The sequence below is a fragment of the Phaethon aethereus genome (genome assembly GCF_964289735.1).
Source record: "Phaethon aethereus genome assembly, chromosome: 3".
Lineage (NCBI taxonomy): Eukaryota > Metazoa > Chordata > Aves > Phaethontiformes > Phaethontidae > Phaethon > Phaethon aethereus.
The window spans coordinates 71,656,400-71,728,488 of NC_138576.1; the positions used below are offsets into that span (position 1 = coordinate 71,656,400).

At 41.6% G+C, this 72,089-nt stretch overlaps 1 protein-coding gene across 3 annotated transcripts; it reads right to left on the reverse strand.

The window, feature by feature from the left end:
- Positions 1-6,839: 6,839 nt before the first annotated feature.
- On the reverse strand, positions 6,840-29,325 carry OPRM1 (opioid receptor mu 1; the record flags this gene model as incomplete). Of its 3 annotated transcripts, none has more annotated exons than XM_081997714.1 (4): positions 28,491-29,325; positions 15,041-15,393; positions 13,511-14,031; positions 6,840-6,872 (listed from the first exon to the last, which is right to left on the reverse strand). In XM_081997714.1, the coding sequence occupies exons 1-4, from the start codon at positions 29,282-29,284 to the stop codon at positions 6,840-6,842; spliced, it is 1,701 nt and encodes a 566-aa protein (XP_081853840.1). In that variant the 5' UTR covers positions 29,285-29,325. The 3 variants fall into 3 exon arrangements, with proteins under 3 accessions (XP_081853840.1, XP_081853839.1, XP_081853838.1); XM_081997713.1 differs by lacking the exon at positions 6,840-6,872 and adding an exon at positions 7,361-7,399; XM_081997712.1 differs by lacking the exons at positions 6,840-6,872; positions 28,491-29,325 and adding an exon at positions 10,437-10,697.
- Between the last annotated feature and the right edge of the window lie 42,764 nt (positions 29,326-72,089).

Sequence of the window (72,089 nt, forward strand, 5' to 3'; positions counted from 1 at the left end):
TCTTGTGACAGGATTGATAACTGATTGGAAAATACATCATATATGGATTGTCAATATTGAAATCTCCAAACAAAGCAAAAAGATCAACACTTTACCTTCTATTGGTATCCAGCTTCTAATCTGACCATCTGCTGTTTCTCTTTAGCTTTTTAAAATATTCTCCTGATTATGCTTCCATGTATTACACTTTAGCAAATAGAATGAAGGCAAATCTACTCATACTTTCATATATTTTGGCTGAATTTTTGCCAGGCACAGAATCATATTCTTCTCCTTCCCACAGAGATTTCTAACAACTAGTGTTTTCTTTTGAATTTTTCAAAGCAGCAATATATTTGTGAATAAGGTGCGCTTCATTTTTTAAGATAATCCAAATTCTCTCTCATTGCTTAACATGTCTGTGGATGTACATATTCAATCTCTTTTAGTGAACGTTTGTTTAGTTTAGCCAATAGCATAGAGATGATACAGGCTGTTCAAATTTAATTACCTTTTTGTATTCCTTAATTGGAATATTTCCTTGTATATGACGTTCCAGAGAAGCAGAAGACAAAAGAACATGGAACAGGAGGGATCAAGGCATGCACTGTTCACATGTAAATAATGTATCCCTTGGGTGTTTCTGAACATCTGTTTACTGTCACAGCCTCTTTCTGTAAATATCTATTTTATTTTTCTCTTGTAATGCTGTTAGTATGCAGCATCAGAAGAAAGCATTCTTCCCTGCATGTTGAATCAGAGGGATAAAAACAACTTGGTGGATCCAAGTAGGTTAGGTATCTATCTCATGACTAGGATAGTCAATGCTCTTGCTCTGAAAGACTTACAAATCAAGATTGCTACCGTGTGCCATAACGCAATTAGATAAAAGCAGAGAATGGTAGCATTCTAACAAAAACTGTTAACTGTGATTAATCTAACAGTGACTAACACAAAAGTTATTATACAATGTTTAAGGGATTTTTTTTTTCCTCCAAGAGTGCAGCAGACCAAATCTAAGCATCATTTTCTTGATGGATCAGAATTTCATGCATTGACATTGATTCTTGGTACTGGAGATGTGTCATTACTAGATGAACCCTAAACAGGAGGCCTTCTATTGGTGTTGCTAATAACTATAACCTCCCTCTGTGCTGGTGGGCTCTGGCTTAATGTGGTTCATTACAGAGCAACAAAAGACTAATTGTTTTAAAGTATTTTATAGAGCGTTTACATTGCCTTTTTGTATTGCCATCATTATCTCTGTCATTTGGAATTTGGATATGAGATAACTGAAGAAAGCTTTTCTTCTCTCCTAAGAAAACCATGCATTAGAGGTGGCAGAGAAACTCCATATTAATTGTCTAAAAATAGAATAAGTAGCAGCAGAATTACACATTTGCAGACACACTACCTGTGTTTCTATCTGTTGAATGTGCTGCAGTAGAAGTTTTAAATTTGAATGTGGATAGCTAATAGAGTTTAAAAAAAAACATTTATTTATCACTGTTTAATTTTCTCAAGTTAGTTTTTAGGTGATTGAAGAGTTTGCTTCAGCTTCATGTTCAAACTTACGTTTAAATGCTCATTATTATTTTGGCTTTTGATGATTGAGCTTGGTAAGGGAGACTCATTTGAACCATGTACCTCTTAATACAGGTAGATACAAAATCATGAATCTGGGGGAAAAAAAAAGCTGAAATAAAGTAACTATGCCACATTTGTGGATAATACAATTAAAGGAGTAGGAGCTCCTAGTATGATGCTGTGTATTAATGCATTAATGTATTTGATGCATGTTGATGGGTTTTTTGCAGAGATATCAATGAGAGGGTAAAGAGAAGAATCACATTTTTCCTCTAAGTTTGTGATGAAAAGAACAGGGAAATAAAATGTTACCTAGAAAACGTTATAAAGGAAAAAATACTCTACGTGTTCAGTAATTTTACAGACTTTAACACACCTTTCTTCAAGCTCAAGGTGTTTTGTTTATATCAGCACATTAATCTGTGACTGTGTGGGTATGTGCAAAATTGTGTGTACTCCAGAAAAGGCTGTTGGATTAGAAGTGACTAATTGGAGTAAATACACAATAAATGTCTGTCTGTCATCTTTAGCCGAACTACTTTCATATTCCTCACTAATGTAGTACTTAGGAATTTAGCCTGGTATTACAAATCACTCTGAAACTTTCACTGAATTATCCAACAAAGAAAAAATATTTTCTGTTTCTTCACCTAATGCCAAATGTGAGTTTGGTGTGGTGGAATTAATTTGATGCTACATGAAAAACTGAATACAGGTTTGTGTATAGTTATTGTGCTGATCCGTACTGTAAATTTGAACAGAGAAAGTAGGAGTATGAAATGGTTGCAAACATCCTCATCCAAAAAAACCACTACATCCTGCCCTTAATCTGACGAGTCATTTTACTGTGGGACTTTTGGGGGCTGCATATGGCTCTACATCCCAGAGCTCAGCTGTGTCTTGCTGGGGAGCTGCACAGCACCTCTGCAGATTCCCTTGGATCATAAACAGAACTTATCACCGCTGCCTGTGCGGGCAGTAGGTAGTGCATCAGGGAAGATGTAAGTTCATATAGTGGGATTTCATCTCTTCCAAAGCAGCAAAATCACCGAAAGATTGAAGGCTGGAGAAACTGAATTGTCAGTGCTGCCCAAACTGGCATCCCAGTTCAGGCCATGCTCCACGGTTCAAGCTGACTTGTTGCGGCTGCTTACTACATGCAAATGTGTCTTTAGGAACTGAACCTACTGTGGTTTCTCTAGTGTTACCTCCCCATCCTTTCTTGACACCAACACATGGTTTACTATGTCTGGATGCTCACTTATTTTCTGGCCAGGTGGTGTCTATGAAACGAAGGGAACGTGGGGATTGATGCAGTTTTGCATCATCTTTTCTCTCTCTGCAGGATCCTCTTGCCTTGTGTCATTAGGCTAGTCCTTGATGTCAGCTGGTATGCTCCTTGAGGACAACGGTTCTTCTCCAGGGGCTTACGCATGCTGGGGACGGCTGAGAACAGTGTGTTCAGCAGCCGCTGCCTTGCTTTGGCTCACTTCTATTCACAGAGAAATTGTGTGCAGAATGGACATAAAGCAAGGCCATCAATACAGAGCATTTATTTGCTTTCTCCTATATCCAGAACTTCACCGAGGGCCTCTGCGCTGCATTATGCAATCACAGAATCATAGAATGGTGTTTTGAAGAGGTGTCTGGATATAGTAAGCGACTTCTCTGGTATTTGTGATACTTTGCCAAATGATGCAGTGTCTGACTGACAGCGGTCATAGATCACTTAGCTTTTTTGCTATGGACTTAGCTGCTTTGACTACTCCCGTTATATGTTGGTAATATGAAAGAATATTCAGGCCTAGAGTAAACATAGCATGACAACCTGGGAGGGTGCCAAGGGTCCAATAAATAACTAGGAAATAGAAGACAGTGTGCATCAGTTCTGAAAAAACTGTTGGACGCTGTACCTCACCAAAGGCTTTTAAAGAAACGAAAGGATAACGATGTGAAGGAAAAAAAAATCCTTCATGAATTGATAACTGAATGAAAAGCAAGAAACAAACCGTAGGAATAAATAGTAAGTGGAAGGGAGGTTTCCAGTGATGTCCTGGAAAGTTGCTGTCCCATTTTGTCATGTTTCATATAAGGGAGGCATGCAGCGAAGTAACGAGTTTTCTAAAAATACAGTTATTCAAATTAGTGAAAGCTAGACCAGATGTGACAAAGAGCTCATGGCATTAGGTGACTGGGGGATCAAATGATGGATGGCATGCACAGTTGATATATAAAAAATAATGTGTGCGTGCAGAGAGAAAAAATCCCAACCACATATATACAACAATGGGTAGTAAATTAGTTGTTACTGATCAGGCAAAAGATCTTAAGTTATTGTAGGTAATCCCATGCGTTTTTTTGTCCGTCCAGCTCAGGAATATTCAAAATGGCAATGAGCATGCCAGGGAAGAAACAACTGAGGAGTTATACAATAAAATCTGTAAAATTGTGACTGGCATGAAGAAGAGAGTAAAAATAGTCATGATTATTCCCTACTGAGTAGTCATATTTATGTCATCTTGCTCAAATGTTGAACAGAATAGCCATTATTCACCGTGTTGGTTTTTTTTCCACAAATATAAGAAATAATTATGCCCAAATAAAATGTCTGGCAGAACTTTTAAAATCAACAAAACAAGAATATTTCAGCACAGTTCAACCGTGGGACTCCTTGCTAGAGGATGTTTTAGGTAACAGCCTCTACCACTTTATAGATTGAGGAATTTCTCCAGTTTCTCTATAAAGAAAAATTAACCAAAATCTTTTTAAAAATTATGAGCATTTCTACAACGATAATGTGCCTAGTAACGCCGGGACACCAAGACCCACTGGGACAAAACGGCTTGCATTTAAGCTAGTGAATTCTTTTAACCTCTAAAATTGTATAGGAGCGTGCAGGTCAGCAGGGAGCCAGGCAGCAGCGCCAGGCTCTACCCTGCCTCCGGTTTTAGCAGTACAGGCAAGCTCGTTCCAGTGTTTAATTTAATAAGAAAGAGCTTGGGAAGCCTCCATCTGCCGGAAGCTGTAAAGGGAAAGTTTCCCCCCGCTCACCCTGTCTTTCTGTTTTCGGAGACAGGCTTCTGCGCCGGCTGGCTCCTGGAGCTGAGCCCCTACAGCAAGTTCTCAGTGCAGGAGGGATGGGTGCTCTTCGGATCAAAACTGAATTCACCCATATGCTTTTTTTTTTCTTAAATAATGAAAAATTGGGAATTACCCTTTTAAAAAAAAAAAACAGAACATATTCCTTAAAGTAATCATATCATTAATCTGAGAACCTGCAAGGCAATTGTGTTGGTATTGGTTGATTGCACGGCGTTTTTTAAAGCTAAGCTATTATTACAGGGCATAACATGTCAATCAATGTGCATTTCAACACAGTTTGTTGCAAATACACAAGAAACACAAACTTTTATTAAAGGTTTGTAATGAAGGTACAGAAGTTGTGTAATAATATGCTACTTATTGCAAAGCACTTCCAATGAACATTCATGCTTGTGGAAAAAAACAAGACATTTTACTTATTTTTGCCAATGCTCTGCTAATAAAATTTGCTTCCTTATATCCTTAGACCATCAAGGCTACAACAACGTTACTACTGCTAAAAACATTTACAGTCAGCTTGCTCAATTAATTATTGGACTGTAGTAGCCTAAGATATCTTGAAAAATATTAGGCTGTCTGTTGTCAATTCATAATATTTTGCCTGTGAGCTTCATTCCACTCTAAATACAGAAGAAACAATGGTTTCAATTCATTATGTGCATTCTGTGAAAGCCGATGAACTTTTGACTAGTCATGAAACTATGATTTTAAGTTAAAATAAACGTATTTCTGATTTGTCAGTTAAGACTTTTCAAATGGTCATTCAATGTATTTTGATTTTCTGAGCATGGCAGACTACTCAGAACCTGTCAGATGGTAATGACACATGATGCTAATCTGTTTGCATTTCTGGTGTATTCTGTGTTCCTCTTGTTATCTAAATAACATTGCTGTGTAGTGCAAAATAATATGTCAAATTCTTCCAAGTGCCTATCTTATGCCATTTAAAAATTAAATGCAAAACCTCTTAGGATGATGATGACAGCTCTGGTTTAAACTTTAGTGATGCCTGTGAGGAGATCCTGCTAAACTAATACAAAATTAAATTTTAAATCTCTATGACAGCACAGTGGAATTTTCAACAGAGAAGGGAAAAATAATTAAGGCACTTCTGCTATGTCTAGTTTCATAGTCTGCTGATATAAAGGGCTATGTATTCAGCTGCAACACACTGAGGAAACTCAAATATTACTTTAATTTACAACTCGCAAGGATTTGGCCTTCAATCTTTATTATGCAGTCCATGGCAGAAACAAACAATTTCACATTAAAAGCGTATTGTTACATAGATTTTAACAATGAAAATAAGAAATACATTTCGGCTGCAGAAATAAAAAGAAAAAAACCAAACCTATCCCATCAAGTTGTATTTTAGAATACATTTAAATTCATCAAAGTACGTTTCCCCTTGGTTAACTACTGATGATTTATTTACAAACCAAGTAACAAACAATGGCTAGAAAATACCATTGCACCACAAGTTATCTACATAGATATTTCTATTTTTCATACTAGAAAACAGCTAAGGTAGCATTCACTTCAGTACAACGTTTCTTTCGTAAATCTTAATGTGTTCTAGCAGCTAATACAAAATGGAGATGCAGAGTGTATTACCTTAGTTAGAAAAGCAAACATATTATGGGTTTGATTAGGAAAAAGATTGATTTTTAGCAAAACTTTTTTTTTTTAAAAAACCAAAAATGGTCTAATGCATTAACTGCTCCAAGCACTTCCCATAGGGACTGTCAATGACTTACAAATTCGACATGTTGCTGACAGGGCAGTTGAAATTTCAGAAACTAATTGAAAGAGAAGTCATCATCAGCCTGTGCTAGCTCTCACAGGCTTATCACTATATTTCTATTCACACTGGAATTTATGTTAATACAATCTATGCTGTTTTGGGGATCATTCAACAGTCAATAACAACACGGAATACTTTTGTTTACTCATCTCTTTTAGAAAAAGTGATAGCTCATTGTTTTGATTTTAAAGTCTGGTTTTTTATGTGAGAAATGGAAGCAGAAGGCAAAGCTTGGAGGTTTGGGGTTTTTTTTCCTAAATGAGCACTGAGAGAAATATTTTCCCTTTGAAATTGTGGAACGTGCAATCCTTGTAAGAGAAGACCTCTTGAACTGCAAATGTGTTGTTCTAGATGATCTTGTGAGATTTCAGCACACAAATAACCTGCACAGAAAACACTTCTACAAATAAATTTTAAGAGTAAATTGAGTACCCAACAGTATTACAACTTCATTTTCCCATTATTCCCCATCATTAAAATCTCACCTTCATTTTCCAAACTATAGTTGTCTAGCCTTTGGATTTTTGTTTCCAACCTGCTTAACACCACTGTAACTTGTCAAGAGAGTGTCAGGTAGCTACAGGTAGAGTAGCTTTATTTAGACTAATATATGTTTTCCTGGTAAACATGACTGTTTTGAACACTGGAGCCTGGCAAGCCCCCACACCTCTTGGCTCTGCTTGCTGTTAAGTCTCATGTTTCTGTTATGTGATGTGCAATGCAGAAGTGCTGCAGAAGCAATTTTTGACAGACTGGAAAAGCAGGCACTTTCCTCTGGAGTATATTTTTGAGGGAAAGTGTATCCTACACGTTCCCATAGCATACTGCCCAAACACACTGTGGCACTGGTGTGCAACTGCTGTGAGAGCTACGCTGCAGGAGACCCTCTCACGGCAGTGGAGTAGTTTCAGCTTCTTGAAGTTCCAACTGAAAGGAAAGAAATTGCAAATACAATGAACAATTGCTTGATTCCTTCCCACCCACAAGTGTGTGTGTGTTTGCATATGCGGTTTGTTTTTTAAAGAGGAATTTGCTTATCGTTTGCAACCGCTGTCCTGCCGTATTAAGTTAAACAGGTAGCCCAGACAGTCAGGCAAGACGATGCCTTTGCATCTTTGCAGAAACAAAGGCGGAGGAAGCCATCACAGAAAAGCTTCACGTCTGACCTTCAAAGACAAAGAAAAGTTAGTAGATCTGAAATATGAATTTTAACGTATTTCATACCAAGTCAGTCGTTCTCTTTCTGGAGGGGAACCCTCTGAATTCAGGAGCACAGAAGGATTTCGCTCCCTCCCTCTATTCTTTGTGTAGCAATTGCAGAGGAGTTAGTGTTTTAGACGGTACAGTCTGTGTTCACATCAGTACACTGGCTAGCTCTTGGATTTGCAGTTAAAGTCTAGTTTAAATTCTGTGTGAGATGGATTTACATCAGCAGACAAACTCAACAATCTCCCAGCCCTGCGTGTCCGCCTTGAGTCCCGTTCGCCCTACAGGCACGGTAACACTACAGAGGTTTCCATCAAGGAAACTGCTTGCTGCACAGCACATCCCGGGGGTCTGCAACCCTTTTTACTGCCCAGCAAATGCTGAAACAGAACCTGTTGAAAACAGGGTGGGAGGCACTGTGAGTAAAGGGTTTACGGTATGGAAGGGGAGTCACCAACGAAGCCTGACTGAGACGGGAGCGGGAGCGTGCTCCTGTGCAAGTAACAGCTCCTGTGTAAGGGTTGTGGGGCAGGGAGGAGGAAAGTGCATTTTCTAACTGTTCAAGCGATGTTCAGCAGGGTGGAGGCTGTTAGGACTTCTGATTTGGAGATAAATTTCTCCAAGGCCACAACATAACTCCATGCTGCTTTCATTCAACATGCTATAGTCAGGGATTTTCTTTATTCTCTATTGGGAATATTTCTCCTCAGCTCCTTTTGGCCAGAAACTGACACCCTAAATGTGAATGCCCCTGTCTTTTGGAGAAGCCTAGATCCAGAAAGGAATTTTGAAGTCCATGTTCACTTATCTTTATGGATTGGATAAAACAGAAGCATTTCTTTTGTATCTTTTTACCAATAAACATTTTCTAATTTATTAAGGAAAAAAATTGAAATGTTTTGTTCCCCATTGATTCTAATTCACAGTTTAAGGAATGCCACAAACACAGGCAGCCTTAGAAGCCATCTAATTAGTTCCGGAACTCATTGTATAGTTTGTTCCCGTTTCCTTTCATGAAACAGTCTGACAAACGCATTCTGTTTTCTCTGCTACCTAAAAAATTCACAAAGGGCCTGTGTCAGTGCAAATCAGTTACAAAAGAAAGCCCGGTTTAAAGGACCTACTGAATTTAGACAAACATTTCATAGATGTCATTATCTTGCCAGAAATGGGCTTTAGAAGAAATCAGTACTTTATAATCATTATTGAAATACAGTATTATTTACCAATGACACATGACCGTTTTCTAAAAATACACTGAAAGGCCATTCTCTATTAATACAGGTAGATGTGAATCTGCCAAGGTTTGGAGTTACAGAATCTGCCCAGCTTTTGTCATGTTTCTGCATAGGACTCACCAGCATTCCCCATATTTGCTTGTATCTGTCATATAGCACTGGGAAAATTAAAATGTAAGAAAGTATTTCATATATTTAATCAAAGTGAAACTAGCTTTCAATTTTTCCTTGTTTCAACTTGAAAATAATTTTCCTTTGCTCCAATATTCTTCTTATTTCTACACATGGCTGTCAATCCAAGCAATAAGGGCAAAGCTTTCAGGGCTGAGGGCAAATACCAGAGCTTCTGGTTACTGAACATATCTGAGGCCTCATATTCAGCATATGAGGAGGATTTGCAGCTTCCATTACGGCATTTAGACACTTCAGTGGTAAAGGAGAAAGCATCAGAAGACAAAGGTACAAAAAGTAGTTACATAGGATGACTAAATAGTCCTGAAAATGTGCCTACACGTAATTTGCTTAGTTGCTTGGATACGTTCAGGTGAGGCTGCTATAAAAACTTAAATGGGTCACAAAGAAACTAACTCACTGAAACAAATTTGATTTCTCAGGTTTTTATAACTATGAATAATAATTTTTTCTGAGTATTTAGGATTTTTTTTTTTTATTAACAGACAGATATTAACAAAAATAAAAGGTATTTGAGAAATACACTTTTCAGGAAAAAAGAATTATCAATGTATTTTAAACTTTAAAAAATATTCAAACTTTCTTTAATCTAGGAGATAAATCAATGCAGAGAGTCTCTGTGCATCTGAAGTAAAAGCTACTTCAAAATATTTGTCAAGGCCTTTGTTACGAATCAGGTTAGTGTCAATGACGTAAAAAACAATTCAGCCATTTGCAAAAGCTGTAAAAGTATTTGGTCCTTTATTACTATTCCCTACCAATACCGGGCCATACAGAGAAAAATTCGAAGTAAGCAGTTCTGCTTTGCAAGCAATTTTTCCAAGGTTCCATCACTCCTGCTCTTGTTTTAACTCTTCATACCAATGCACTTATAAGATCGCATATGCCTCCTTGAAAATTAAAGCGAGCCAAGACTTCACGCTTGCTTTGGATCAAATGTAACCTGTGCGTTTTACTGCAGTCAGTGGAGTGTAACACAGGATACATCCCCCACAGATGTGAAATGTCTCAGTCTTAACACCACCTCTAGTTTTTGCACCCCTGATTAGCCACTGTCCCTCCTCCCTCAGAACTACGTTGCTCCACTGAGCATGCACTATTTTTACAAATGCTCACACCATCAGTGTTATGGATCAGATGCTACTCTGCATGTGAAAGAAGCTGCATTTCTGGAGGAGATTTGAACTTGTTCTGCTCTTCCATTTTTTGTAAATGCTGATAAAACAATAACCAAACTCTTAATAGAGATCTTTTTGGTAATGCTAAAGAGCCACAGAGTTGGCCAAAGGCCAGTATCTTAGAATAATATGAATGTTTGTGATGTTTCCTGTTACTGCTTTTGCACTGATAGAAAACACAGTTGTTCCTTCCACCAGCTTATTTTTAAGTGCTGTAAGGGTACGAGGCCCTAAGTTGCTGAGTGATTGAGTGCTTGTGGTTCTTGCTAACTTTTAGCAGCAGTGAAGAATTCTCACTTGGCAAAAAAGCAACCTCTGGAACATCTGTTTCTTCAAAAATGACTTGAACTGTGCCGAGTACTGTATCGCCTTGCAATTAGAATTCATACCAAATGCTCTCCAAGGCCTTGTCTACACAAGAAAGAACTTGTCAGTATACTTAGATCAATACAGATATCCTAGCTAGACTTTTTTGTATGGAAAGCACTTACCTGTGAAAGGATGCCTGTCAATAGAACTTACAAAAGCTCACTGTTTCAGCAAACAGTGTTTTGTTTGGGTTTTTTTCTTTCTTTTTTTCTTTCTTTTTTTCTTTTCTGAGAGCAAAATCTGCATTCACCCTAGGCATTTAAAATAATAATAATAATAATACAATTAGATGTTACACTTGTAAATACTATCCCTGAGAACCTTTTTAGTGTAGGTTAGTCCTACAACCTTGTCTGTCATTCTGATAGTAACAGACAACAAAAATGTTGTCTCTTACAGAAATGTTTGCTGGAGGAAAAAAAATAAATCGAGTTTAATATTGAAGTTTGCACACGGCTTGCTGTGAATGTATTCTGCAGACTTTGTGGAGAGTGAGAAAGACTGCACCCAGTAGCTGGTGTGCTGTACTCCACGGAGCGCAGCAGCGAGAAGGCTCCGGTCAGCATCCAGCTGAGCAGTCACACAATTTCTTACAGTTCTGCGTACACTTTTTTCCTTCCGTGCATATTGGCTCTTTGCTTCAGTTTCCTTCCTTACTGCCTCACTCTGACCTCACTCCTGATGCTCCACTTTCTCCTCCACACTCTTCCTCTCACCTCCCTTTCCCTTCAGTGTCTTCCCCTTCATTTCTCTTTACATGTCCTTTATCTTTTAACTAATTCCACCACTATTCCCTAATGGAAAAAAAACACCAACCGACCAACCGAGAACCCGGTTATGAGACTAACTTCCTCCTTATTGCCACTAAACAGCTCACTTCACTTGCTTGGTCTAGCCCTGCCTCAGCTGGCTCTCCCCCTCGTCGGTGTAGGTTGAAAGATCTTTGTGGGAAGGATCATCTTCTATTCTGTGTTTGCTCAATACCCAGGGAAATAAACTTTATTTCACTCAGCCTCTGCACAGTAAGTACTACATCAGTCTTTGCTAAGGGTAGAAGTTTAGAAGGCTATGGCTTTCCTACTAACTACATAACTAAATGTAGAAAATATGTGCGTATACACTGCACTGTAAAAATCTGGAATTGTACTGGATATAGATACAATCGTGTTGTCAGACACATGCACAGAATTAATTCCACTGAGCGTTACAAATGCATTAGTATGCTGAATCTGTCTAATAAATTTTCTCTACACCTAGTAAATACTACACCTATATACATACATACATACATACAGGTATGCACCTATGCCAAGTTTGGCAGTTCTGCTCTCCACCGAAGTGTGTGTAAGACTGAGCAGGTGCTAACTCATTTCACAGGCTACAGTTTGGCATGTATGAATCAGATGCTGGTGAACTACACCATCAACTGCAGATGCTTAATAAAGGTCCCCCTTCTCCCTTCCACCTACTCCCTCCTCTTTTCTGGTGCAATGACTATTTTGTCTGGAGATGGTAATGTCCTGATCTGGGCTTTCTGGCAGCAGCTGAATGGCAGGTATGCAATTGCTTTCACAAGGATCATAGAATCATAGAATAGTTTGGGTTGGAAGGGACCTTCAAAGGTCATCTGGTCCAACCCCCCTGCAATGAGCAGGGACATCTTCAACTAGACCAGGTTGCTCAGAGCCCCGTCCACCCTGACCTTGTATGTTTCCAGGGATGGGGCATCTACCACCTCTCCATTGACTTCTGCACCCCAAGGAGACAGCCAGCTTGTGGCTGAAGTGGCAGCAGTGAGAAACTGGTGCAGGAGCAATGTAAGTATATTGCTGAAAGGTGATATGGCAAGGAATGAACTAGGCTTGTGACTTTGGTTCTTCTTTTTAATGAATCACAGAGATGACTCAAGCTTTTCCTAGTACTTGTGATGTGCATGAGTTACTTTAATGAACGTTAATATTTGCCTTCATGTTTTGCTTGGTGCTCAGTGAGGGATGTGGATTGGAAATTCTCAGGACTAATCACAGGAACATGGATGTTGAACATGTTTGTTTGCTTGTGAGCAAAAGTTAAGCAAAAATAGCCTGAATAAAATAAAATCTGATTCTCTTGGTATCTGCTGTGCCATAAAATCCCTACTTCTCAAAAGCTTTTTCTACATGGAAAAGGTGTGTTCTCAGTATACCTTAAATGGCAAAATGGCAGAATAATCTTCCACAGTTGGACTAAATGATCACTGTAGGTCCTTTCCAACTGAAATATTCTATTCTATTCTATTCTATTCTATTCTATTCTATTCTATTCTATTCTATTCTATTCTATTCTATTCTATTCTATTCTATTCTATTCTATTCTATTCTATTCTATTCTATTCTAATTGTATATATATGTGTGTGTATATATATCTCAAAACCCACCTTAGCCAACACAGATAGTTATCTGATACAATAACTGCATGCAGACAAGCCTTTGTTAACTTCTTGTATGTCCAGGCAGGCCTTCTTTGTACATCAACCAAAAGTGTACAAGCACAGTCTCTTCTCTTTTTGATTGACTGCTGCAAGAGGAGAAGAAAGATGTTTTCTGTGCTGCGTATATGCATGGACACCGGACCCAGTCATGGAAGGTACTTTTGAAAGCCCTCTGCTTCTGAGCATCAACTAGAGGACAGAACAACTAGCACCATGCAAGACTGAGGTCTCTGTGTATGCATAACCAGTTTCAAATTTAACCCTGAAGGTGTTTAGACCTTCAAATAATAGCTACAAATCAGTATAAACTGTAACTTCAGAATACATGTCATCTCCAAACGGGAGGCCTGGATCCAGAGATGACATCTCCACTGCTAGTCATACCTGATGGTTAGTCCTGTCCACAGTGTTGGCAGTGGAAGCATGGTCACGAGTGTTTTGTCGGACTCGGGTGGAGTTTTGCTGCTCAATGGTTGAGGAAGTGGGGATGCAGAACTCTCTGAAACACCTTTTGAAATTCTCATCTAGAAATGCATAAAGGACTGGATTAAGGCAGCTATTTGTATACCCTAGAGCAATACAGAAGTGCCAGGAGACAGTCTGGAAAGTAGTTTCTGGGATGTTGACCAGGGCTTTAATGATGACATAAATGTGGATGGGAGTCCAGCAGACAATAAACACCGCCACCACTACAAGAACCATCCTCGTGATTCTCCGCAGGTTCCTGTCCTTCTCTTTGGAGCCAGATAACATGCGAACGCTCTTTAGACGTAAAATCATCAGCCCATAGCACACTGTAATGATCAGGACTGGCATGACGAAGGCAAAGATGAACACACAGATTTTCAGAAGGTTCTCCCAGTACCATGCAGGGTGGGAGAATGTAAGTGTGCAGTCAATAGAGCCTAGAGGAAAAAAGAAAACAGTAGAGAAGAACAAGTGGGTTAGTTTTTCATTTGCTTTTCTTTAAACCGTTTTTTTTAAGTATCATAGGTATGATATCATAATATCATAGACATGATATATGATATTATGATATATGGTAGACATATGATATCATAAATATCATAGACATGAAGATTTACTATGTAAACAGATAAACTGAGGCAATCTGTGACCTGTCATCAGCACAAACCTTGATAGGACACAGTGCTGCAAAACACGCAATGAAGCATCAATTAGAAAAACAAAACCGAAGTAACATGTTCTCTTTTTGTGTTTTATTGCTTGGAATTGCATGTGTATTGGACAAGAAAAGAGTTGAATTGTCGTAAATGCTTAAACTTTGACTAATTTTCACTTTCAGTATAAAACATGGTGAAAAGAAAGATGGTTTAACCATCCTATCTGCTGAGAGTTTGGGCATTTCAGCGCAATGGGGAAGAGGATAACATGACACTTGGTAACTGTGCACAATGGAGAATTTGGATTTATGTTGAGATGTTGTCACTTCATGGAAAGTCTTTGAGTACCAGTGATTCAGACCATGCTCTCCATTCTGTATCATGTTCTGCCAGACTAGGTGCAAAATATCTACGAGTGCCTACTTCAGTAGGAATATCCTAGATAAAGCACAGGCTTCTGTGCCATAGCACAATGCATAACCACCCCATAGCAGAAGGCAGGCAGGTAGAGATGTTTTTCCAAACACTACAGTAACTGTGTGGGGCAGCGAGGCTCACACTGATCCACAGAAGGACCTGGAGGTGCCTTGTAAAAGTGCTCATGTGCAGTGCCGTGTCCACTCAGCTAGAGCCAGATGAAAAATTGCTGAAGGGGTCCATTGACACTGAGATCTGCTTTATACAGGTTGGAGGCCCGAAGTTAATTCAACAACTCTACAATAAATTGAAACCATGCAGAAAGGAGTTTAAACATTGAAATACTCAATTTAGGAATGAAAGACAGACTTACCATGCCTGTATTTAGTAGTTGCCATGAACATAACTGGCAGGCCAATGGCAGAAGAAAGAATCCAGTTGCAGACATTGACAATTTTGGCATTTCTGGGAGTACGAAAATCAAGGGCCTTAACGGGGTGGCAAACAGCTACGTAGCGATCCACACTCATGGTGCAGAGTGTAAAGATACTGGTGAACATATTGTAGTAGTCTATGGATATAACGATCTTGCAAAGGATTGTACCAAATGGCCATGTTCCCATCAAGTAATTCACACTCTGGAATGGCAGAGTACTTGTTGCTAGGGCATCTGCCAATGCAAGATTGAAAATATAGATATTGGTGGCAGTCTTCATTTTCGTGTACCTAGGAAAAAATCAGCAAAGCACATGAATGACCACAACTGGCAACGTTAAAAAAAACTGACTCCAGTGCACCACCTATAAGAAAGTTCTGTGAAATAATGTGCTAGACACTGTTAAAGAACATCTTTTCTGCTTTTAACCAAATGACGTTGCTATGGTTTACCTACAATAATATTTGCAGTTCAGTGAGACATTATATAAATGGTGTAAGAAAGAAAAGATCAATTTAACTTGTACAGAGAGTAAGGGTACACATAGAAGAAACAATGTTATGGATGCCAAAGAACTGAGAAATAAGTTGAAAAAAATGTATTTGTACATATTAGACACTGTACTGAATGGATGGATTTTCTGTATCTGCTGATGTCACATCAGTATCAGAACTGTGGTCTGTAGAAATGGGGAACTCCTTTGTAGCTTGTGGAGTAGTAATGATGTAATTCCTTAGGTACCTAATAAATACCTAAAAGATTAGTGTAATTATCAAATCTATTGTGTCTAAAATTCAGGCTTTTAAGACTTTCTCATTTCTCATTTGTTTATAAATAGAGCATTCTTAAATAATTTGTAATGACGTTTACTGCATTGCTAATGTAGTAGTCATACTAATCTCAATGTCCTATACAAGTTGGACAGATGGTTCACCCAACTAAATGAAAAGACAGATGCTATTAACCATACGCATTGAACATATCAATGGAACCACCACCCTGGGTGGATGCTGCAGCCCTGTTGCTTGAGGTAGGAATGCACGCTCTGCTCCACAGTGCCTGCTTTGGCAGGAGGGTCTTCAAACTCCTTTGCATGCCCTTTTTGCTAAGTCTGTGCCACTAACTACCCTAAAATACTTTCTGAATTTTGAGTGCGTCACACTTCAATCGCAACCGAGCAGTGGGAGCTTTTTATGTTTTAATTTGTGTTTGCATGGCTAAAGGTAGAGTCCAAATTCCTCCTTAGTTTCATCAACTTTCGTGAAGAGCCCTTTACAGTTTCAAGTCCTTGTGTCACCTGAGTAGCACTTGAGGTCTGTTTATGAGGATGCTATACTTTTGCAGTGGTACAATGACTGTTTCACTGCAAGTAATGTTCCTGGCTATGCTGCCCTGCTGTCCTGCTTGCTGCCGAGACACTGTGGCTGCCTGGCTTTTGGGGAGTTCAGATGGCTTGCTCTTTTGATAAAACTCCCTTCTGTTCCTGCAAAGGAGCAAGTACATTGTTTGATCAAACATTTTAAAATTTATGGAGTCATTTGCAAGAGGAATAGTCCATTTAAAAAGATTTTTCAGGCAACCTGCCGGGGAAGAAAAAGTGTAAAATACAGTATTTCACGTTTTTTCATCTCTCGCTTTGATCTCTTCAGAATATGAGTCAGCTGCAAAAAAACAGTGACAGGGCTGTGTAGGGAATACACATTTGAAACTTTTTTGGTAGGGTGTGGAGAAATGCAGAACTCTTGCTGAATGCATCTAAATCGCTTTTATGATGAACCTCTGAAGAAGTCTGCACTGGTTTTGTGTGCTCCTTTTCTAGCACTCTGCATGAGGAGCCACTAACAACCTTAATTTCAATTTAGGGTGTTTTTTTAAAAAAAGACTTTCAAGTAGATTGAAGCTTTTGCTTGAATGCTCTCTTGAGAAGGTATGATCTGAGTACGATACTTCCAAGTTTTAAAGAAAACCTATATTCTGAAAGTAGCCTAAAAACCTTTTCTTACAGGAGCATTGCAGTTAGTTATCCAACAGACTGTAAGACTAGTTTAAGAAGAGGTAGATGCTGCAAGCATCCATGTCTCTCTCTGCTGGGGTTTAGAAAAAATGTACAGGATTGCAGTGTGGGAGAGGTACACAATAAGCTGCATCTCTAAAAACAGTTTGGAGGGAAGAGAAAATATTTTCTGGGCAATTTGCTGGAGAATCTTGCAGAGGAGAATGAAAATAGCAATATTTTCATATTGAATTTACTATTACCCAGCATGAAATTGTTGTACTAAGCTCTCTTCTTGCCATGTCCCCTGTTTATCAAAAATGAATGTCTTTTCCATAGGTCTGACAAGAGATCCAAGGCTAGCTAATGATGTGCCCAGGGAGCTGACCTGGAGGTTTGATTGCGTTGTGAGCAGACATACCCAGCTTGCTCCAGTCTGATCGGCTCGGGCAGCAACAGCAGCAGAGGGGCAGTGGCTCTGAATTCTGCATGGAGGGGGAAAGGTGACGAGGATCCTGCGCCCTCACCTAGGCCGTGGATCCCTACTCAGCCCTGAGGTGATTGCCCTGTCTTCATGGCTGGACAAGAAAGCACACTTAGATATGCCGTTCAGTGCTGCTGCCATCATGCCTGATTCTGACGCAGTTCTGTCTGGAGAGTACATCACCAAATGATAATGATAATGGCGTTTTTATCACCAGTAATTAAAGCCATTCTGATGCTTTAAAGGGAATGCTTGATAAAGGAAAAAAACCCCAAACATTAACCAATAGGTAAGTGACTTTTGGGTTAGCATGCTAGAGGATGGGCAGAGAAAAGCTCTGAAAAAATGGAATAAAGTTTCTTCACTAGGACTGGTATGGGTCTTATCCCACCTAAAGGTTACCCATTTTTCAGTTCTGCTATTTTGTTTTCATTGTCAGTTTAAGCTTAGAAGTTCTTGGACATACTTCATTTAATGGGCTCTATAGGCCATTGATGAAGGATTTCGCTTGATGTACTCTGTAATCTTTACATCTCTAATCACACTGTTCTTACAAAGAAAGGAAGCAGCGCTTTTGTAGTGATAGGAAGTATTTACCTCTACAATTGCCTAATCAACAAAAGCCTATTGAAATTCACAATATTCTTTTCAGTGAATTCTACGGGACTTTGGTGTTTCTCTGTACTGAATATTTCAAGATTTTATAAAGGGTTTATTTCTAAAAGGTACATTTTGTTAAACATGTATTTTTCCAAATAAGTAGATTATCAGTGTCCCCAGGATTTTTTTTTGTGGTACGAACAAATAAATACTGAAGTAATTGATTAAAAGTAATTTTAACAGCATGAAAAATAACAGTCCCTCAAAATGGAGATCTTCAAAGCCTTGATATCAGCTGTTATTATATCTTTTGCCAAGGTATCAGTCTACCTATTTGAACAAGCAGCACAAACATTTCCATCATCCAGCCATAGATGTGTATGTGATGAGATTTCGATATTTCAGAAGGACTGGATTTTATATGTTAATAAAGTCACCGTATATCTGTATGACTTATAATACCAAAAGTATTGTGTTTATAAATGCAATCTTTTAACTGATACTGTTTTCACACTTTCATTCAAGGACAACTAGAAAATCTAAAAACTACCAGATGTGTAAAGAAAAAGTCTTAAATGCAAACCCATGAAAATCTGAATGTTGGTATTTATATTATATTGAAATTTCAGCATCTGAAATACTAAGTATATTACATTTTGCATGACAACAAGCAAGGTTGCAAATGAAGACAGAAGTTGGCTTTGGGCAACATTACTTTTATTTTCACAACTCTGCAATGAAAGACTAATAGAGCAACATGCTGATTCAATTATTTGGTGAATATTTAGCTCAATACTGCTCTTGATATATATTCAAATTAATTATGCTCATTATAATATTGACACCCACTAGTATGCCCTTTCTATTTCCTCAGTGCAGGTTTTGTATCATAAAATAATCTATGTTTATGAAGCGGGTTTTTTTCTTAGTAGTAGGAGATGATAGATTTACAACAGTAAGAATACACTTTATGTCTGTCTAATTCTGTAGGGCAAACTCAGCCTTGCCTTTATCTTCAATCCAGCAAAGCCTTAAACTACGCTCCGAAGTCTGAAGATCTGAGCTGTAGAGGTCCGCTCAACTGGGATTCGCTTAGAATAAGAAAAAGCAATGCAGAAAATCAAAAGAATCCTGCTCAGATGGGCAGTAAGTTCCTAGCACTCAAGAATAAATAGAAAGCCTTGAAATGACCTCTCCAACTGGTAGCCTATGGACCACCTGTAGTTTGCAAACCAAATAAAAGTTTCACCAAACTAGCCTAGAGATACCCCCGGCTCCATTGCGCAAAGCGTAACAGCATCTTGAGCAGGAGCCACAAGCACCTTCCCTTTCATCTCACAGCCATGCGACGAGAGAGATGTGAGCACGCTTGTGCCTCTCTCTTTTCTGGAACACATGCCACAGCTCTGTTTCTGGCCTGCCTACTTCAATTCTTTAGTCTCCACCTTATCACCTCCAAAATCTTTTGAAGAGTCTTTTCTTTTTGTCAGTGGCTCAAAAGTACAGACCAAAAAACATGAAAGCCATCTATTTTCTTAAAAAACAATTAAATTTTTAGTTTGCATCGCACTTTATCTAAGCCTAATAGACACAGTTGGTACATTGCTACCTGAGACTTGTCCCTACTGCTTCTTGAGCAAGCTGTTCACATCCGTGAGGATTGTTGAAATATACCCTCCTCCAGACCCTTCTGCACCAGATCAATTTTATAGCATTGTTGCACCACTAGACTAGTGCAAAGAAGCCAGAGAGTGGGTCCACTTTTAGCCCAATGAATATAGTAATACATATAATCACAAATTAATTTGAAAACAGCTCCTCTCCAAATAGGAACAGTGAGGAGAAAAGCAGAAACAGTCTTTTGCACTTAGGAAATGGGCTGGCCGATGATACATTGGTAATGACTACTTTCAGCAATAGAGAGGGATGCAAGCTTTTGTCCATAGAATGCTATTTTGGAGGCAAAGCCTTCTTCAACTCATCTGTGTTTAAGTTCAATGCAAAACATATGAAAAACTGGCTTAATTACAGAAGATTCATTGCAGAAAGCAGTTGCACATGAAAATGGTTTGGCTGCTGAAAGAAACAACAGCCAGTAGTTAGGTCTTCCATACAGACATAAATCTTGTTGATGCTGGAGGAGATAAGGTTAGTGTTTCAAATTCATGTTCTTCTTGCATAAATGACTTGTTAAACAAATGAAGAATCATTATGTGCATACATTAGATTCTTTTAGGTCATCTTGGGTGGGAAGATTAAAACATGGGAAGTGTGCCTAGTTGAACCAATTTAAATGAACATTTATTTCCATGGCTGTTCTGGTGCATCTTGTATATGCAACTCAAAATCAGTAGGAAAGAGGTATTTTTTGGTGTGTTTTCCTGAGATATCAGGTGCTTTCAATTTTCTTTGAGCCCTTAAAGCTTTGACGAAGGTCATGCCATATTCAGGATGGTCTGGAAAAACCCTCAAAAATTTCTTCTGTCTGCCAATCCAATTAGTATGTTTGACACTGATATGATGTCTCTCAGCTAGGCCATATCCTGGAAAGTACCTTTGAACTAAAGGGTCTCAAATGATAGACTTAACTGATGGTCATCCCATCTTATCATCCTTTTTCTTTCTTTGCTATAGGTCTCTATAGAGTGAAAGACCCATGCTGTATCTCAGCCACACTTGTGACGTGTGCTGTGGGAGATTGTTACCTATTAAAGTTTTGAAGTCATATATATTCTGGATGACCCTAACCTACCTGTTGGGAAGCATATGATTTAATCACCTTGAAGGTTTAGTCTTTGATTTTTCTATTCATGGGTACTTCAGAATGCTTATACCTTAAGCCATTAAATTCAAGCTCTGGGTACAAGCATCATAAATTTCTGTACAACGTTTACATATTATTAGAATACAGTAGACTAGAATAGACCAGAATATTTCAGTTGGAAGGTACCTACAACCAACATCTAGTCCAACTGCCTGGGCAATTCAGGGCTGACCAAAAGTTAAAGCATGTTGTTAAGGGCATTGTCCAAATGCCTCTCAGTCAGGCCATCTAGATTGGAGGTGCCATACCATGGTTAACGATCTACTCATCCTTTTGATTTATATTCTTCTGAAAAGATCATATACAAGGGTGTAATTTAAAAATAATAAGCCCTCGGGGAAAACAAAGAACAAATAAAAAAAACCACTCCAGCAGGTACAACATTATAGCAGAAAATGATCGCACTTAGTTACAATGAAATTGTGCAATTTGCAGGCACATTCACTTACATCGTGCACTGATCCTGAGTTTGGGGGTAAAAGCTGAACTGGGGAAGTGAACAAGATTCTACTGCCTTTGAGAAAGACAGAGGCTTCCTCCTGTTAAAGCCTTGCAGCCCAGCTCCCAGCAAGCGCTAGCCTCTGTGACCGGTGATGGTGGTTTAATCAGAGAGGTGAAAAAACATACAAATATCAAGCATCACTTCAGGTATCAAGGCATGGCGTACTAAAGGGGTGTACTAGATCTAAAAGAGCAAGGCCTGCTTATTTGTCATACTCGCTTGGGAACGCAGCAGGGCCTCCACATCCGTTGGGCTGGAGCAGCCTTCCCTCCCCTCCTCACACCAGCAAGGGGATGTCTATTTTCTGAAGGCGTCTGAATGCATGTGCTGAATGTGGATCTGAACATAGGGCAGACAACTGCTGGACTGTAGCTGCTTCAGCTGCTACCTCTTTTCTCTCTCACCCTTAGTTTTCACACTGCCAAGTTCCTTTTTCACTTTAGTCTCCTCCATAGCACAAATGAAATTAATCCAGAATTTCACCAAAGTTTCCTTCCTTCAGGTTATCTTGCTAGCATCTTTGACTTTCCAGCTTGTCCTTTTCTTGCATCAGAGGCAGCATCAAGGCAAGTACAGATCCACCAGTATTGACTTACAGGACCCAGGCAGGAGAAGTAGGCAGAGCACGCCACTTCTCATGGAGAAGCACCGGCTCAGGGCCATTTCTCCTGCACTCAGAACCAAAGAAGAAGAGCTAAATGAAAGCCTTTTAGGCAGAGTCAACTTTCTTCAGACTCTGGTGCCAGTCTTTTCGGGAATGATGTGGCACCATGAGAGCTGGGATGGCATCTGACTCATCCTGTTTTCAATTAATTACAATCCTGTGTTGGGCTCTGGGCTAAAATTCACTTGTTGCTTTCCTTATGGCTCTTCCTGCATTTTTGCTATTGAAAGGCATCATACAGAGGTCCTCTTTCTGCTATTTAGTTTGAATTAGTGGTTAGTCCCTTCCCAGTGAAAACAAAACAAGCTTCTTTCTTTGGGAAAAATAGCTATTTGGGGGAGGAAGGCTGGTTCTGTCCCTTGATGTCTGACTGAGGATTAACGAGCAAGGACATTATTTCAGAACACACAAACTCCACAGTAGTCATAACAGGTAATTGCTTTATTATTTCCCTCATTATTTTCATGCTTTTTAAAATCACATGTATATGCAAAATAACCTGGCAGAAATCCATACAAAACAGAGCTGATGTGATGCATTCTTTCTATTTCCAAACAGGAAAGGGGAACCAGCCAAGAACAAGTCTTTATAGATATATCAATTTGCCACACAAACATTTAAGATGTTGCAATGTCTTGTAACTCCTATTACTCTAATTTCTTTTTCTTTTCCAGACACCATAAAAAGCTACTTAATAATGAAAAACAAATGACAATAATATGTATGCTCCAATGCCCAAACAGTCAACTGCTGGTACTCTTCCTTCCCTTCTGGTCTAGTTAAATAGGGGAAAAATTATCTGCCAATTACTCTAGGACTTAATCTGGCCTGTCCGTTAAACCACCTTTAGCTGAGTCTCTGTTTGCCTGATGCTAAGGCATATACGGGTCTCTAGTAAAGGTTGCTGCTTTTGCAGCTATTGTGTAACTAACTCATGTCTCAGAAATAAATCAATGGTGCTAAAAAGGCTAACTCCAATATATTGCCATTATTCCACCAGTTGGGTGCTTGTTGCTGAAGTTTTTGTTTTGCCAGGAAGACATGGCAAGGAAAACTTGGTGTCTTCAACTTAACTTTCTCCCCCATGCCTTCAGGGAAGCGTGATTGCGAGTAAAACCACTGACTACATCTATGATAACTCATTAGCTTGCTAATAATTACATAATATAAACTATGTTATAGTTTACAATATCTTATAATTTTACTGAAGCCATGAGAAATTGGTAAGGAAAGGTAAAAAAAAAAATCAGGACGTGTTTAACATTATTCATTTAACATTTAACGTTACCAAAATGATACCTCAGGAAAAATACAGTGGGATCAGAACACCTTTTTCAAGAGAAATTGAGTGAGAGGGGATGATTCCTGCCCAGAAGCCTGGGGATAGCCGCTAGCAGAGGAAGGGGGGTCTGCCCTTCTGGGGCAGGCGTGCTGTCCCGCGGGCAAGAGCTCACTGGGGCTGGGCTTAGGGTGGCACAGGGTGGCACAGGGTCTGGAGACGACCGCGTGTGGGGCTGTAGAGCCGCTGCTGCTCTCACTCATCCCGCAGTCACCTCTGCTCCCTCAGGGAGGTGGGGGTTATCCCCAGGTTGAAGGCTAATATATTTTGGGCCAAATTTTGACCATAACCGTACCAATATAATTAAAAAAAAAGAGAATACAAAGGTATACATGCTGTTTTTTCTGTCTGCTTCCCTCGATCTTGGGGGGGAGGGGAGCCACTTGCTAGTCAAACATTCACCCACTAGCAGAGGTTGGCAAACTTCTATGACAAAAAGTGTGCAAATAGGGACACCTGCCTGCCTGTAATTCAGGATGCAGTCACCCCCCCCACTATGCTGCTCATTTAATTCAGCTTCTGTGCTGCTGTTCCTGCCCAACCCGATCCCCTCAGTTCTGTCCCCAGACCTTCTCTGACTTGTGCTGGTGAGCAGTGTCAATTCATAATTGACATGACTGGTTAAAGCTGCTGTGGCTTTGGTTAACAGCTCTTAGCAAAGGGGTGGAACCTTTTCTTTGCAGACAGTGCACACACTCACACGTGTAATGCCATCCGAATGCAGAGAAGTTCATGCAGGTGTGGCCAGGGCAGCAAAGAATGAATTTTATGCATTTCTTGGTTTCTAAGTTCCCTGATCTATGCTGCTACAAGAGATGCTGTAGTCCTTCTTTCACACTGCATCTGTAACTCCATGTCACTTTGCAAAAAAAGAATCCCTGTTTTTTAGAAAAACTTGCTTCACTTAGCCACTTTCAAGCTTGGGTTCATTTTCAGTTAATTTCTCTAAACAGACTCTCTCTACTTCGGATGTTATGACCTTTTTCCAAACCCCTCAGTTTTCCCTTTCTGTGTACATGTCTAAGAATATTTATTCCTCTGGTGACATCAATTCTTTCTACAATTGAAATTTCACTTCAAATTCCCTTCTCCTTAGTAAAATAGTGTTTCTAAAGTGTGAATAATCCAGGCTGAGGTATCAAGAGCTTTCAGTACTGCATAGTCTTTCCAGATTAGATGATGTTTCAGTCACAGCTCTTTTTTTTTTCTAAAATATTACTAAGAGTCTGTTTTAAGAAATGTAGGAAGAAATCTCTCTGTTTCGGAGAACTTCTTTCCCTGTTTTGTTTTTTTGTTTTTTTTTTTAAAATCAAAGTAATAATTTACTCTAATGAAACAAGACATTTCCTTTGTGAAGGGTCACAGAGAACTTGAGGTCTCTTTGTTTCACCTTATGTGACAAAATTAATAGCAAAGCAATTAAGGAATCACTCTTGACTTGAGTGACTTTAGCAGTTGTTGGTGGAATTACAGTCGTCTCAGGGCACTTGGCATCGTGGAGGACTGGGGCCTCTGAGAGTTGTTATTCCTCTCTTCCAGACCAGCAATGCTGAAGATTTCATCTATGACCTATTACAGCTTTCTAGCATATTGCCTTAATCACAGGGCACATTCTTCCTCCCACTCCAATGTGTGACTAATATCCCACCGATTTGAGAAAGCTGGAAAAGCCTATAGATTACAGTGTAAATTAATTCAATACCACATGGTACTAATTGTACACTGTCTTGTTGTACTCTGCAGTGGCTAGAAGTAGCATTTGCTGTTGACATAGCTGTAATAACACTGTGTTCATATTAGTAATTTACACTTAAACGAAGCACATGAGGAAAACAGATAATAAAAATTATCTACAGATTTTTCAGGTTAAAAGAAATTCATGGCTGGCAGTAAATCCTGATTGTTGTTGCTGTCACTCAGAAGACTTTTTTTTTTAATTTGACAAAGGAAACAGCTCAGTATTACTAACATAGGATTCAGCCTCAAACATTACAGATATAGCACATAAATATTAATTCAAAGATGAAAGTATTCAGCCGAACAGGAGCCATTCAGGAGAATGAGGAGATTGGAGGAGGATGCATTCATCATCAAGTGACAGGTATATAAATTGGACATCATGGACCTGCTTTGCATGAAGAGCCTGATTTCTGTATCGATAATGACAATACATTTCTATCTCCTATTGTTGGACACGTTCACTTTCTGACCCCTGTTTGCCCCAGCTGGGATAACAGCGTGGCATTGTGGACTGACAGCGTCAGTTCCACATCAGGCAAGCACTTGGATCCAAACCCATGGATCTGCTTCATGTGATAAAGTTGTAAGGGTAATAATGTTTATGAGAGTAATATAATAGTTATTAAAAAATACTTCTAAAGAAGCCAAATATGGGCTATTAGCATGCAACACACTGAATATGAAGTCACTGTTGCTTTCACCAGGGCTGGACTCTGAAAGGTGAGTAGGGACAGAGTTTCAAATATCTGAGCACCTACCTCCCACCTCCTAGTATTTTCAAGGCAAACTATGCACCGATATCATGTTAAAATCTTATTTCTAGTAGTCTCACTTCTTCTCAAAATTAATACGCACTTTGGTGTTTTGTTCTTCCTGAGCAGGCGTGGTGTGAAAGGTAGATAAAGAAGGGAAGCTTTGTATGATGCCAAATTCAATCCAGTGAAAGGTTTGCCTCCTATCTGTAGCTGCATCCAAGGATACACAAACGTGAGCATATATGCTCACCATTTCATATATGCATATTATATGATTGGGAGTACTGTCATGTTAGTATAGCTTGCAACAGAAAATCAAGAAAAAAGTTCCCTATTGCTGTCCCGATATACCAAACCTACAGAGAAGTACAGAAAGGAAATGCATGTTTATGTTGCTTAAACGACAGATCCTATTCAAGCATTAATATGTAAACTCTTTTTCATGCCAAATTGGTAAACACCTGCATGATATTAATTGGGAAGGAACTCTGTCATCCTGAAAGCTGTTCTTGCACAGAAGACCTGCGTTCGGTCCTGCCTTTGCCATCTGCTGGATGGTTTTGGAGAAGCCATTTAATTTGTGTTTTCCTCTGTAAAATGAAATGTATTTTTGCTTTCTTTTACTGCTTCTGGCTTTTGTTTTGAAGCTGTAATCTCAGAGAAAGATGCTGTCTTTAGATAGAAAGCTAAATGCAAGTGCCTCATTCAATTCGGCTTTGCAGTGCAAGTGTAATTCAATTAATTAAGGTAAGAAATATGAACCTAGTATGGGTTATGCCCGGTATAAATGTATGATTCCAGGGACAACCTGTGGCATATTTCGCTGCTGGCAGCAATCCTGACTCTCTTACATTGTGCATCTGCTGCTTGTCCCAGAGTCGTGCATTCAACACTTGCTCAGCCGGTTGCCGTCATGCTCCTGTTCAGAAGCCTTTCTGCAGCTGTACCTTCACGGCTTGAGTGTGTATAGCTTGAGTCTTGGACTGACCAAAGCTGCTGGGCAGAAGAGGATCTCCCCAGCTCTGCGCATTTAAAACGTAGCCTCTAAAGCATAGTTAAGACCACTTGGTTTCTGAACTACTGCAGTTTGAACCATGGATGCATATAACTTGTGCTCCCACTAGGTCTATGAGCTGCACTGGCTTTGCAGTGACAGCCCCCGTAACACGCCGCAGGAATCATCCTCCGCCGTGCCGCAGCACCCTACACCTTGACCGCTATCCTCACCCCCGGCTTTTTACAGCTATAGCTCATCCTGCAGGCACCCCGGTGCCGCTGGCCTGCAAGCCGTGCCGGGCGCCCACCTCTGCGCCTGCCTGCCAGCTCCCTGCGGCCGCGGCACCCACGTCCGACGGCTGCTAGCCCCACTCCCTGGGAAACAGAGTGTTCGAAGGGAAAAGGGACACTTTCTAGACCTGGGAAAGTGGAAGTCCTGGGGCTGCCCCGGCAGAGAGGGAGCGCGCCCCTGGGGACCCCCTGCAGCAGCGCCCGCTGGGCTCTGCAGGGCTCGGCGGCTGCTGGGTTTGGAAAACACGAGTAGCCAGGAAGGACGAGGTGCTCGGTCAGCACCGGCCCGACCCGTCGCGTCCCGCCCCTCCGCTCCCGGGAGGTGGCAGTGTTCCCCCACGGAAGCCGCCCGCCCCGCTCCCAGGCGGGCAAAGGAGCCTGTTCAGTCTCGGTCTCACTCGTTTGCCGCCGATTTACGGGCATGGGATTTCTCGCGTGTGAAAGACACAGCTGTGAGCGACCTGTAACACACGGCGGTAGCCGCCGCCCCGCCGCCCGGGTGGGCTTGCGGGAGGGAAGGCTGCGAACTGCTGCAGCACAGCCGGGAAACCGGGACTAGGGATAGCGGCCGCGGTCCTGGCGTATTTATACAGGTGTATATACATGTATGTATCTATACATATATAAACATACATGAATATAAACACGTATATGAAGACTTGAGGCAGAAGATCTATAAATGCGGGCAGAGAGAAGCGGTTAGCCGCGATGCCATTTACGTTTTGCTTGTGCGTTTGGGAGAGGTGGGGGGATGTGTGCCGGGTGTCCGTGTCCTGTAGCCGCACACGCTCACGGGCAGTGGCTAAAGTCCCTTTAAATCCTCCCTCCTCAGCAGACCCGTGCGGGATTCAGGCCCCTTTGGCAAGAGCAGCCCGCTGAGGTGCTGCAGCACGGAGAGTCCGTTGGGCATCCCCGGATCTGCAGCTGTTCCTGACGGACCTCCCCGCCGGTCCTCACGGCCCCGCCGCAAGTTTCTCTTACCCGATCACCGGCTCCGGCGCTTTTTCAAAAGCCTCCTACCCCTTCCCCGCGGGGACGGCAGCCCTTCCGCATCCCCCCAGGGCGGCCCTTTGCGCGCTGCCTGCCGAAGAGAGACCGCAGCATCTCCCCTCGGGAAGCCAGCCCGCAGCTCGGCTCCCGCAGCGGGACGTCCGCCCCGACGGCGGCGGCCGGGGGCTGCGGGGCCGGGCGGCACTCACCTGACGATGACATACATGACCAAGAAGTTGCCGAAGAGCCCCACGACGCAGACCACGGAGTAGAGGGCCATGATGGCGATGGCCGTGACCACGGAGGGGCCGCCGCCCCCGGGCGCGCAGGGCCCGCCGCCGCCGCCCGCGCTGCCGTTGGCTCCGCCGCAGGGCTCGGAGCGGTTCCAGCCCGCCGCCGCCGCCGAGGCGTTGACCCAGGGGCCCGGCGGCGCGGCCGCACAGGGCGGCGCGGCGGGGCGGCAGGCGGAGGCGTTGGCGGCGAAGGGGACCTCCAGGGCGCCGGCGAGGAGCGGCGCGGAACCGTTGCCCAGCAGGTAGGCGACGGCCATGGCGCGCAGGGGCGTCAGCGCGGCCACCGGCTCCCCGCGCCCGAGGGATGCCCGCCGCTGCTGGCGCGGCGCGCTGCTGGCGCGGTGCGCGGTGCCGGGGAGGCGGAGACGTCCGCCCGCCCCGACGGCGCTCCCCGCCGCTGGGCGCGGGCACACGTGTGCGGCGGGCGGGGCGGGCGGGACAGGGGAGGGAGGAGGGACCTGCGGCGGCGGGAGCGGCAGCGGGAGACGGCGAGGCGGGGCGTCCCCCCTTCGTTCCCTCCCGCGCCGCCGCCTCCCGCGGTGAGCTGGGACCCCCGCCGGGCCCACCCGGTGCCGAGCGGGGCCTGCCCGCCCCGTCGCGCCGCGGGAAGGCCGGGGGAGCGGGGCGCGCGCCGGCAGGTCTCCCTTTCCCTGCTGGCGGCACTTGACCGCAAAGCGCTCACACGTTCCCTTCCCGAGCGCCGCAGGCATGGGTGAGAGAAAGTACCGGGAGAGACTGACGTCCCGGGCTAAGGACCGGGGCCGGGGGAATATCGGTGCGCGACTGATGCACGTAATGAGTCAGGGGTCTTGACAAAACGGTGCCCTCTAGGCTTGTAGAGCTTGGGGAAGAGATAGCTGAGCCTAGTTAGTAATAAAATGTGGTGAGCTGTATGGCACTACGCTGGGAGGGGTGGCTGTGGACAGAATTGTGCTTTGGAAATGACTCAGATCTCGTGGATCCTCGGGATTTTCAGAGGACTTTCTGTTCCAGGGCTCCCCGGATGCTCTCCCCTAGACATGGACGTGATTGATTGTTATCAGATGCAATAACACAGGTAAGGAAGACATCAAAACCGTTCTCTGAACTATACACGCGTCGTCCCAGGCACGCAACTCACACACCACTTGTTTGCATCAGCACATTTCCGTCATTGGTTTGTTCCAGATGAGCACAGAGATCCGTCTTCAGGACTGCCTGCTGGATGGCCGATTATTAATTACTAGGACTTAGCCCTTTTACCGTCTCGTCAATGAAGTCAGAGGGGATTCTTGACAAGGCAGAAAAAATACCTCCTAGTGAGCAGGCAAGAGCTAGAGTGGCAGCGGTTGCTCCTGCTGCCTCATCATGGACATATGAGCTTAGTGTATCTGCTCACCATGTGCACAGCACCTCCCACTTCTTCACGAGTGGTAACGGCAGAAGTGGAGAAGCACCAGCAAACCCTAACAGAAAGATGCAAAAACCCAGGCATTTTAGCCTGAGGAATTCCTGTGTTTCCGTGCCAGCAGCAATGGGAGCCAGTGCTGATTACGGCAGGGAACAGTAGCAGAAGTAGACCACACACTCTTCCGAAGTGTCTCTGATCATTAGAACTGGGGAGCAAGAAGAGGAGAAGGGAAAAGGTGTCACTGGACTTTGAGGGGGACTCAGTCTGCGTCCCAGTTACCCAATCTGGGTAATTGGTATTCCTTTTTTCAAGTTATGTACTGTCAAATCTCATCAGGCATATAGTGGAATGGAGGAAGGTCAAGTAAGCTGTTAATGGGCACTTTTTGTGGATCACATGTATTACGTCATGGCTCGAGAGAGTATTTTCAGCAGCCTTTATTGACAGGAGAGAGCCATTTAACGTCATATTCAGAAAAAGAGCTTTAGAATAGGACTTACATTGTTGCTGGAAAAAATTGTGGACAAGGGAAAATGAAAGCAAGAACTCGGGGATTTCACCTGGTCAAAGTCACTGCCTCTTCATCCTCTTCTGAAGTATAGCATGTTTAGTCATACACAGAGTGGGGGGAACAAGGCTTTTAAACTGGACCATTCTCAAAGATTTTTATCTCTGGGTATGTGCATAGTGTGCAGGAGCCTCTCTCTGTGGTTGCCCTTTGTTCCACCAAAGCCATTGGAAGGGTTTAATGTAAGCCTGGGCACAATTAGTATTTGGCCCTTTGAATGCACCTGTGCCTGGCTGTGGAAGGGATGGAGAAGATGGGGAACAAAAATCAAGGCTGCTAGGAGGTCCACTCCGTATCTTGTGTCATAGCTAGGTTTGTATCATCCTCGCTGTAATACCCTTTGGTGTATTAAAAATAGGTGTCTTAAAAATGCCTTAAAAACAGATTCCCAGGTAAATCTAGTGTTATATACAAGTCTTTATTATTAAAGACAGAAGAATTATTATGCCCGATTAAATCAACCCTTTGACAGGTGCAGATGAAAACTTGGGCGGCAGAGAGGACTGGCAAAAAGCCCTGGGAGTTGAGCCTGTTTAAGATAGGCCTCATTAAGCAAAATTTCAAGGTAAGGGAATGATAGTTAAATGTACCTCTTTGCAAAGTTATTACAAATGTTGTTGCTCAAGGACATAGGCAATATGAAATAAATCTTTACAATAATGCTTTCAGATGGTGAAGGACATTTTAAGTATAATAATGCATGAGACCCTTTCCTCAAATAATTTCACATAATGAAGGACTGTGTAGTCAAGGTTCTGCTGAAAAGGTATTTGTGAAGACCAGTAATTCCTTCTTGTGGGTAGTAGTCTAGTGCATGTAGAAAAGGGAAATACATAGCTTTGCGACGTGCATTTTAAATGGATGCCACAATACCAGGTTGGTGTCAGAATCACAACCTCCATCTCAAATCAGATTTTTGCTTGCCTCTTTTCTGCCAAAGCACTAGCAATAGGAAAGTTTCTGGGGCTGTAACTAGAAATGGATGGACTGAAGACTCTAGAAAGACTTGAGGCTTGGCAGAGAATTTTAGAATGAAAATAGTTTATCAAAGAGGCCTGACCTGGGAGTACTGGTTGGTGAGGTCATTCCGATGCAGTTTTGTATCTGTCTGTCTGTCTGTCTGTCTGTCTATCTACCTATCTATCTCAATAGCAAAATAAGAATTTCCTGTAGCACATTAACTTCGAGATGAATCCTGAATTAAATGGAAACCATGTGCCTTGCTTACAGTCTGGTTAAGAAACAGAGCTGAGAGATGGGTTGTTGTGGCTTGGCACTTTATAAAGAAGACCTGTATACTAGTAGCATGGTGGTGTGACCTGTTTCTTCTAGGAGTAGGGCAAGAAGGGATTTGGAGGCAAGCTGTGCTCTCCTTCAGCCTTGCTGGTGGAAGTATTCCCTCTCCTCACAGTGTGTACCTAAAAGCCTGTGCTGCATCCATGTATCCGAGCAGAGTGAGGAGCAGGAGAAGTTACACAAGAGAGGGGAAGGAGGACACTCAGTACTCCTAGAGCAATTTGGCATCATAGCCTTCAACTGGTTCTGAAGTCCTCCAAAGACGCATCCATCCTCCTTTCTCCCCTCAAGGACATCGTCAAGGTGATATAGCAATAATGTTTTGGTAGCAGCATTGTGAAGGCTATTTTAAATCACAAATGCAATACTAGCAGGCTGTATGACCTGGTCTCAGGTTTGACTGGGGTTTGGGCAGAGCCCAACTCCCCATGCGATGCAAGGAATGTGTGGCATGGAAAATGCTACTTAAGAATTTACAGGCAAGTCTGTTAATTAACATTAATATTTCAGTGGCCGGAAGGGCTGACTGTGGTCACACTGGCTGATATTTTATCTACTGTAGCTCAGATAATTTCTCTATGTCTTGTTTCTTCTTTAAGTAATTTACCCCAAATCACACTAATTGAGATCAGCATGTCTCCGCCTCCTCAGTTTCAGTGCAGTGTTATATCCAAAACGTATCTTTCTTCCCTGGAGTAAATAAACCCTCCATTGTTCAATGTATAGGGACTTTAAATATGATTTTTAGATAATGATGCTACATAATCCTGGAACATAGACTTAGGCTACAGAGTTCAGATGATGACAAATACATAAATCTATAGAATCATAGTTTTCAACAGTTTTTTCATATAACTTCAGGATTTGTAAAAATGTTTATCATTGGCCTATCAGCTGTGTGGATTTTGGCAGCAGGAGCCCAAGAGCTAGCCAGCTGAAGAAGAGGTTAGGTAAATGGTGGTAACTAATGAGAAGAAACACAGAGGCCAGGGTATGGAGCAGTTGGTAGGAGGGAGGTAGTAGTGAAGGAAAGATCCAGGATGTGAGAGGTTTGAGTAGGACTGTGGTGTGCCTTACTAAAAGGGAGATGGACAGGTGCTAATGGAGTCAGAGACAAAACCAACTCAGTTTAGGTGTCTAGTACGAGACAGCGTCAAGGATCTTAGATGAGAGGTAGATCACTGGCTGCAGGGCTTTTCCGTGACCCTTACAGGTGTTTAGCTGTGAGGGAACCAGATGCTGACTTGGGGAAATGAGAGTTCTCCTGACTTCTGGCATAAAATCTGTATGCACATCATTTAAAGCAGTATGTTTAGAGTTGGCTAGTTTGTGCTCTATAGCAGCCATGTGAGGACTGATTTTTGGAAGTGAGGGACACCAGTGCCAACAGCCTGAATGGCCTGGAGGGCTGCTGTGAATTCTGGGGTGCTAGGAATATGTGACATGCTTGCTACAGTTTGGATCCCTAAAATTAATTGAATGCTTTAACACATTTGATACTAACAATTTTGCCTTGTTTTCTAGCATATGGATAATAATAATGTATCGAGACAGGTGGTTCTGCCCCTCTGCTCTGGGGAGACCCCATCTGGAGTCCTGCGTCCAGCTCTGGAGCCCTCAGCACAGGAAAGACATGGACCTGTTGGAGCGGGTCCAGAGGAGGCCACAAAAATGACCAGAGGGGTGGAACACCTCTCCTGTGAGGACAGGATGAGAGAGTTGGGGTTGTTCAGCCTGGAGAAGAGAAGGCTCCAGGGAGACCTTATTGCAGCCTTCCAGGACCTAAAGAGGGCTTATAAGAAAGATGGGGACAGACTTTTTAGCAGGGCCTGTAGCGACAGGATGAGGGGTAATGGTTTTAAACTACAAGATGGTAGATTCAGACTAGATCTAAGGAAGAGATTTTTGACAATGAGAGTGGTGAAACACTGGCCCAGGTTGCCCAGAGAGGTGGTAGACGCCCCCCATGCTTGGAACCATTCAAGGCCAGGCTGGACGGGGCTGTGAGCAACCTGGTCTAGTTGAAGATGTCCCTGCTCATTGCAGGGGGGTTGGACTAGATGGCTTTTAAAGGTCCCTTCCAACCCAAACTATTCTATGATTCTGTGATTCTACCAATAACTCATGTACAAGGCTGGTCTCCACTCAGTTATCTTTGTGGAAAGTAGAAGTTTCTGTGTTCACCTTTTTCCTTCTTCACACTGAAGAAGCAATCTCAGTCATTTGCGTTACTTCTGTATTAGTGACCCAGGTCACCTGTGTCTCCTTGCTAAGTTGTGAATGTGACTCTGCAGATAAGGGTAAACTGCGGGGTGGCAATTACTAAATCCAGTAGTTGAAAATATGTACTTTAGGTTCCAGGAACTCTGAGTTCTTCTGCACTTGTGAAAAATAAAATGTATCTTCAAAGTTTAATAAATGTAGTTATGAGTGATAGCTTTTGTGTTTGTGTAACAAGTCTGAAAGCCATCATGGATTGGGGATATAGACTCAGATTTCCTAATCTGGCAAGGCTACTAGGCAGATTCATTAGTGTTTGTTAAGGACTGTATTAAGAAAACTATCCTTGAAGGAACTAATACTTTTGATTTGCTGATTTGGAGCTACATATTGAACGAGAAGAATGAAAGGTGTTTTGAAGAACTGGCACTGTGCTGAGTGATGTAAGGGTTTGGAGGAAGTTAGTATGTCATATAATTAAACAATTTTAAGTAAGGGGAACACTTAAGTTCATACAATCTTACATTTTCTAACTCTTGAATATTTTGACTCTGTGAGTTTAATTCATGGTCATTGGTTAGGCTTTCTAAATCCAGTAGCTCAACAGAGGGGAGGCTGCTGCAGCTCTGTGCCACCAGGTCCAACCAGTAGCGAGGCTGGCCTTATACTCCCAATAGTCCTGCATGCAGACACCTGTATAGAACCCATACATAGACATATACACACAGCTAGTCACACAGACCAGCACAGACATGTGCTCAACACTCACAGAAGCACAAATGGCACCAATGGCTTCATCCTGTTCCCCTCTCTGGCTGACCCATGGTGCTGGGTGTCATGCCTGGCCCGTGGGGCTGAGGCTTGCCCGTGATGGCCCAGGGACAGGGGTGCAAGGGGGATCCTAGGGAGGGATCTCATTTCTCTGATGGCATTATTTGGGTTCCTCCATCTGCCCTTGTGCCCCAGTGTTCCTCCCTGTGTGGGGAGATGGGTCTCTGATGGACTGATGGCTCCTGTGGTGGCCCCTGGAGTACCCAGGGCAGAGCATTATTTAGGTTCCCCCACCTGCTGCTGCCTCTCTGTGCTCCTTGCATGTGTGCAGACACATATCACATAATTTAAGAGTCATCTTTGGCAATCACTACTGAATACTGATTTCTCTGATGTGCCAGAAAGACAGCATTAGACATATGCAAAGGATGTGTCGGTTGGAGAAAAGCTGTCTGCACAGAGACTGACTCCTCTGCCAAGCTGCAGATGGTAATGTAGGGAAAAATGTTTCTGTGGTGATACAATTGGTTTTTACTGAAGGGAGGAGATTCAAATAGGCAATTTAAAAAACACCTCTAGGAAACACTCAGAATGCACTAGTAAAGTTCTTGTTATGGGCCTCACAGGTTCCACAAGGCAGTTTGAAATAAACAGAGGACTCTGAAGAACAATCATAAATTGTCCTGTAACAAATATCACTTCTAAATCACAGTTTAATGCCATTTTGGTACCATTGAAAATAAAGCGTTATGTGACACTAAGTAATTGACACCCATTATTTGTTTAATGAAATTAAATAATACTAATGTTGCAGAATAAGGAGATGAATTTGATTTATTGGAGTGGAAAAATGCTAGCGAAATCACTACAGAGTGGGCATGGTGCTGCTTTTTGATTTCTCCATGTGAGTTTATTTTGAGAAATCAATTCATTTCAGAATTACAAGGAGAGGGAAAATGTTAATTATGTTTTTGAGAATTTTCAATTGTGTGTTTTGGTTAATTTTAAAAATAGTTAAACGCTACAGAATTTAAAATCTGACAAGATCGACTTATTTTCAAATGAGGAAGTAGTGTCAATTACTCCTGGGTGAAGTGTGAGTTTATGATTCTTTCCATAAAGCCAACTTTGGGATCTTGTTACCTGACACGTTTATCAAACTTAACATTTCTGAAACCTTTTCCTGGGCATTGTTTACAGATCTTTTTTAGGACTGCATTATTTGTTCCATCCTTCAAACTTGCGTCCTTTCAAATCCTTGTTTCTCATTTCCTTTGCAACACTTAGAAGCAGTGATAGGAAAGAGGTACATTTGATCTACTATGGGGAAATCTTCTGTCCACTGTAACTACTGATCTAATTTCCATAATTTGTGTTCCCATATGAATACTCTTAATTTGAAATAATGGGAAGTTTTAAATATATTGATAATTTTATTCCTCATTATTCTTACATACAAAAAGTAAAAATGTCAAAGATAATGCATACCTTGGTCAACAACAGCTGTCCAAGCACAGTTAGATCTCCACATTGTGTGTTTATAGGGTCATTCTCACACATCATGAACCTCATTACACCAGTGGTTCAGACATGAATGTATCATCAGTCATAGTGTGCATGTTCACCTGGTTCTCTATGTCTTCATCAATTCTATTCTTCAGCTGCCTTACAAGGGGGCTGGGGTCTATTGCAAAGGAAAAAGCTAACCTGGCTCTCAGGACTTGCACAAATGCTCAGGATGGTGCCAGTGTCCTAGATAACAGATACCACAGAACGGCTGAGGCAAGGAGGCCCCTCTGGAGATCATCTAGTCCAACAACCCACTCAGAGGAGGGTCTTCTACAGCAGGTTGCTCAGGGCTGTCCTATCAGGTTTTGAATAACTCCAAGGATGGACACTCCACAACCTCTCTGGGCAACCTCTTCCAGTGGTGTGTCAACCACGCACAGAGTAATTGAGTTTCTTCTTATGTTTAAAGGGAATTTCCTGTATTTCAGTTTGTGCTCATTGCTAGCTCCACCCTCTTTACAGTGCCCCATCAGGTACTTGTGCACATCGATAAGATCCTCCTGAGCCTTCTCTTCTACAGGCTAAACAGTCCCAGCTCTTTCAGCCGTTCCTCATATATCAAATGCTTCAGTCCCTTAATCATCGTTGTGGCCCTTTGCTTGCCTGTCTCCAGTATGTCTGTGTCTCTCTCGTACTGGGGAGCACAGAACTGGACCCAGATGTGCCTCACCCATGCTGAGCAGAGGGGAAGGATCACCTCCCTCAACCTGCTGGCAATGCTTTTCCTAATACAATCCAGGAGGCTGTTGGCCACCTTTGTTGTGAGGTCACACAGCAGGCTCATGGTCAACTTGCTGTTTGCCAGCACCCCCAGGGCCTGCTCTGCCAACATGCTTTCCAGCCACTCATCCCCAAGCCCATATTAGTGCATGGGGTTATTCCTTCCCCGGGGTAGGACTTGGCATTTCCCTTTGCTGAACTTCATGAGATTCCAGTTGGCCCATTTTTCCAGCCTGTTGAGCTCCCTCCAAATGAAAGCACAACCCTCTGGTGTATCAGCCACTCCTCCCAGTTTTGTACCATCTGCAAACTTCTTGAGAGTGCACTCTTGCCCCATTGCCCAGGCCATTAATGAAGATGTTAACCAGCACTGGCCCCAGTATTGATCCCTGGGGTACACTACTAATGACTGACTGGTCTCCAGCTGGACTTTGTCTTGCTGGTTACAACCCTTTGAGACCAGCCATTCAGCCAATTTTCAATCCACTTCACTGTCTGCTTATGTAGTCCATACTTCATTAGTTTGTGAGAATGTTATGGGAGACAGCATTGAAAAGCTTGCTAGAGAGAAGATAAACAAAATCCACTACTATCCTCTCATCCACCAGGCTAGTCAGTTCACTGTGAAAGGCTATCAGATTGGTCAGGCATGACTTTGTCTTTGTAACAATCTATGCTGAATATTCCTGATCACCTTCTTGTCCCTGAGGCGTCTGGCAAAGTTTTCTGGAAAGATTTGCCCCATCGGCTTCCCAGGGATTGAGCTGAGGCTGACCAACCTGTCATTACCAAGATCATCATTCTTGCCCTTCTTGAAGACAGGAGTGACATTTGCTTTTTTTCCAGTCCTCTGGAGTCTCCCTCCAGTGATCTTTCAAAGATAACCAAGAATGACCTCACAGTGACACCAGCTAGTTCCCTCAGCAGTCGTGGGTGCATCCCATCAGGGCTCATGGACTTGTGTACGTACAGCTTGTTTAAGTGTTCCCTAACTTCATCATCCTCCACTGAGGGTAAGTCTTCCTTGTTTCAGACTTTCCCAAGGGGCTCAGGCCTGGGATTGCTGAAGGCAGTTTTATCTGTAAAAACTGAGGGAAGGAGGCATTGAATATCTTGGTCTTTTCCTTGTCCTTTGTCACCAAGTCTTCTGCCCAATTGAGACATGACTTTGTCCACTAATCCTGACCCATAAGTTTTCAGCTGGCTCCTCATTCATCCCTAAGCAGAGGTCTACATTCCTGCTGCTCTCTCCCCTCCTTGCTGTCCCAGCCTGTCCTTCCTAAAGAGCCTGTAGTCATCCATTGCAGCTCTCCAGTAATGTGAGCTATACCACCTTTTCTCTGTGATCCCAATGAGATGCCCTGCAACAGCACACAGACCTCTAATTCTTCCTGTGTCCTCCCCGTGCCATATATGTTAGTGTATAGGCACTTCAGAGAGTCATCCAGTCATGTGGGTTTTCCAGAAGAGGTGTTAGAGCTTCCACACCATGCGGTCATGTAGGCACCTGCTTGTTTGTGTGCATACCCTTGGGGTGGGCTCCCCTCTGCCCTGTTTTGTTAATTATCTCCTGTTCACATTATCCTGCTCACCTGTTGCCCCAGTCCACCACTTCCTCACTTGACTGTTGGCTGTGTGCTCCCTCCCTACCATTCCTACTTCAAAGCTCTCCTCACAGGCTGGCCCGCCTATGGGCCTTTGCCCAACTGCAGGTGGATCCCATCTCTTCCTAGCAGTTCTTGATGCTCAAAGGGGATCCCATGGTTGTATCATCTCTAGAGCTATGCAGTCACTCGTCTGGTATGCTCCAGGTCTCCCCTGGCTGCTGTGGTGCAGGGAACAAAACTGTAGAAAGATAATAAAAATATGAGTTGCACCTTCCTGCCTTTCTAAAATTTCACAGCTTAGAGAAAGAACAATAGGATGCCAAGTCTGAATAACTGTCTTCCCTAATGATAATCTCAATATTGGGATATGAATCTCAATTTTTTGAAGTTTAGGTAGAGCACATATGGCAGCTTGCTCTCAAGGCAAAATCATGATCTTCAGCCCTCAGGAAAGCCAGCTGTAAGCTTCTAAGGTTGGAAAATTGAAAATGTTTGGATCCTGGCTAATGGAAAGATGGAGAGAGAGGAGGACACAGGATTTGATTTAAACAGCTGATTAACTTACCCCTGGGGCAGGTCCCCTGTACCACTAAGCATATTTATCTTTGTTGACACCTCTTTTAGTCAGATTTAGGCAGATTCTCAGCCTTTTCTTTTGGCATGCAACAATGAAGTTGTTCTTTTTATCAAAAGTGTGGGTGGGGAGGAGTCCAAAAAGCACAAGCAGTGAGAAGCAGTGACTTCAGTCACAGTTATTCATACATCTTTTCATAGAAATTTTCAATATCTCGTTTCTCAGAATGGGCCTGACTTGGGGAATTACTCCTCCCTGTGCTAGCCAAGATTAGAGTATCTGTTATTCCACTCTTAAGTTTATGCAACGTCAGAAAAAATATATGCCAAGTTACTTTAAAAAGCCCCCTAGTGAAAACAGCTTAACTGCAAAAGCATCATGTTAAAATTAAATATGCAAGTTCCCGCTGGTTATCAAAGTTTGTTTTTTTTTTTTTGATGGCAGAAACTGTTGCGTCCTTAAGTTGTAAGAGCAATATTTTGTTAAATTTCAAGAAGAAAACTTAAAATCTAACGCCTGGCAAGGCTTTGGCAAATTTTCTTTCCCTTTTTGATAGTGACATCCTGGTGTTTCATATACTGCACAAGTCATGCTGTATGAAAAAGGATTGCTGCTTCTTTGTGTTATGATGTTTGTACTTTATTGCCTTTTTGCTGCTGTTTGCTCGCAAGGGGTAAATACACCGAGACAAGATGAAAGTGCTGAAAAAAGTGTGCAACTGAAGCTGATGGATGACAGCGCAGTGTCAATGTCTTGCCTGAATCAGAGAGATGTACTCTTTTCCTTCTGGGGAGTACATTTGCAGCTAAGGTATACTTTAAGGGTTAGTTAGATTTAAATATTAGGTGTTCAGCATCCTAATGGATCATGATGTTAGCATTTCCCATAAAGGGATACTTTGGTTTTTAGGAGTATTCAATGGGAGTTTAATTCTGTGTGTTCTTCTGGAAGGACCTGTGAATGTCTTTAGTGAGCTTTGTTTAGGTTAGTGAGTTCACTCTTTCTTGCCTTCCAAGTCCCTTTGAATACTCCCTTGATTTCAATACAGTTTACTTAGGAGTTGTAATTTGCCTTAAACGAACTCAAATTACACCCTGTCACGGAAAAAAAAAATCAAATGTCAAGAGGATCTTGGTCAGTGGGATGTCAGCATAGTTTAGGCTCTAAGGTTCAAAATCATGAACCTGTCAGTGGTTCCTTAATCCCGGAGAAATCTGAGATCCATAGACACCTTTAAATTTCTCAGAAACTTCTTGCTTATGCTTAGATGAACTTCAGCCTCTACAAAAGGAGAGTGAGGATTATTTCGGTAAGGGTATGTGCTTTTGGGAGATTTGTGGGCTTTTGGGAGATTTCTGGTCCTACTGCAAAGATTGTTTATGTATTTTGTATTAAGTGATAATAGGCAAGTTTCTTTTTAGGGGGAAGAGAAGGTCTTTTTATATGATCTAATTATTAGATTATGGATTCACATGCTTGCTTTCATTGTCTTCATCCACTGAATCTTGAATTTTCTCCTACTGATCAGACAAATTCTACAGGAAGAGCAGACTGCTTTCCAGAGGTTTTCACAGGGTAAAGGAAGGATTTGAACCCATGTCTGTCATCGTTCTGATTACTAGCTGTTGCCTAAAATCAATTCCTTTCAGCTTTATATTCAAAGACAAAACTGTCCTTTTCCTGGCAGGGGTTGGGGGAAGGATCAAGTAAGTGGAGGGCAATACCTTTTGTTATCTCTGAGGCACCAAGAAGGGCAAGATGTCAGACTCAACTTTGTCCTTGCCATATCGTGTCTGCTAATATAGGCAGAGTTTGGAGGCTCTCATTCAGAAGTGCCTAAATCTACTTGCTTGGTGCACAGGGAACCAAGAACCCTGGACTCCATGTTCTCGGTTCGACAGCTAGACCAGCTAGTTAGCTAAGGACACAGTGGTCAATGCTGTGATAGTTAAGTTGGTGTTATAGAGCTTTATGTATGTGTGAGTCTTACCTCTAAAGCAGTCTTTCTGAATTTTAATAAGTCCTAAAGACAGTATTTTAAATTTAAATCTTAATCAAGGAGTTATGCTCTCTTTTTCTTAGCATCACTGGAAAAGTTAAGAACATGTTTTCCAGAGTTATGTTGGGAGGTATTACTTGTGTTTTTGAGATCATTATTGATTTTTAAACTCTACAGTGATACTTTGCACTCAAATAGCTTCTAATATAAGAAGCCAATGGTAATACCAAATAATCTTTATATATTTATTCACACACACCAGCTTTTTATTTTGATATCAACAGAAATATGCTTGCTGTTAATGTAAAACATAAAAGTAAACTTCCTAGAAGAAGCTTCTGCCATTCAGAAAATCTAAAGGAATAACAGTGTTCCAGAGTGTTCCAGGGGGGAACTGTGTATACTGTATGAAGCTGGTGGAAGATTTGAAAGGGCTAATAAAAAATTCTATTAGATAGACTGTAAATTACTATGAAGAGAAGCAGAGAAGAGATGATTTTTTTGGCTCGTCTTATTGACCTTAAATCCTAGAAAAATATTTTCTAAGAAATGTGAAGTTTCTTAAATAAGAGTAAATGTTATAGTTTAGGATTTTTTTTTGGCTATTCTTTTCTTTTTTTTTTTCAGGCCCCTTTGAGTATAATATATTAAATGGGGATAAAGAGAGAAAGTCATTGTTGTGCGCTTCACATACCCTGCTCGCTCCCTCATGAAAGCATAAGACAGAGCTGAGACACCACGGGAATGAACCAAAATAAAAATTCAGCGCACCTCCTCACAGCCTTTATCTCTCTGTTCTTCCACATGCAGAGGAAGCACACTTCACCACCATATCTACAGTAATTTATGGGAGGTAATTTTAGAAGCTCAAATAAATCATGAAAACAGCGCCCTCACAACAGTTCTTGCAAAAGGCACCAATAACCAACCTGAATGGGAGCAATTACCTACAGGCATGCCATGGGCTTTTCTTTTCACAGTAACTGATATTGTAAGGTGAATTAATGTCTCTTTTGTCTTCCCAGTAAATATCAATTAGTGTAAAAGAAGGTGCTCTGCTTGCCAGCCCATGACAGTAATTGTTGTTTCCTGTTCAATTTGTCTGCTATGGCAATGAATACACAAAATACTCCTCGAAACATTTGTGTGCGCTCTTGCTGTGGGCAGCGTGCCTTGCTTCTTTCAGAACTGTTCTGGAAGACTACCTGTTTTCTGTAGCTGAGCACTACACTTTAAAACCTGTAACAGAGGTAGACCAGAAAGCAGAAGCAGGGCTAAAGATGAAGCAAAGATATAAATAACAGAAAAGGAAGAGACATGCCGGAAAAGCTTGAATTTCATAAAGAGTCTAATGTCAAACTCTGGCTTCTCATACACATCAGATGCAGCCATAGAAACCCCTGTGGATAGAGGTTCAGCCTCCCTCAGGGGCGCTGAACCTCATTTTGGGTCACTGAGTGGTGGGAGCAATTGCCTGGAGATGCAACACAGCTCAATGGTCAAGTCATCAATGGTCAAATCATCAGTTTAGCCACAAAGGGTCAGCTTGATCAAAAGCTTTAGATAACGTGACCACTGAATCACAAACTGTTTCCAAAAAGTAAAGTTACACAATTCTGTTTGGCTACTATGTATCCCTAGATGATAGATATTTTATTCTTACAGTGTTCTTTGGAGTAGGAACTGGCACTAAGGTTCACCTCAGGAAGGAAAGCTCCTTAGCTGCTGAATTGGGAATTATTGTCCTTTTGTTCCAGCTAAGTAAGTGGTTAGTTATCCAAAACAAAGCGGAGCAGCTTCAGAAAGAAAGAGCTTTCACTTCCTCTTTTCTCCTCATCTTCCTGAACTATCAGGTATTGTTTAGGCACTGCTGAAAATTGTGTCTAAGTCCTTTTGATCTCATGAGAGAGATGAGCTCAGGCCTTCCAGCTCCCAGGCAGGTGTTTTTGTCCTTGAGGTTCTGGTTAGGATGTATGAGGGAAAAAGCTGTCCTGGTTTCAGCCAGGATAGAGCTGGTTTTCTTCACAGAAGCCAGTGTGAGACTGTGTTTTGGATTTGGGATGAGAAACTGTTGATAATGTGCTGATGTTTTGGGTTGTTGCTGAGCAGTCAAGGACAGTCCAGCTTCTCATGCTGGCCTGCTAGCAAGGAGGCTGGGGGTGCTCGGGAAGCTGGGAGGGGACACAGCCAGGACAGATGACCCAGGCTGGCCAAAGGGACATTCCCCACCATACAACGTCCTGCCCAGTACATAAACTGGAGTTGGCCGGGGGGGCGGGAATCGCTGCTCAGGGACGGGCTGTCGATCACTGGGTGGTGAGCAATCGCTGTATTGGACATCTCTTGTTCTTGTACATTCCTTTGTTGGTATTATTATTGTCGTTATCATTGTTGTTTCTTTCTCTCTTTCTGTCCTATTAAACTGTGATTATCTCAACCCACGAGGTTTTTTTCTAATTCTCTCCCCCATCCCACTGCGGGAGGGGGAGTGAGCGAGCGGCTGCGTGGTGCTTAGTTGCCGGCTGGGGCTAAACCATGACAAAAGCGTATGAGGAAAAATGCTTTCTTGCATTTGTCCTTGTCATACCTTTGTCAAATGTTCAAGATTGCATCTTACAAGTATTGTGTCTCTACATAATGCACCGAAGAAAACCACTTAGACTTCTCAACTTTTCTTACCTCAGAAAGCAGAACTATCTTGGGAAGATCTTTCTTTCACCTGTTGCTTGCCAGTTCATGGGCTGAGGAGAGAGGTGAACTGCTGTAGCCTTGTTCCCACACTAATCCATTTTGAATGATAAACCTGGTGAAAGGAGACATTGCAGGAGGACAAAGAGTTTTCCTGACTAATTTTTGCAGGAGAGATATACCTGCTCAGCTTATTTCCTTGAAGCAAGTACAAGAGACAGCTTACAAACAGGTAGTAATCTTTCTTGGTGCCACATGGCATAGGATTGCAGTGGAACATGAAGATGCGTTATTGCATTCAGAGTGCCCGCCGTAAAGTAGTTGTGCCGTGAATGCGTGCAAGCATGCATAGACTCTGCTCAGTGAATTATTAAGCCTCTTATCAAATGCATAACAGAGTCAGAAAACTACACAGCTTGTCTGAGTCACAGTTTTCACATTTGTATGTATAACAGGATGAAAGATTGTAAATATGTCCTGTATTTTTTATGTATTTTTAAGGAACATAAAAACTAAAATTTGAAAGAAACATTTGTTTCTGATTTCTCTGGGTTTTGTTCTGTCTGTCTTCCTTTTCTGTTTTCTGTTTATTTATAAGTAGCCTGTAGTTGCTAAAAAGAGAGCATAGGAGATGATTCATTTCCAAAAAACCACAACAGTAGAAAGAAAACTACTTCAAGTGAAGCTTTCACGCTTGTCGGTATAATAAGCACTTGTAATTTCTCATCAATTAGTGATTGCAAAAGCTAATTCGAAGTAGGAGATGACATATAGGAAGATGACCTTTAATTTGTCACTAAGATTCTGGATGCTAACAACCACTGCCAGTAGGAAGGTGTCCTGTTGTGGTACACTAACATTTGAAGTGAAATATAGTCTTTTTCTCTCCCCTTCATATTGTAGAAATGATTGCTTATGGAAAGTTCCATAATTTCAGCTGTGTTAGAAAATCTTTTCTCTCTTTGATTTCTCCCTTCTATGAAATATCTGTAATCTATTAAGTCGAGATCTCTTGTAACCTCTGAAGTGTGACTTTGACGTTGTCATTGCCTGGAAGAATAGAGTGAAGAAGCACGTGCATAAAAATGTACATTTTTATGCCTAAGGTAAATGGGAGTGCATATGGGGAATGCAATGGAAAGTTGAGTGATGGGTGACTAAAAACACGGATGTTGTAGTTGCTTTTTTTTTAAATGTTTTTATGTATTTGAGGTGCTTGAACTGATAGAATAGCAGTGTCTGTATTAGCCTTATTCTTGCGTGTTTTGGGTATGCTATCCTTAGCATCACATTCAAATAGCAAAACTGTTCCTTTTGTGTCTGCCACTATCTTTACATACCATAAATCATTTAAGCAGAAAAAAGCCTATGAGACTAATCTGACTTTGATATTACCAGAGTAAGGAAGGTATAATTCCACTGAAATCAGTGGAGTTGCACAGGGCAACAGGAATTTGAGGAAAGACTTGTTGTCAGTTATCATTACCTGGGGGAACAGATTCCATCTGGTGTATTGATTTACTTAGACTGCAAGATCTGGGGGGCAAAGGTCTTCCTTTTACGATAACTAACTGTGTGGAGCACCAGGGCTAAGAGTCATGGAAAACGAGGTCACTAGAGCCTTGGTCCCATGGAGTGGGGCTGCCAAGGAGAAAGGAAGCAGCAACAGTGAGTCCGTCACCTACCTGGTGGTGCCTGGAGCCACACCGTCTTGCGCTGCAGTCATGTCAGGGCCCACAGGTTTGATAGGCTGTACAATAGCCATATTTGATGGTATAGCTACGACACAGCAATAGCAAATGCTGCAGGGGGTGGAGCAGAGAAGCAATTAATGGCACTTTTTTGGCAGAACTGTTACTATACCAGTACTTCAGAGGGAGTTTGGGGGCAGTTGTGTTACTAAAGGATCTGCTGTCCTAATAGGAGAGAAAAATGAATTTCTGACTTATGTGTTCATTAATGATTCAGTAGATCCAATGCAAAAGGAAGCCTTAACCTTCTAGAATAAACTGCTACTGAATTCCTTTTGTTTTATTTCAAAGTAATATGCTGTCATTTCTCACTTCCTGTTGAAGTGTTTATATACTGCCAGATAATTTCTTGGTTCTCTCTTGGAGGCTAGTGCATTTTATTGAGGAGCTCAAACATCCATTACATCTTTTATGTATCTCAGAAGGGTATTATGAAGTTCAATTAACATTTGAGAAGTGTTCTGCAATCCTCAAATGACATGTACAGTGGAAGCACACAAAATGGTTATTACCCATTGAATGCATAATTTTCCATGCATATATACCTTTCATCAAGTTACTCGTGGGTAGAAGTGTTCTTTTCTTGGCTAGAAAGCCACTTGAACTGGTGCAGTGGTACTGGCCAAATATAGCATTAGGAGGTGTGAAGATTTTTTTTGCTTATTAAATTGCTCACAATTGAAAGGAGAGTGACAAATCATTGTTGAAGACTTTATTTATATGAAAATCTTATCAATTTTCAGTCTCACAATTCATAAGAGCCTATGAAGTCAGTGTGAAAATAAGCACAAAGGAAAGGAAGTCTAGAAGGCAGGAACCATGATCCTGACACTCTGAAGATTTCACCTGCCATGCGTGACTGTCTGCAGTGCCCGCACCGCTTCTAAGGTCAAGTAGAGTAAGCATAGTAATTAGAACATGAATTTAGAGTTCAGATCATCATTGTAAATTTGCCCTTTGATATGGCAGATTGTGGGAGGATGGATTGCCAAAACCTTGAAGTTTCATTAGTTCTGGAATGAATCATTTGCACAGAAGAAAGGCTGGAGTCAGTCTGTCCTCTTTGAATGAATAAAGGCCTTTTATATACAAGTATGGTGAAGCTGGTTTCAGAGCACCCAGTGATTCATGCTTTCCAATAGCCCTCTTGATCAGTCAGGTGGCCCTTCTGATGGAGATCTCGAAAAGCAAGCACCCAGGAGAGCATTGTACCATCAAATGCTATTTGGGGTTAGAGCATAAGCGCAAAATAAAACGTAAGCAAATGCATACAGTCCTTCAGCTGTAATACAGAAGAGTTAATTGCAGCTGAGGATCTATCTCTCAGATCAGCAATAACTCAGCAAGCCAGTGAGCTTATATCTTCCCTTCCAGGTCCTGCTAGGAAAGTTTTCCTTTGTGCTTGAGTAAGAGTGCAACAATTCCCACTATCACTTATGGCACCTGCTGTTACTCCAGCTCAGCCATAATGAGATTTCCTTCCTGCCAGGGACTGAAGGAATGTACAAGATTCTCTATATCTTCTGTATCATCTCTGCTGGATGTACAAGACGGAGAGAGGACAGAGCTACAGTGGAAAGTACATTGAATTGTGTGTGAGAAGGATTTGTCCCTCCCGAGGAAGCTTCTGTCTCTGTGTTGACTGTGTCCATGCTGGACTGTGTCCATGCTGGACTATGCTAGACCTCAAAATCCCTAACACAGGTGACTCTGTTAAGTGCCCAAATGTAATTAAAATGAATGTAGACTTCAATTTCACTAATTCCCATGCAGTAACTTGCCCATGAGAAAATGTCATGTCCTATATTACCCTGGGCTAATGTGCCCCAAGGTAGTATATATATGTAATATATTTTGGCTGACTAAAACCATGAGTTTCTCAGGCTGAGGCAACAGAAATTTGACTTAAGTTTATCTATTTCTTTTCTTCCATGACATTCTAAGACAGGAAAGAACAGCTTTTTTGCTCTATTGGGTGTAAATTGAGGTAGGTTTGCTGGAGCCAATGGACTTGTGTCTTTTCAAGACAGCTGGTACTATATTATGTTGAATTCATTCCACTTAGTTTTCCTTGTAAGTTTGTGGTATAATAAAGTACCAACTTCTTCCTTTGGGATAGGCTCTGATGCTTGCTGTCACAGCCCTGAAGAGGGGAAAAGGATTGCAGGTGAGCTGCAACAACTGAGTGGGGGTGGTTTGAGTCTGTGTGGATCTGAGAAAGGATCGGGGTAGAAAAAATCAGTTGACCTGATGTAACTTGCTGATAAAAGGACTTCTTTGCTACTCCTTGCTTCTGCTTCCCCACTCCAGTGCATGTATAAAGAAACTGAACCCTGAACTGGGGCTTTCCCTGTCTGATTCCTTACCTGACAGCTCCGTGCTGCCGGATCTGTCAACATCCACTCAGTTCCCAAGCTGTGCCCTCACTGCGTTGGGTGCCCACTTGTACCACCTGCCTTTTCTGGCAGGTACATTTAGGGTGTGCCAGGGCTGATTCCTTGCTTGGTACATATTGCTCTACATTTTTCTCATCGTTTGTTTTGTGATTTTCTATAAGTAACACTAGCAAATAAACCGAAGTATACTAATCACCATATCTGTCATCAGATATTAGTAGATGATGTGTCTTCTCACCACAAATATCACGCTATTTTTAACTATTGATTTGAACTTTTGGTGGTGCTATATAAAAATATAAGTAGAGTAGCTTTATGCACTCTTTTATAAGAGTGAAAGTCTGATTTTGTCCCAATGTACTATTAGAACAACCTCATAGCTCCTTTTTAGAGGATCTGCTCATTCCATCTGAGAGATTTGTGTGGCAGAGGGGATGAGGCATCATTACCAGACGTTTCCAGCCATCTTAGGAAATAGATTTGTGCCCTGCAGGCTGGAAGCCATTCACTTTTTAAAAAAGAATTTGCTTGCAATCCCAGAACAGTGTTTAAGGATGTATGGGCATGGGTGTTAGCAACGTTCACTTTGTGTGGTGTTCTTTAATATAAAGATGAATCTGTATTTCTATTATTTTAATCTTAACTCCCCATTCTTACAAAACCCATTGAACTTGTGAAGTTTATTTCTAGCATTAAAAGTAGAAGGAAGGGGAAACAAGGGAGAGGAAAAGAGAAGGCCTACCTGTGGAGAGACACACTGTGTATATAGCACGTGACTTCCTTTGTATGGTTCTCCAGACAGATGAAAAGATAAACTCCTTTGCTTCCCTCTGAAATCTCTCTCTGGAAGGACACTGTAAAAGAAGTCAGGAGTCTACATTCCAGATTGAAATTGGGAGCACCAAAAAATAAGCGACCCATTCTGATATAACTAATATATGTCCCAATCAACTCCACAAATGGAGAGCACAAGCTGCCTTCTCTGTCTGACCATAATGCTACTTTCATTTAGAATACCTTCTTCTTATGTCCAAGCAAGGTTTAGGTGTAATTTACAGGTCCAGCAGCTAAAAGGAAATTCAGTTTTAAATTGCCTGATAGTGCAAATTTCAATGATTTACTTTTACTTGCACCTTTTCCTCTTTCCTTCTAAAATTCCTTGTTCCTGTATAAATTTCTCAAGCCCATCCAGAATCCCTTTCTGAGACACACAAAGTAGAAATTCATTTTCTCAGAGAAGTCTACAGCTTAAAAAATTTACTTTCATTCCAATTATCTATGAAACATGACATTTTAAAATTTGCCAAGAAAGAATTTCCAGAAAAAATAATTTCACACAGATCACAGTTTTACTTGCAAAGCATTTTCTTCCTTTTTTTTTCTTTTTTCTGTCTATGATTTATATTTGTTAGTCTCATCTGCTCTAATTGTGATTTTAAAATGAAAAGTTGCAATCAAAATCAGTTTGCACCACAGTCATGGCACTCTGTAATGTTTTAGCATTCCCAGATCCTCCAGTTCATATACCAAGATCTTTTGTCTCTTTCTATCACTCTGTCTCTATAAGGTTCACAGTGTTGCTTCTGTGTGTGGAATGGCCTTCCCGCTCCACATCATTGTATTACTCCATGTAATGGAGTCCCTGGTGCTTCTCACATTATGTTCAAAGGATTGGAACTACATGAATCAATGAAATGAAAAAAGTCTTCAAGTTTCAGACCTTCTCCAGAGCAGGTCCCAGTACATTCCTTCTCCTCTGTCTTTGAGACCATTAGTACCTTCTTTGTGTCCAAAGACAGCAGAATATTTAAGTGTTCATTAACAGTTGTCTGCCTAAAAGCTTTGTGAAATGTGGGCTGCCAAACTTGAACTAGAGGTCTCAATCCTGAACTATTGTAGCCTTTCTCAGTGGCCAGTCCAGACAGGGTGAAGTTCAGCTGCTTCAACGTAGACATCTGTTGCCGTTAAAAATATCCTATGTAAGTGTTCTCTTGGCCTCCTGTTGTGTCTTCAGGAAGTCTTGTTTCATTGCAGCCACATGGTGTCCTTAAATAATACAAGAATCCTGTCTTTATCGTTTGTGTAATATCATGAATCATATCAGCAGTTCCAGTGAATTCAGTGTTAGGCAGATGCTGAAGTTAACATATCACCCACTAACATGTTTCAGCAGAACTTAGACCTTTCCTTTGAAGGATTGAAGCTGTGTTTACTTGGGAAAGCCAGAATACCATTTATGGTTCACAAAACCACAGACAGAGTAAGAATATAAAGATGTTAGCCTGAATCCCAACTCTGATAGTGATCAATAGCAGATGTTGTTGGGAACGGGATAGTAGCAGGGCAAGCACGTAGCACGTGCTTCCTCAGATTTTCTTCTGATTTCTGCAGGTTTTCACTTGGGGACTTCCCAAGACAAGGAGGCTCTCTTTGCATTTGCTAAGACACGACTTACTTTTTTTCTTGGAATTTTTCCCATCCCCTTTGAACTTATGTAACCTCTTACCATCCAAGGTATTCAGCAGCATGTGATTTAACAATACATTATGTGAGAAATATGACCTCTTGTTCATGTAGGACCTGGTGCCTGCTAGTTTCTACTGAGATGTTCCAAAAAGAAATTGTAAGGAATCGCTCTCCCATCACTGTTGCAATGACAGTTATGAATGCTTGGATTTCTTATTCCTCAACCACCTTTTTTTTTTCCTTCTTTCCTCTAGGTGGAAGGCTTTTTGTTATAAATATGGTAATAATGAGCTATAATAGTCCAGAAGGAACTGTCAGTGAGCCTCCTCTGGCTCCCATTTGTGATCTTGTATTTTTTTCCATGGACAACAAGGTATAGAATGTGGTAATGCTATTTTCTACTGTCTGAGAACAGCCTACACCTATCTTTATCCTCATATATTAATCAGAAATCCTCTGTCAGCTGTAAATAACAGAATTGAATTGTAGGCATTTTGTATTTAGCCCTCTCTTGTCTGAAATACATTAACACCCATCTGTATTTAATGTAATATTTCCAAATGTCAGTGTCTCTTCCACCACCAATCCATCATGACTGCCAGTAGGCAATATGATTAAGGATGGAGTTCAATGATTTTCTAAGCTATAATACTGTAATAGTAGGTATGCAGACATTTTCTACCACAATTCGTATTTCTTCTCTTTCTTATATTCCAATTTTTTTTGGCCACCATTTGGCAGCCACTACATATGCATTCTTAACAGTGACTTGCTGCCCTCTAATTAGTTTTCTGATTAATCTGATCTCATGCCATTATCAAATCTGAACTTAAGTAGTTGTCATTGGAAGGATGCCAGCATTTGACCTTTCTGTTTTGGCTCTGGTTTGCATGAGACTAACAGCATCTTTTGTTAAGTCTGTAGCAGCTGGAAAAAGCTTTTTCCAGTACCACAGGGCAGCACTACAGGGCATTCTTCTTGTAATTAATGAAACAGGGAAGAATCTTTCCTTATTCGGTGATTTGGTGCCAGTTACGACTTTACAAACTTCCATGTATAGCTGGGCAGCGCTGCAGATGCAAAAGATCATGTATTTGCTTGCATTGTTTGGCTTTAGAAGTGCTCAGACTAGTCCGTAGAGGCAGGAGGAAGCTCACACCTCTCAGGCCGATTCCTAGGTCTCAGGCTGCACTGCCACCATGTGAGGTCTGCGGGATGGAGGAGTTTCCTGAGTGCGGGCACGCAAACAAGCACCTTGACCATCCAGTTTGCCTCAGCATACTTTGCTCATACATTTAGCACTATCTTTGTCAATAGTTCATGAAGTGGAAGTACATTTATCCTGTTCATAATTTTTGCAGGCAGAGAAGTAGCTATGTTCGCCTGCTAAAGCTGCACCTACTCTTTGCTCAGCATTGTCCTTTACCGTGTGGAAGTTGAATGAATTTGTGAGGCTTGTCCTCATCTGCTGTTCCATTAAGAAAACTAATGGGACAAGGCATGCAGAGGCAGACAGCCTTGGAGTTATAAAAAATATTTTTGACAAAGAAAACAATGTGTGAAAAGGTAAAAGCAAGCTCTTCTTTTTTTTTAGGAAAAAAATGAATGCTTCCTTTTTAATTTTTCTTTGCCCCTGCCTCACAGCTTGAGGAAAACTGGCTTAGGACTGCCAGTCTTACCTCATTTGGTTTCTCCTCAGGAAGAGAGTGCTGTTTACTGCATGAGCAAAAACCCAGTGATGGATTAATTTTTGGTGTTATTTTAATTGTTCCCATGCTAGGAGGAAAAAATTGAATCTGTAGACATGCTTTATGAATGTTAAGAAAGCTGTGACCTTAGTATATGAATTCCTGATTTGCAATTCAGCCCAAGAGGTATCCATGCATTCACCTTCTATTTAAATTACATGCTTTAGGTTAATTGAAGTCAGGGTTGTATCTAAAAATAAACAAAATTTGCAGTTTCTTCAGGTAATTATATTATTTGTGCATTTAAACCAATTCTTCTAGCAGTTCTAACTGTAGCGGTTACTGTCAGATAATATAGGAAATAAAACATGACAGCAACTAGGGACAGAATAAGATATAAATAGCAGTGTAGCATTTATGAGTAGCTGTCACAAGTGGTTTATGTCAGCATAGCTTTAGTTAAATTGAAAATAAGATGACTGGAAAACTGACATGAGAGAAAGAGGTGAGTTAGGGATTTCTACCACCAAGTAGAACTAGCTTGACCTTAAAGGATGCTTGGACATATATTTTACCTTATTTTTCTGAAATTGTATCCAGTCATTTTATATACATTAAGATGATTTTATATTAGTGATTAAGATAATAAAATAATAGTCCTTTGCCAAGGTGGGGCTCCTCTGGCACTGAGGTCATATACATGCTGAGTTTCCCACATGCTCCAGACACCTCCTTGAAACTTTCCTCTGATCTTAGGCAAAATTTTCTTCCTTAACAAGTTAGTTAGCTTTAAATATTGCACTGACTTCTGACTGTTAATAGTTATTGTTTACCTCTCACATTTGTTTTTGCTTTCAATTGGTATCCACATTAACCACCAATGATATGCATTTTAAATGCTGTTCAGTGCATCATCAAGTAGCTAGAAACAGCTGTAGCGAAGAGAGTCCTTTGAAGGCTGTAATTACATAGCCCTTCTTCCAAATCTGATAGCTACAGATTGTGGTATTACTCAGTGCCTGAAGCTTATTCAGGTAGGCTTCCAGCTTTTAGAGGAAAGGAATATTGTTGGAATTTGCCTCTATTAGCCGTTTTAGTAACCTGAATCATCAGAATAATTGATATAAAATAATTTTTTGCAGCCAGTATAGTGAGACTTGTTTCAGACTTCCCTGATGGAGTCTGAGTCGAACATGGGACAGAAAGGTTAAAGGAGGAGGCTTGATTTAATTCCAAAGGTGCTATTTCATCTTTTATGGATTTGTTTTATATTGTAATAGCTGAGGTCTTTTTTAAGTGCAAAACCTATGAGCAGCATAGTAGTAAAAGTGTAAACCTGATCTTTGGGCGTGCTCTGGAGCTGAGGCAATATAATGGGCCATTGCCCTGCCTGATGCTTTGGGGACTGTTGTGTCACAGGCGAGACAGGATGGCACACTGCCTAGGACAATTCCCTGGACCTGCGGTGGACTGCCTTCCTTGGGGACAGCTAACACTTGCCTAGGAATATCATGGGATCTTCAGCACTGGAGAGTTTTAAAAAATCTGGAAAGTGGCCCACCCATCATTCATCAACAACTAATCCCTATTAGGGAGGCGTAGATTAGATGACCTTCCATTTTTAGTTTAGTAATTTTTTGCTCTATTTAGTCATTCTGAGTAGTGTTTTCCATAATTTCTGGTTTAATTTTGTTCAAAACTGGAGGTGAAAGTAGAGTGTCTTGACAGCTTTTGTCTCAAATTCTTAATTATCACTTGGGATGCCTTAAGGTTTTATTCTGTGAAGTCAAAAGTACACAGTTAAGAGAAGAATGGAAAGGAAAAGAAAAAGGAGAAGACTCAATATGTAGAATTCTGCTGCTGACAGTTCAGTCCTTCCAAAGATTTCAGTCCAAGATTTATCTGAGAACAAGATGGACCTGCTTCTGATGTCAGGGGAAGGAGTTGCCACATGGGCAAAAATTTCAAAAGAGTTAAATGGAACATTGTGACACCTGCAATCTGCTCACTGGTACATGAAAGACAAGTACTGATAGCATGCCCCATGTTTTATGAAATTTTAAACAAGGAACTAACAATGGATGTCAGAGGTCTGACAGCATTTAAACAAACATCAGAAACGAATCAATAAGTAGGCCCAGGTTTGCATTTCTTCTGTGCAAGTAATGCCCTTGGAGGTCAAATTGCTCTCTGCTGACTAACTGAACCGTATGTAGGTATTGACCACTACCAGATTCATTGAGAGCTACTGAGGAATATAATCAGCTTTCCATGGACTTCATTTTTCTTAGTTTTTTGGTAAAATAAATATAAGGACAGAGTGAGATGCTGAATTTTGGGTAGGTGCAGAGGAAGGTGAAGTGCGTGACGAGCAGAAAGTAAGTGTTCAACATTTACAGTTTCTTTAACGTAGCATAATTTAAAGAACAAAAGAAGGTTATTCTGTGTTTAATTTCTGTAAAACATCTGTACATTCAGTTTTCTTTCGTGATCATGACATACTGAAAATGGGAAAAGGGAGACTTCCATACCACTACAGCTAGCTGCTGTGCATGATTCAGAGATAATACTCTATGGTAGTATATGCATTGCAGAAATATTAGGTTATGGCAAGATCTGTGAAAAGAATGTAGACATCTGAATTAAGACTTCAGGCTGGACTTTGGCAGTGACTTAAACTCCATTTCAGCTATCCCCACGGACAGCTACCTGAGGATATTAAATAAAACAACTAGCATCCAATTGCCACCTGTGAGCTGCAAGCAGTGTATCAGACAGTATGACATTTCCATTTTGCTGCAAAGTAAAGGAAGTCCATATGAGATGTCACTGAAAGCGTTTCTCTGCCTGTCTAGATTAGGGGTTTGAACTTGTGGACAATTTCAGAGCATGCTGCCCAGGTTGCAGGTGATATTGCAGTGACCATTGATTTCTTTCCAAGCAGGTGCCCCCTTGCTAAGCAAGAGTTTCTTGGTTACAACACATATGCAGAGTTCTGAATCATCTGCCATCACTTTCCATTGCCCCCTGAAAAAAAGAATTCATATTTTCCTTCTCCAAGGACTGTGCTTTTTTCTTAGGAAAATATTGTCAGGCTCTTCTGCTACAGTTGTGGTGTTGTTCATAGGAGTTGAGGGTGGTTGTGGAAGAAGGTAAAAAAAAGAAAGGTCTGATCTTTAGCTATATGTTTTTGATGTTCACCTAGGAGATAGCTAGCTTGAGGCTCCTGTCTCAACAGTCTCTTGGGTATTTATGTCAAGCAGTCACTGGCTAGAATACACAAACAATTTGTAAACCAGGAGTGTGAACCCAGGGCTCCTCACTTTAATCTGCTCAAACTACTAAGATACCAGCCACATTCTTGCTAATATTCTATCATCTTGGCTCCCAATTAAGCAGTAATATTCTTTTCCTAGTGGTTATATTCACTAAGCAATTTACAAACAATAGCAAATAGATAAAAAGGCAAGAGCTGGCTTTCACAATAATAACAGAACATACAATAAAGAAGACCAGGACTTGCCAATACTATCTAGATGAGATCACTTTCAAAGTAGAGAATTTACACTATACAATCAGGTTTTTTACTGAGGTGCTATTAGAGGAACATAATTACTACCCAAGTAACTGTAGATGAGCTGATAACAGTGGTAAAATTAATCAGAATATCAGACTCTCTGAAATAACACAGTATTATATGCAGTATTGTACTGCAGTCCATGAAAAAAATGTTTGCTAACCTTACTGTATATCAACTGTATGTTAGCTGTAGAAAGTATGTTAATACTGTTGGAACTGATGAAATGCTTTCTCTTAACTTTTGGTCTAAATACCTCACAAAAGACTATATTTAAAACACTGTACCAACACAAGGTGAGTAATAGTTGCTGACCATTAAAACCCATAGGTAAATAGACTGATTAAGATCTGTGGGTAGTGAGAAATGGATGCACAGAGAAGTAGATTTACTCCACAGAATCATAAGGCTGGAAGGAACTTTGGGAACATAGTTCAATCCCCAGCCCTAAGACAGAACTTACTATGCAAAATATACTTCTGACAGATATTTGTCTATCCTTTTCTAAAATGTGCAGTGATGGGATGCCTTGCCTGAGGCCATGTGGAAGGTCCACAATAGAGCAGAGGGTAGATGTAGGGATTTCTAATATTCCAGTCTTCAAAGAGATCCACTGTCTTATTTCTCCAGAAGAAGAGTGTTGTATTTTAAATAGCTGTGCAGAATAGCAGAATGGGTGAAATTCTTCATAATCAACCATTTTGTTCTAGCAGCTATAAATAATTAAAATAGAAGCCCTAGGTATAGAGTAAGATTAATTCCAACTTTCTCTAGTTTCAGAGAAAATAAACTGAATCTGTCCCATTGATATATCTTACAGAACGACATTTCAGGTAGGGGGAAATGGTGCATGAGAAGTAGAAATTTACTGATGATGGAGTAAATTATTTATATATGAGTACTGAAATTTACTGAAGATACAAAGCTGGGCCCAGCACACACACAAAAAAGCAGAATATCATAAAGAGGATTTTTGTGGACACTGAAGGTTCTAGTACTAGAAATAGGATACAATTTAATTTTACAAAATACAGTGTCATGAATTAAGGGACTAATAAAGCAGGTTTCTATGACAAGCTTGGAATTCATCAGTTGGAATTTACAGAGGGAAAGAAAGACCCAGCTATACTACTTGGTCATGGGGTGACTGTGGATTGAAAATGTCCTGCATTAACAAAACCCAACTGCTGTTCTGTAAAGTCTCAGATAAGTATTAGCAGTACAGACGGGAAACATTCAGTCCTTTTAAAAGGCACTGTGGAATTGCTCCAGAACACCATGTTCAAATCAGTTGCCCCCCATTCAGGAAAGAAGACCTCACAAGTCCCTGCTGAGAGGGACTGCTAGGGTGAGAAGGAGGAGAAGAGAAGACACTTTATGAGAAGACATTAAAAGAGGTTAGCTCATTTAAACTGGAAAAATGCAAGCTGTGAGAGAGTATGATTGCTGTCTGAAAATGCATGGGGGACAAACTGCTGAAGGGGAAATAACTAGGGTTGAGTAAATGGCTAGAAAAGCCAGCAGCCATGAATTAACCATTAGTTGGCTCAATACTGTGAGAAGGTTTCTGGTCTGAACAAGGCTCTGGAAACATTTTCCAAGAGCAGTAAAGGGATTGAAACACTAACTAGTGTCAGGATTGCAGCTCCACCAGTTTGTGAAAGGGGTATGTGGTATAACAGCTGGTGCTAATAGGAGACTGTTGGCTGGAAAAAGTCTGTAACGTCTCCATATTCTTAGGAAGACCTAAGTATTCTGCCAGGAATAATACTTCATTTGATTCTGGAGAATCCAGGCAAAACTCTAGCTAACTGCAAATTTGTTTGCAGTGTAGGTGTAAGCAAGGTGTTGCAGCGCAAAGCAGCAGGGAGCACACCTGGGCACAGCCTTAGCTACTCCTGCTCTCAGACAGGGATATAGGGAGGAAAACAGAAACACAGAGAAGAGAGACAGGAAGGGGAGAAAGGCAAAGTCTGGGACAGCGGAGCTTCTTGCAGGCAGCGCTGAACAAAAGCACGAGTGTGATGCCAACTCTCTCCTTCACCATCAGCTCTGTCCCTCTCCCTCACCAGCAGCCAGCCTGGCTTTCCAGGGCTCTGGCACGGACAAAGGAGGTATTCAAGCCCCATGACCATTGGTTGCTACCCTGTTGCTTTAGGGAACTCCTTACATCCCCTCTGCCAAGCCATCCCATCCTGCCTGTAAGCCACTGCAGTCAGAGTCAGACGACCATGCCTGCCTAGTGGGCCCAGAGAAAACTGGTTGTGATGGCTTGGTACCACCAGCAACCCTCCAATGCCTTTTTCTCTTCTCCATGAGACATACCAAGTCCTGATAGCATATGACCACCTCTCAAGTGCTGCCAATATAATATTAGATTGAATCTCCTAGAAATTACCCCCCCTGCTTTTCATCCCTTCATCCCTGACAACGTGGTTTTCAAATGTGAGGAAGAGCTGTGTGACTCTGATAGGGCTGAAATCTGTTCCTTGTAGCAGATATCTAATCATGGTAGATGCTGGTTCTTGTTCAACTTAAACTGCAATCCAGATTTCCTGATATGCCACATCTCCAAATTAGATATTGTCTTACATTTCTCATGGGTGAAATAAAGATGTTTTCAGAATAAAGCTGTCAAAGAAAGTAAGCTTTATTAGCAGTAGCAAAAATGAAAAGCGAGCTGTCTTGAGTGTATGCAAGACATAAAGCTCCATGAATGTAGATAAAAGGACAGTTTTTATGCAATGACAGCCCTAGATCAAGAAACTGAAACAGATAAGGTTGATAAACATACAGAAAACAAATAAATGCATATCAGGCTGCTTGATAGTAAGATAACATTAATTTTACCTTGTGTAAACCAGCATGATTAAAGAAAATAAAATATTCAAAAAAGGCTAGTAAATGCTGAAAATAATGTAGAATAGTGAGATATTTTGTGTAGATTCACTTTGTCTTATTTATTTTTTTTTAACAAAGGCCTGTCTCAATTTGCTTCAAATTCTTTCACCAAGTAAGAATACTATGAATAGGTTCAAGCTCTTTTGATTCACCCACAGGCAAAAACTTCATTTAAGTAGAGTCCAGGTGAAAATATATCTCAATTTTTAAGTTGAAATATGCTTAAATATATTTACAGGCTGTTGCAATTAATTACTCCCAAACCACAAGTAACAAATTAAGAGAACGTATTCTTAGACAGGTGAATCTAAACATTATAAGGCATAAGAACAAGTGTTTGAGTGAGCTAGGTACTATAATATTCCCTTTCAGGACCTTTCCAAACTCTCACCTGGCTTAAAGGCTGCAATCCTGCTCACTAAATAGTTCAGATATTGCCTCCACTTTTTCTTCATTTATAGCTGAAATGACTTCCTTTGGGAGAAATCTTAACTTTCCTTGTAGTGAAATTGTGCAAAGCCTACAAGATTGCGTTTGGGTAATTTTAATGTTTATTGATCTAAATTCATTGACACTACACTAATACTTAAATCTCATACTGTTTTATCTCCTGACTTTCTGGTGGCCTTTCTGTAAGAGAATATTAAGGCAAGGAATGTTGGTAGAGATCTGGGGGAGGTGGTGGGAAAAGATTGGGTTTGTACCCCCAGCTTATTTTGTGGACATGTTCTCACAGTTTGCAAAGAGAGGTTTTAGCACTGTGTTGAAGACAGGAAGGATAAGAACTGTAAGTTGCAATGGAAAGCCAAAGTGTGTTTATACCCCGCAGTGGGATGCTCGCTGAGAGGACTCGTCACGTTTGTTTTAAACTACCTCGGGTATACCTTGGGTATGGCAGCCTGCAGCTGTGGGAGCAGGGTAGGGCAACTACTGTGCTATTCCTTGTTATCTCTGGCTTAGGAGGACGGCCTTGGGTTATCCCAACGATCTTCTCAGCAGCGTTCCCACGCCAGGGTGTGAAGTTGGCTCAGAGCCCAGAGGGGCTTTCACATCGTTGGGTTGCAGTGGAGAGATAGCTCTTACCCCCTGAAAATCATTTACACCAGCAGAAAGACAAGAGAGCTGAGAGACATGCTAGTATTTTTGCTCAAAAAGTGTTCTTTTCTGTTAGCGTTTCTTCCTACCTTCAATACTTCTCATTCCCTTGTAAAGGGAATTCCAAGGCCCACTGAAGTCCATTGCAGGATTTCCACTGGCCTGTGTGGATTTTGGACCAGATTCTAGCATGTGGTTTATCTTCATCTGCTCTTGAAGATTTTTAACAACCTGATTATGCCCAACATGTACTACCTTACCATCATATAACTTACCCCACCAACACTTGGTTCATTGTGAGCTACAAAGTATGTAGTGTTAGATCCCCAGCTGTCATAAATCAGCATCCTCAGGTGACATTTGTTGCAAAAGACAGCCTTATGCCAACTGTCAATGTAGTATCTATGAGAAATCAATTAACGATGCTAAGTGGCCCAGTAAGATCAGTATTTCTATAGGTAGCAACAGATCACAGACCATATGCTGATTTTGCAACTTGAGCAACAATATGTTTAGGGTTATAAATGCTTCAAATAGGTATATGGGTCAGAGGCAGATCTACTTTTGATTCATTGGCCTCTGAGGAGGAAGCACTGAAAAACACTTTAACTTCCAGTGTGGCATGGGAAAATATCTTCAGTGTAAAGGCAGATTTATCAAAGTGAGGGAAGGTAATGGTTGTCAGGAGGTAAATTCATTGGTACTGAAGATCCTGACTCGACCTCAGACTATGTGGCTCTGGTGAGACTCTGACTGGAGTGTCTCAGCTGAGCAGTGGAGCTGACTGTGGTAAACAGGGGAGCAGCTAACTGATGAAAAGCAGTAACAGACCATTAATTTTTTAACAATGTAGTTCCATAAATATGCTTTTTGTTGTAGGAAACTGTCTATACCTACGGTGGCTGTCTAGAAAATGAAGTAGTTTGAGGAAAAACGTTGTCATATAATCAAGGAGAGCTGTCAAAACCACTTGGCAAACAAACACACAAAGTACTTGGTGCCAGAAATATTTATGCATTATTCTTATGGGAAAAAAAAAATGCTGAGTGCATTTGAGTGTCTAGCACAAGTTGCCACACAAGTATTGTGAAGCAGGAGGGATGGGATGTAAAGAGCTCATAAACAGTGCTCTGAAATTGTGTTTCCCTGTCATTAAGAAAAACAGAATAAATGTGCATCTCATTTTTGGTCAATCTGATCCATTTTAAAGCAAAGTTCTTTGTAAATATTTTATGAGTTTCTTGGTCTCATTTCTAGCATGGCTAATCATCTCCATTGCCCTCGAACTCCACCACCACCAGGAGTACACTTGCTGGGATTTCCATTCACTCATTGTTTCCTAGAAAGCCATGTGCTGAATGGAGGCCAAGAAGCAACTACAGATCAGGATTTCCTTGATTGCCTAATCTACAACTTCTTATATGCAGAATCAAAATTTCTTGCTGATTCCCACCTTTTTGTGTATGATTTTTCTATTACATTTTTTCTCTTCTTCCTTCTGGCTTTGCCCTCTAGCTAGAAAATATCCAAAATTGAACCCAGGGTGACTGGTCTGAGAGGTTGAATATAATGACTGACCAGCTGGATGGGCTGGAAGTCTCCTGAAAGGAGCATCAGCGTGAGCCAGCCAAGAGTTTCTTAGCAATAGGGGCATGATGTCAGGGTTCAGACCCAGCTTGCGAGGTGCCAGCTCCTCCCGGCGTGCTTCAGACACGGAGTGGGAAGCTGCGAAGGGGCACTTCAGTTTCCTCTTTTGCCATTTATCTTCCTGTCTCCTTTTGTTTTGTTTGAAGAAGAAAGAGCAAATGGAATAACAGAGGTGAGATCTATGGCCTTATCCCCATTGTCTCCTTTGCCTAAGGAGGGAGAATTTCAGCCAAGAAATTTCCTCCCGAGGTGTTTTTCTTCCTGTAAAAAATGGAGAGGAGGAGAGGGGAAGTAAAGGAATCGCTTGTCATTTCCTCACTTACTACTGATTTAATGTTTACTCACTTGCATAGTTTGACAAGCAAAAATAGGCACCTGACAAGCAAGTTGAAGCATAAGTTAGTCTGAATGCTGCGGTGGTGGAAGGCCCTGTGGTTCCTCCCCACGGGGAGAGGCAGGGCGCGGGCAGGCTGTGGAGGCGAGGACGGCCGGTGTTGGGCTGCCGGCCCTCAGGCAGTGGTGCCTGCAGGCTCACCGGCCCCCAGGCAGGTTTCTGCCGCCCCGGCAGCCTCGACGGGCCGGGGGGCCCGGGCCCAGGCAGCGGGCAGCCCTGCGGGGCTCCCGGCCCTGCAGCTGTGATTTCGGACCCAACAGGCGGCAACTGCAGCCCGGCCTCCATGCCTCCGCCTCCACGGAGCACCTGCGCAGGAGCCTCTGCCTTCCGAAATCCTACAAACCCAGCAAAGCCAGGGCTTAAAATTCAGCTTCCTCTGAACAAGCTGCCTTTCAGGTTTCAGGACATTTTCTAAGCCTGATGTAGTACTCTGCTCCATGTCAGAAGTCTAAAAGAAAAGAAAACAGCTGCAAACTATGGTTAAAGCCACGATCTTTTCTCAGTGACGTTACCTGAAGTCACACTGAAGTCCTCAGGCCTTCGTAAGTTTTAGCCTGATGCGGGATTTGCCCATCTCGTTATATTTTCATTTCCATATTTGTTCCAGCAGTATGAAAAAATAAACAGTCTCAGAAAATGAAAAGGGTAGTGGGTGGAGAACAGTGCATTTAGCGAAGCTGAAGAGTTCACTTATTGCCATGGAAATGTTCACATCCTAGCAACAGCTTATTGATAGCAAGATGACATGGAAAGACAAGAGCTGATACATTTTGACTTATGGGAAAACAATTTATCCTGGTTTTTTACCTCTTTACCTCTTTCTTTTCCAAAAGAACAGTGGTTTAACATAAAAATCACCAACCAACATTTTTTTTCTTAATTGTTTGTGCTTTTGTTTTGAAACATTACTTGCTAAGAAAAGTAAGTTGATAAGAGTTGTAGTATTATCATCATTGGCTATGTGGCCAGAAAAAATATTAAAACGCAACAAAGAAACACAAATGCACTAAACTAGTTTTTTTTGCCTTTAGACATTTAGTAAGATATTTTTGGATTAACTGAAAACATCTAGAAGGTCAATGCGCCATTTTCTGTCCGTTATTGCACTTTCCAGAATGGTCATTGCAGCTGACATCACTGAGATGTTGCTCAGCAGGATGCAGGGTGGAATCGGTTGCGGTATGGCCTGTGTTCCACACGATGCCTAGGGAGTGCGTGTGCTGGGAAGTACTGAAAAGCTTTCCCTATTTGTGTGAAGTTAGGGTGGGTATCACAGAATCGTAAATCATAGAATCATAGAATAGTTTGGGTTGGAAGGGACATTTAAAGGTCATCTAGTCCAACCCCCTGCAATGAGCAGAGACATCTTCAACTAGATCAGGTTGCTCAGAGCCCCGTCCAGCCTGACCTTGAATGTTGCCAGGAATGGGGCATCTACCACCTCCCTGGGCAACTTATGCTAGTGTTTCACCACCTTCATTGTTAAAAATTTCTTCCTTATATCTAGTCTAAATCTGCCCTCTTTTAGTTTAAAACCATTACCCCTTGTCCTGTTGCAACAGGGCCTGCTAAAAAGTCTGTCCCCATCTTTCTTATAAGCCCTCTTTAAGTACTGGAAGGCTGCAATAAGGTCTTCCTGGAGCCTTCTCTTCTCCAGGCTGAACAGCCCCAACTCTCTCAGCCTGTCATCACAGGAGAGGGTGTTCCACCCCTCTGATCATTTTGGTGGCCCTCCTCTGGACCCGCTCCAACAGGTCCATGTCTTTCCTGTGCTGAGGGCTCCAGAGCTGGACACAGGACTCCAGGGGGGGTCTCACCAGAGCTGAGTAGAGGGGCAGAATCACCTCCCTTGACCTGCTGGCCATGCTGCTTTGGATGCAGCCCAGGACATGGTTGGCTTTCTGGGCTGCGAGCTCACATTGCTGGCTCATGTCCAGCTTTTCATCCACCAGTGGCCCCATGTCCTTCTTGGCAGGGCTGCTCTTAATCTCTTCATCCCCCAGCTGTATTGATACCAGGGGCTGACCTGACCCAGGTGCAGGACCTTGGCCTTGTTAAACCTCATGATCACACAGCCCCACTCCTTGAGCTTATCCAGGTCCCTCTGGATGGCATCCTGTTCCTCAGGCATGTCAACCACACCACTCAGCTTGCTGTTTTCTGCAAACTTGCTGAGGGTGCACTCGATCCCACTGTCTTTCTCATTGATGAAGATATTAAAGAGTACTTGTCCCAGTACGGACCCCTGAGGAACACCACTCATCACTGATCTCCATCTGGACATTGAGACGTTGACCACTACCCTCTGAATGCAACCACCCAACAAATTCCTCATCCACCCAACAGTCCACCAATCAAATACATATCTCTCCAATTTGGAGTAAAGGATGTTGTGGGGGCCCGTGTCAAAGGCCTTACAGAATTCCAGATAGATGACATCGGTAACTCTTCCCTTGCCCACTGTCACTCCATCATAGAAGGCCACTAGGTTGGTCAGGCAGGACTTGTCCTTGGTGAAGCCATGTTGGGTATCACAAATCACCTCCCTGTCTTCCATGTGCCTTAGCGTAGCTTCTAGGAGGATCTGTTCTACTATCTTCCCAGGCACAGAGGTTGACAGGTTGGTAGTTCCCAGGGTCCTCCTTGCTACCTTTTTAAAAAAAGGGTGCAAGGTTTCCCTTTTACCAGTCTCCAGGGACTGCACCTGACTGCCATGACTTTTCAAATACCATGGAGAGTGGCTTGGCAACTACATCAGCCAATTCCCACAGGACTCTGGGATGCATCTCCTCAGGCCCCATAGACTTGTGCATGTTCAGGTTCCTCAGGTGGTCTTGAACCTGATCTTCTCTTACAGTGAGAGGGACTTTGCTCCTTCAGTCCCTGTCTTGCAGTCTGTCCACTGGAGAGGTATGGGAAGACAGACTGCCAGGGAGGACTGAGGCAAAGAAGTTGTTGAGTACCTCAGCCTTCTCCTGGTCTGTTGTTACCAATTTGTCAGTCTTGCTCATCAGGGTGGGGCTGTACGCATTCTTTGACCTTCCTTTTCTGGCTGACATACCTGTAGAAGTCCTTCTTATTATTCTTTTCATCCCTTGCCAATTTAGCTCCAGCTGTACCTTGGCCTTCCTGACCCCATCCCTACAAAACCGGACAGTGTCCGTATACTCTTCCCAGGGTACCTGTGCATTTAGTTTGACCAGCAGGTCTTGACTCATCCATACTGGTCTCTTGCCTTCCTTTCCTGATTTCTTACACCTGGGGATCGAGAGCTCCTGTGGTCTGTGGAAAGCATCTTTAAATATCTGTCAGCTCTGTTCTGCTCCCTTGTCCCTGAGGGCAGTTTCCCAGGGACTCCTATTGACAAACTCCCTGAAGAGCTGGAATTTTGCTTTCCTAAAATTCCGGGTCCTGACTTTACTCTTTGCCTGCCCCATATCCCTCAGGACTGCCAACTCTGCCAGTGCACGATCACTGCAGCCCAGGCTGCCTCCAATCCTGATGTGACCAATTAGCTCACTTGCTTTGGTGACCAACAGGTCCAGTATAGCATCCCCTCTGGTAGGACTGTCTATTACCTGCCATAGGAAGTTATCCTCCATGCACTCCAGGAGTCTCCTGGATTGCCTACAGCTTGCCGTGCTACTTTTCCAGCAGATGTTGGGGTGGTTGAAGTCCCCCAGCAGGACAAGACTCTGCTTTGTGCAATGCCTCTTGTAGCTGGAGTAGGAAGGCTTCATCATTAAGCTTCCTTTGATCGGGTGGCCTGTAGTAGACATCAGCCACAAGGTTCCCTCTGTTGCCTCGGTCCCTGATTCTTACCCATAATCTTTGAACCTGCTTGTGGCTAGTTCCTCAGAGACAGCTCTTCACATTCTATCCATTTCTTGATGTAGAGGGCAATGCCTCTGTCCTTCCTTCCTCACCTGTCCCTTCTGAACAGCCTGTAGCCATAGATAGCTGCACTCCAGTCGTAGGATTTGTCCCACCAAGTTTCAGTAACGACAACAAGGTCATAGCTTTCTAGCAGCATGGTGGCTTCATGGTGGCTTGAAGAGTGGGGTAGAGCAGCACTCTGTCGTGTTTACTGAGAAAGTGCATTTCCTTCATTTTCCTGACACGGTGCTTCAAGAAGCTTCTCCTGGGTGAAGGTGAAGTACCACAGCAATCACTGTGTGTGAAGGGAGATATCTTTGAGAGCAAGGGTCAGACTGTTGTTAGTACTATTATTGTTACTATTAAATACAATAACATTGTGGAGTCCCAGTCATAAAGCAGGATTTAAATGTGACTTGTTCCACACAGACAGAGAAGGTACTTCTCCCTAGGAGCTAGAAGCTTATCATCAGTTTGTTTGCCAATATGATTATTCATTGGTAGGAAGAAAACCTAACAATTCTTTTATTGGTTGGGGGTTTTTGTGGGGTTTTTTTTTATGTATGTGTGGTGTATAGTTGTTGGAAATGTTTCTGTCAATGTAGATATTCCAATAACCATTTTGGAAAAACAGGATGCGTATAATGTTGTTTTGTTCATAGCATCACTATGGTGTAAACATTTGTTTAAGAGCTTTGCTGAACTGGATCCATATAAAGGATGCCCTGAACATTATACTTATTGTGAGAAGAACGTTGAATCATAATATTTCCACAGCTAATAGAAACCACTTTTCAGAAATGCTACCCTTTATCTCTACATGAATTAAAAATGAAGCTAACCAAATATCCCAAGAGAAATCAGTGGTGTTTACAGAGTTTATAAACCCTCCTTATTTACCCACTTTTTGATAACAAAAAAATTCAGATTTTTTGAATTTTTTTTTCCATTAGCAGTAATTTTTTCCCTTTGGAGAAAAAGACTACTTGGCTGATCAGCAAGCCAGGTTCATGTGCTGATACTGCCATTGCATTCCATCTACAATAAATGAGGTAACTAGTGCTGTGGAGCCATTGGAGGAGTTAGTTACAAATGTGTGAAGGAGGGGAAGAATACAATAAGAACACCACCAAAATAATCTGAGGTTTTCATGCCTACTGCTCACGTGCAAGATTTCTACAGGGAGAGAGAAGCATCATCTAGAAAAGGATTATGACAATTAAAGGAGGACTTAGATGGACTTTAGGATTCCATATTGCGATCACTATTTTCACCTTAATGCCAACAGCATTTTAACTAACTTGGTACCTTCTGTTCTGACCTGGAGGTCCCTTCAGTGCCAGCACTGCTGTGTTGCTGCATTTCCAGAGCAGAATCTACATGAGTTACAGGGCAGAGGACTCTGACCAACACCTTACTTGCTTCCCAACAGTAAGCAGTAAATCAGAAGGAATCCTGAAAGCAGGAACTAGACTTGCCATGCTCTTCCCAGTTGGCACAGACTTTTGCACAGTCTTTCTAGGGCTTCTGGCTATGATTTCAGCACCAGGTTTGTGATGAGTGGAAGGCATAGATGTGGGGATTGTGCTAAAGGACTATAGTGGAGCCTCCTCCATTTCCTCAGTGCTTGCAAGGCAAAGCAACATGCAGTGTGAATGGTGAACCAGGGTCTGCCATGAATTTCACTTGCTCATTTGTGCATTTGAAATTCTTTTTCCTATACTCCATTCCTGGATTAATTCCTCTTTGAGTTAGGGGAAAGGGAGGCAATGGTAAAAAAACCTCTTCTGTCAAGATTGGGTGTTGTGTGTCAATTTGGATGACACTATGTCATCAGGTAGCTTAGGTGAAAATACATTCTCCTTCCACTGAACCTTTTGGAGTCTTTACAGGTTTGAAAAGATACATGTTTTGGAAAGGAGCACACAGACAGGGAACAGCTGCAAATTTTGCTGCTTTCTCTCCAAAGAAGAATCAGGAAACAATTTTGCCTGTTGAAGCTCATAATTTGTCCCTTTTTACTGAAGAATAAGATGCAAAAGTTACAATTCAGACATTTCAAGAAATGAGATCAACAGTATTAACTTTCTTGCAGGAGCTGGGAGAATATTAAATTTTTGGATAGAAATATTTTTTTAATTCTAATAATTCACATTAACTCAGGGCCTGGGGTACACATCTAACACTTCTGTGATCTTGATTTCTCTTGATTGACTTCTTGAATGATGCACTGAACTTATCTAGGAAAATGCCCTTTTCCTTTCTTTCAGTTGAAGGTGTGTTACCTGTTAATAGCAGATTGATTAGTCAACATTAGCACCTGGGAATGCCTTTATTTTTATCACTTCAAGCAAATATGTCTACAGCTGGAGACATAATTACATGCATTACTGAAACACATTTTTGCTATTTTCTAATTATATTTTGACAGAAGAGAAATGTCAAGGGAGTAGCACTTGCTTTTCAGCTCTGAAACATTTATATCTGTTGTACACATTTGTCTGCTTTGTCATGCTATCCTTTCAAATCTTTTGCTGCCTTGTAGTTAGTGTCTTGCTATTGTTTCATGATTTAATGTTAAGATGTTATATCGTGATTTCGTAAAGAGCAGCTACAGATTGCCTTCTCTGAAGCTATAGGCCATCTTCATTCAGTCACAAAAGTATGAAATCCAGTGGAGCTTTAATGATTTATACTTACTGCAAATCTGGTCAGTCTCTCTAAGATTTCACTCCTGGCACATGTTCCTCTCTGTCAAATGCCAGTGGAGTCTCTATCCCGTGTGACAGAAGTAAGAGGCATTAGTAAGGGTTACAAATCTTCTGGATTAGTGTAAGTGTTATAATTCCATTTTTCTGATGTTTACTCTGATATGTATGAAACAACTAGGAAGAAATGATAAAAACTGGAAATGCCAAAAAATAATTCTGCCTTTCTGCTATATAAGAAGTAAAACTTCTGTTTGCGTTATTTCCCTATACAACAGCCAAAGACCAATGTCATCTGAAAGCATTTGTACACATCTGAAATAGAAAGTAAAATTTAATCTAGATTGGTTCAAATTTGTTGATGAAGGTAGAGTTTGTCCATCAATAATCACTTCCATGCTCAAAGACCTATTTCTAAGAGGAAGGCTCACTCTTAAAAAACATTGAAAGTAAATTAAAAGAACGCAGCTGTAAGGGGATATGGGAAAAACTGTCTCTTAATGAAGTCAGTGAACTTATGACAATAAACAACAGCTAAGTAGCTGTCATTGTATCCCAATCACAAGAATTTACTAACAGGTCTCTTAAGTAATGTATCACATTTTTATATCTAAGCTGTACTGGGGAGCTTATGAGAAGGACAACATGTACCATGCTGTTTTTTTGAGATGTTATGTTACTTGTAATTAAGAAATACTCTAAGGGTATGACCATCCGTAAGTGATGCTGATGATTTGGGTTCTCATTTTCTATAAAGTTATTACTGAGCCAGAGCTCTGACATAATGTTAGGAAACCCTGCATTGCTTTGAAGCATTGTCATACAAGGCAGAGAAGAGGCACAAACTTCAGGATCCTGCTGTTCGTTGTCCTTGAAGGTGCTGCTGTACTTTTTAGAAGCAAGCAGGCATTCTACTGACATTTAGTAATGTTTTGCATGTTTGTGTTTAGTCTAGGGCCCACCACTGAAATCAACACTTCCTTGATTGAATCAACCAAGATTGCACACTACTTCATGGTGTAGGGAACATGAACTTTTGAATATTGCATCTCATGAATGAAAATTTCAGACCAGGTTCTTGGCAATGGTAGAAACAACCCTACTGAACTGAGAGGAAAACAGGAGTAAAAAGGAGAATGGAGAGAAAGTGGAGACAATTTTATCTCCTGGGTTTTTTTTTGTCTTACTGTTTGTTTTATTCAAGGAGCCAAACTGACAATTAATGACATTCAAATGCTATAGAACGTGAGACCACAGGATGACGACAGAACAGAAGGCTTCTGTTAAGTTCGCTTCAGTGTGAATATCTGAGTCATTTTGGGTCGGGGACCAGAATTTAATGTGCAACTGAAATGTAGTCTTGCACTTCACACAGACTCATAAGTGGGAGGTCACTGTCCTTGTCCTATGTGCGTGCAAATGCAGTTGAAGATCTTGTTCTCCTCTTGGGCTTTGATAATTATGCATTTGAGACCATGGGAAGAAAAGTAGATGTGAATAAAACCACTTAAAGGGAATAAGGCTTGATCTAACCTCACAGCCTCAAAATTGTAGTTTTTTCATACATGTATGTATGTAAGTATATTTATGTGTGTGAAGGGTGTATACCTGTTACAGCTTATATAACTTGGGGGAATAATTTTTCTACTCCAGTCACTTCATATTTCCTGTAAATTGCTCAACCTTCAACCCTGAAAGAGGACTTATGCAACCAAATAAGTTAAGCTTGATTTTTTCCAAGATTTGAAATCAAAAATTATGTGCAAATTAGATCCTACATATCACATTTATCCTTCAAGTACATTTACGCTTAATTTATGAAGGAAAGATGCAGCCTTCAATATAGTGTAAGAAAGTTGAGGAGGGCATTTTTCTTGATGCAGATGCATAAGCTCAAATTCAGTATTTTCCTCTGTAATAATGAGTCTTTGGATCTGTATTTTTGGTTTGATTCATTATGGTAAGGAACCAAGCAGGAAATGTGTGTTCAAATCCCAATAGGGATTTCTTCCTCACAGCTTCTCCATGCATAGTCCATCATTCTGCAGCTATTAAATAATGAGATTAATCTAAAGGCAGAAAATGTTGCCATCCTGCAAAAGAAAGCATGGGTGTTTAATGCTTCTTAAATAAATGAGAAGCAAAAACACAAATTGAAAAGCATAATGCATAATACAGAAATTTATAGAATTTTTACAGAGTTTTATAGAATGAACTAAATCCGGTTTCACATGTTTTTCACTTCTGGGGCCACCTTATGTTCTAGACCAGCAATGGTCTTTTTGTCTACAAAATCTTCATGACAATTTAATCTCTCATGAGTCTTGTGAATTTCATACTGTGGATTTTTGTTTATTTGAATTTCAGCTTGTACTTTATGTAGCCGGCCAGAGATGGTGCTGACTGCTCAGGTACCGCAGAGAGAAATACAGTGGCAACGTGAACAGAAGAGATTTTGGGCATTAATCATAACTACACGATGGCAGCTATGAGTTATGATTTTGAGTGAATTTAAAATTAGAGAAATGCACCCTACTTGTAATACTTAGCCAAACAGCAACAAATAAAATGATTTTAGAAAATGAAAAAAGGGTTGGGAAGCTGTAACACTGGGAAGAAGATTTATTTGTTTGGTATATTTGCTCATATTTCATTGCTCAGTAAACCAAAGGTAATCTTCTGGAGGTGAATTCATCTAGCCTTCATCAGATAGGTAGCGGAAATAGAAATAAGCTCGGTTTACTAGTAGCACCTGTGGGTTGCAGCTCATTTCTTACTGTCTTTTCTTAATTGCTCTCTCATTTCACATGTCTCTCTCATTCCAGCAAGAAAGTCTGTGCAATATTGTGGCACTTAGGGCATATGAGGAGTTGCATCATAAGTGGAGGTCAAGCTCTGCAAACTTTTCCTTTGTTGCAAATTCTTACTCAAAACCAATCCTATGTAGTCAGTGCCAGGGCTTGCTGTGATGAGGACATATGAGGCTTTCTGAGATGAGTCTGGAAAGTTAGCCTGCTTTGCACTGTGTACTGCTCTTTTCCAGCTCCTACTTACCTGTGGCTTTTATGGTCTGATAATGTCTTTTCTGATTCATGTAAGTATTACCAGAACATCAATACAAAGAGCAAGCAAAACTGGTTGAAGTTTCCCTTTCACAGCCTGATTTTTCCCCAGGTTTTATTCCACGTTTGCTGCTGCTAGCAGCCAAATCAAGCCTTTCTGATCCTGGCTCTGTGATACTGGTCTCATTCATTAATAACAGGTTCATGCTCCCTGCATGCAGCTGGAGAGTGTTCCAATAGATCGAGAAGGTCTTGTCCCCACTGAGCTCTTCATCAGTGCCTCTGGAGGGCTCCAGGATGTCCTTCCTGCAGGGGCAGGTGTATAAACCTGGAACAACCTTAGATCCTGGTCCCCTGCCTGTCCAGGCAAGGAATTTGTCTTGAGTGGGCCAAGATGCCTTCTGGCCTGTGTCAAAGCCAATTTGCCATGGAAACCAGTGCACAGGGAGAAAGATGTGTATTTGAGTTTCCTCCTGACAGAGCCTTGGCTTGCTGCTCAGTCCCATAGTTTAGACATTGCCTAAGCAGAAGCTAGGAGGCTGTTGCAACCCT